At 33.7% G+C, this 72089-nt stretch overlaps 2 protein-coding genes across 4 annotated transcripts; one reads left to right on the plus strand and one right to left on the minus strand.

Annotated features, from left to right (window-relative positions):
• The first annotated feature begins 8653 nt into the window (after positions 1 to 8653).
• Positions 8654 to 54172, plus strand: LOC128674234 (connectin-like). Of its 3 annotated transcripts, XM_053752695.1 has the most exons (4): positions 8668 to 8734; positions 42479 to 42592; positions 47255 to 48323; positions 51831 to 54172. In XM_053752695.1, exons 3-4 carry the CDS (start codon positions 47288 to 47290, stop codon positions 52295 to 52297), a joined length of 1503 nt encoding a protein of 500 aa, XP_053608670.1. In that variant the 5' UTR covers positions 8668 to 8734; positions 42479 to 42592; positions 47255 to 47287; the 3' UTR covers positions 52298 to 54172. The 3 variants fall into 3 exon arrangements, with proteins under 3 accessions (XP_053608671.1, XP_053608670.1, XP_053608673.1); XM_053752696.2 differs by lacking the exon at positions 42479 to 42592 and having other exon boundaries at positions 8654 to 8734; XM_053752698.1 differs by lacking the exon at positions 42479 to 42592 and having other exon boundaries at positions 8722 to 8831.
• LOC128674468 (uncharacterized) lies at positions 23821 to 24708 on the minus strand. The gene has a single exon (XM_053752988.1). The coding sequence runs from the start codon at positions 24706 to 24708 to the stop codon at positions 23821 to 23823; it is 888 nt and encodes a 295-aa protein (XP_053608963.1).
• Positions 54173 to 72089: the final 17917 nt, after the last annotated feature.

A 72089-nucleotide genomic window follows, 5' to 3' on the forward strand; every position in this document is an offset into this window, starting at 1 on the left:
TTCTCTCGATGTCATTATGCGGTTGTGACTTTCTGCGCTACCTTAGGCCGGTATCAACCGGCCGTCTTTTTGCCGTCGACGAAGGTTCCAATAAATAAAGGCGATGCCGGAATGCTATCACATGCACCTGTCGATTTTTCAACGAGGCCTGTCCGGGGATGGTTAGTATGGAAGTAGAATTTTTTCTTTACTTCATGAACAATGTATGTACTAAAGCATATGCGTGTATATACGGGTGAGCATGTGCGTTAAAATTTCGTACAATTTTGTTATGTATACGCGTTTGGTGTGCACTGGACATAAAAGATGTGAAAGATTGGTCTCTTTTTAAATGTACTTGACAGTCGGATATTGGCAATTTTTCAGCTAATCAAATCAGATACTTATTTCTTATGTTCAAAAACAAACAAATATAAATTGGTGTTTGTATGACAGTGACATCTTGTGACGTCACAATTTCGAAGTCAAACAGCATTCCTAATATAATTTAATCAGAATAAAAAAATAGTAAATCGCGTAAACAACAAAACTGATTAAGTAACATTTAATCATAGTCTCTGATTATTGCATTTATGCCTTTTATTCTCTACTTAGTACAATAGCCAATTCTTTTGGGAAGTCGCAAACAACGAGCTCAAAATGTTAACGCCCTCTTAAATATTTAAACATACTTTGTCATAAGCAATAGAGTTCATTATTATTCGTGTTATTTCTATTATACTAAACTTATAATAGAAATAAGACGACTAATAATGTCCAATCGTATATAAATGTCGAATATAAAATTATCAACAACATAAAATATCAATAGAATGCATTCATTCTATCCATATCTTTCAATTCTGTGCGACGAAAATAAGTACTTATTTTTTTATTCATAAACAAGACATTACTTTAATTATAATAATATTAATATAAACTAATCGGCACTGTTTGATCTTTATAATACTTTTTGTACCTGACTGTTTGTGCCACAATAAATGAAAAAAAAAACTATGATAACAGATTTTATACGCATTTTTACGATAAACCAAGTCCTACTCCACACTATTATGGTTTAAAGCCGGTAGAGAGTAATGTAACGATATCGGCAGAGTGTCAAATCTGGTTCCGGACATTTCGTACCCAATCTACTGCCCCCTTGAAAAAGAAAAACCGGCTTCACTTGAAACCAAACATCCCTGACCCCAATACACATAACGATTCGACCAAATCGAATATCAATATACACTGGTTTATAGTAATAGCCATTGATCGAACTTTTGTGTTCGCGTATAGAGTATAATACTCGTATTATTTCATGGTGAAAGGATTCCGTGATCAAATCCTGAATATATTTTATGAAGTTACCCATCCGACGTGATCCGACGTGATTTAGATACTTTCCTGTAAAAGTACATCGTGTAAATTCATGCGTACTCAGGTGTAAAAAAGGCGTACATTCCTTAACGGTATGAAAGAGAAACACTAAAATTACAACCGGGAAATGGAAACTTGCATTTGTAAGGAGCTTTTGAATAAATCTAGATGGGAACGAAAGAAAAAGTAATTTTTCTATAACAATATCTGGCTCATAAGAAAACGGTTGTCTCGTACTCCTTCATTATTTTCAGATGGAACTGAGATGGCTTAATGCTAGCTATTAACGCTGCGATTTTTACGCTGATCGTAAAATGTAGTAGAAAAAAAGTCATTACTTTTTACAGTCCACTTGAATAAAAGTTTAATGTTTTGAAAGACGTTTAAAATATTTCTTTTAGCAGCGGATTGCTCAAGTGTGTTGGGAGTTGCGAAGAACACAACAACAAAATATAACATAATTATTTATGTTGTTTGTTCTTTACTGTTTGCTAAATGCCGAGTTCTGGATTAAAACAGAGCAAAAGATTACCAATTATTGCTGCTTATAATCTGTGTTATTGCGGACATGAAAATATTTCTATTGAATAGATTTCCATCTCATGTTTCAAACATGTATTTTAAATTTTAAATATGTACTTCAATGAATGTACTCATGTATATATAAATATTTATAGTAGTCCCAATTTTTGTTACAGAATTTCTCATGTAACATAGACATTGTCATCGACCACCACGTGCTTCTGGTGAAGGAAAACATCGTGAGGAAACCTACAAACTATGGTTGATTATTAACTTGTGTGTGAAATGGAGAAGGCAATGGCAAACCACTCCATTAATAGTGCCAAGAGAGTCGTGTGTATTTCATTCTTCGTAATGACCGCGACCCTCAGCCACGAGGAATACAATGAAGTAACATTAAAATTAATAACATTTTCTTTTGAAAATCAGATTTGATTCTATAAGTTAGTAACAGGAACAGGTAAAAGTGACCTAAATTAATGATTTTCGAACAACAGGATAAATATTGACTTGATTGCTACAACACAAACTTAACAATCATAATAGTTGATCAAAGTTTATTTAAGTTTATACGAAACGGTACTCGTAAATGTCAAGATAACCTTTAACTATTCGATCTCTTGTAATTGTTTTTAGCCTTTGGCCTGAAAGGGTAAGATATAACTTTATTTATTTCGCTTACATATAAACATACAACAACACGATGTATATATTACGGGCATATAATCTATCAGAGTGTTGCGATTGAGTTATATTTAACGCGAACATAATCATTTCAATAAGGGTTAATAAAATTGTATATCAAAATAAAATTGTATATCTGCAAAACTAGAAGTTTTGCAGATAAATTATTCATTTATATAAGACTAGCGACTTGACCCGTCTTCGCACGGGGTCATTTATGATATATACTTAATAACAATGAAAAGTGTACCGAAATCCGTTGCGTGATTTCAAAGAAGTGATAAAATAGATTTATATTCACTTGCATTAATACTTATTGTTGTGGTCATTACGTGGAATGAACACACACATTTGCACCGGTTCGTAAGGTAAGTAATACACGTTAAAATTATTATTTTTTATAAATTCATAAACTTAACAAAGATAAATGTGTAAACGTCACTTTTCTTTTTGCTTAATGTGCCTTATTACTAAATGTATTCGCGATTATTATCGCAACCAACATTAGATATTATGCTACCTTTAATTTAAAAAAAAACATTAAGTAAAATCTTTTAAATGTTCAGAGCAAACAGCAAACTGACAGTGACTAAGAGTCAACATTAGAAGGAAAATATAAATGGAAATGGACTGAATTCGCATCTATTTCAATTTGTGAGCACCGTGAATGGGAAACTTAAAGAAAATTGTTGAAGTTTCATTGATAAATTTAAAAAAGGAGATACAATTTTATATAAATAGACACGCCGGCACTCTGAACAAAATGTCGTATATACGTGATAACTAACGTATTGCAATAACTTATGTATATAACTGACGTGGGTATTGCATTGTGATATGAAAATTTTAGCTTTTTAAGTACTGTATGAATTTGAGGGTGCAACTGACCTCACGTTGACTTTAATCTGCGCACCGCTTACTTTTAAAACAAAATAGCGTGCATTTTTCTGCGCACTTTAAAGTTAACGTCAAAGTTCACGGTGCAATTCACCCTAAGTGATGGTGGAAAATGCCTTATGACATAAAGTTTTTGTTTCTAACTAGATAAATCAGAATTTTGTATGGAGTTGTGAAGTCACTTTGGAATCAAAAAGCATTTCTGCTAATATATTTTTAATAAGGCCAGAGAAATTATTAAAAATGATCAATCAAAATCACATTTAATTATGTATTGTATTTGATTATTTAAATACATTCATTTTATTTTATAACCAGTCAACTAGTCAGCAAAAATATAAATAAAAATGTTTTTGTTAAAAATATATATATAAAAGTTAATTAAAAATATATTGAATCAATACAACATTTTAACCAAATAAATAAAATATTAACTAAATAATAAAATATTAACTAAATAAAGAAACAACAAAATTTAAATAAAGAAGTCTATTTGCACTATTTGTCTGTATTTCAAAGTTGTTCTCTTGACATGCACGAAATAAAACCATTCGAAGCGGAATAAAAAGCGAGATTTTTATAGTTGACGGCTGTGATCTGTCCTAATTAAAAGTCTGATGATTAAAATTTTAGGTCAAGAAGATGTCAGTTTTATTTGTGTTGAAAAATGTGGCTTTGTCTTCGTAACTAAATAAAAGAGCAGGAAAAACAACTGTTTGTTGGTCGTCGCTTGTTTCAGATTTTTGTGTCTATGGAAACGTTAAGTAAAATGATTAAGGTTTCGAGAATATAAAAAAATATTTTGAAGGATCCGACTCGGTCACAGTAGTACCACGTTTATAGGTCACCTCGGCATAGTTCGACGGCGCAGAATAGTACAACCGACCGCCGACTCTGGCCGAATAAAAACATTAGTGAAATAACGAACTTATTGCACTACTACATAAGATTTTAAATCCAAATACAACAGGAGTCGTGCTATCTCGCTCATAATTATACTTGAGAGCAACTCCAGACTCCAGACATGGCGCGTACGCATTAGCCAATATCCAAATGTCGTCCAAATGGCGCATATATTATATTTTCGCGCCATGCAAAAAAATGATTTCTGCGCAGGTACATCGGTGTAACTTATAAAAGTGGTAGTACTTTTTTTTTTGTAAACGATTGGTTATTTATTTAGGGTTAGTTAATCGATCTAAGATTTCAGGGTTGGCTTATTAGATCTAATGATGAATCTATATTAAATAAGCAATGTAACATTACATATACGAATTAAGGTGGACGTGTTGAGTAAAACTTTCAGAAGATATATTTTTTAAACTGTAGACATTATTACTTTAACATTTTCTATATTAATTGTGTACCTGATTATGAGTAATTTGATTTGACTTTTAATGTTGCAACGGAATATTCTATGAATTGATTTTTTGAAGACTATTCATTCTATTAATCATATTAACATTATTTCAATACACTTGTACGTTAGTCTCCTATCTAGTCCTAATGTTTGCTGTTGTTTGTTTCTGTTTCCGTACATATTAACTTGTTTATTTCGCCACCTTACCTACTTTTGTACTTGGTTACAGCTGAAAATCAGCGCTTAGCTTAGCTTGATACCACGGCATCATGCTGAGCTGGTGGAGCGCCATTTCGGCTTACATATTGTATTCTATCTATATTCGTTACTCTTTTGTAATTTACCTTTAAGTGTTAATGTTTGGATTTCATGTGTTTGCCGAATAAATGATTTCTTTCTTTCGTTCTTTCTTTCTTTCATTACCACAAAGAATGTGGAAATCCAAAATCCATCTCGCAATGTTCTCATTCCAACCAATAAGGGCGCCTAAAATGTACATGGTACTATCGATGAAAAAGTGGCATATAAATCAAGTCTGCGGCTATTTCGGAGGTCTGTAAGTCGGCAAGGACCTCCATATAGCCGTACGTGAGCCAATATATGTGTTTTGTTAGGCCCAAACTCGTATCGCTTTTACGTGCTCGATTAATATTTTTTTCTCTCCCTAGTGTTTTAAAACAATTTTTATATTGAACTTATATTAAACTAGTCATTTTAAAGCAAATACTATTTAACACTTTTTATTTAATACTTCTAATGTCAAAATAATTAATTAAAAAAAGAAAGCCAATGGAGAAACAGGTTGTGTAGGTAGTCGTAGTTCTGGCGTTTTTAATAGATTTTAATAAAATCTGACACCAGTGTTAGGAATGTAACCGGTGAGTGTTCATATTCGATTAGAATGAAAAAGTATGTAAGATTTCAATAGCTAAGCACTCGTTTAACTTTTTTCATTAATCGAATCAATTCCGAATCCAAATCATGTCCTTATAGTAAACTGTTTTGATAGTTCTATAACTCGTCACGCAATGAATGCAACAAAATCTAAAAGATATTTAATTTTTAGATTTTGATTTCTAAAAAATTATATTTTTATTAAATTTCTATCACATTATATCTTCTGAGTCTCAAAGGGTTCTCCGACAATTGCTTCGTCTACGAATGTTTCGTCGACAGAATGTTTCAACATCGGTCGTTTGAACGACATAACCCTTACACGAAACATTCTAAAGGTAAAGAATGAAAGTAACTTAAACGTAAACTTCTTTACCTTTTTCCATTCAATAATTGGCACCATCAAATGCCACGATAAACAAAAGAGCGTACTTTACGTATTTCTGCGCTGGTTAAAGTTAAAGTCAAAGTTGACTATGCAAACCACCCAAAGGTGGGCTATATAACTCTTTCCATTTAGCTTTGTCACTTGTCATTTACTATATACCAATATGTTTACCTATATACGTAAAAGAGAATTTAATTTGTAACATCTGTCAACAAAAAACTCGACGTAAAAACTCGAACGGTTTTTGAGCAGTGTTTTAGAACAGAAACAAAATAAAAAATGTGGCATGTGTTTCCTCAGCGATGTTTCATTTTTGAATGAGTTTTAACTTTATATTTAAGTACAATCGATAGCACATCAACCTATTACAAATCGTTGCGAAATACACCTATTACAACTGCATATATTGAATTTGCACCATGAATTGTTGAGTTTCTGTAGAGAACTGTTTGAGAACGTTTTTGCTTCGTCTAAAGATTGGTTTTCGTCATAAAATTAGGAGGGCATAAATCAGGTATGTAGGTTTTAAACTTGGTGATTCCAATAGTCCCAACCAAGTATATTTTCCAGCTACTTGTGTCCTAATAGTGTTTGGTAATAGCCTCCCCTATTTTTTTACACGCATTCCAAGTAAGTCCCACCTAAATACTTCATAATATTTAGCCATTAATACTGTAAGTGTGCTATGTTTGTACATAGGGGATATTAAAGAAAAATAATTATATATGGAGTATTGATGGGACTAATACAAGCTAAAACAATTATTTATGGATTTTTTGTCTGTCTGTCGGTCTGTACGTTTGTTCGAGCATCACGCAAAAACTACTGGATGGTATTTGTTGGAGTTTTAATAGTTGTATAGCGGAAGGTGTAACTTAAAATCTGGTATAGCATTCATCGCGATGATGGTATCGCGATACCTAGCTTAGAACCCGAGATATCGATAAGAAGATCGATATAGTTATGATGCGGATGCACAAAATAAACGTAAGCGAAGCTGCGAGCAAAAACTAGTTTCAAACAAAATTGATAATCCAATTTAATTCTAATTTCGGCGATCATTATTAAAATACTCATCTTTTATATCGAAATTGAGTTAAGTAGGTATTTCAATGAGGACCGAGTAAATTGAATATATTCGAGGACAAAGACGAAACAGCTAGATCCAAATCGAATTAGGCTATCAGAAACTTATTCAAATTAAATTGACTTTTTTCTCCTTTCGCAGACTGGTGGTTCTCAGAGCATTTCGACCGCTGCGGCCGCCCTGTCATCACGATCTGTAAATTTTCTTGAGGAAGGAATCATTTCCAAAATTTATCATACATAAAATTGACATTACCACAGTGCATGAATGAATTAGTTTAAAGTCAGATAGTAAAACGAACTTTCGTCTTTGTTAAAATTTGAAATATTGTAATGACAGCGCGCCCGCAGCGGTCGAAACGCTCTGAGAAACACCGACACCTTTAGAGCAGGCGTGTCGGCTTCAATTCAATTGACATTTTCAAGTTTTATTCCAAATTATTTCTGATATTTCTTTTTGTTAACTCACTGTCGTATGTATATTACAAAGTAATCAGAATAAAATTAAAAGCACACAATCTAACTAGAGCTCAGTACAAATTTTCTACGTGAAAATATGTATACCCCCGTAAGCATCTATAACATCACAACGAAAGCGTTGAAATCGTTTTCGAAAAGGCATGTCTTAATATAATACAAATTATTGCTCGTTTGATATATGTGATTTACATACTTATAGGTACAGTCAACAGCAGCTGCACATCAACTTACCCAAATTTATTGCAAACTTAGCAATATTATCGCGCCATAGATGCTTGAATGTACTGTTGACTGTACCTATTGATATTAAAAAAAAAAGTGGCAGTATGCAGATATGCACCATTTCATGGAGAGTGTTTGAATTACACACTAAACAAATTTTCATGAAATTGTGAATGAATGATAGATCTCAGGTTCGTATGTCATCAGTTTGTATGCCAATCTGACTCATATATGTATGTATAGTAGTTTTCAGAGAACACCACTTGCTTCCAGTGAAGGAAAATACAAGGAAACTGGTGGACAGTTTAGTTCACTAGTGTGTACGCGACTACCTGTCACTAGATGGCGGTAAGAAGTCGTAAAAGTCATGTCAGATGCCTTTAGGCGACTTGAATGAAATCTGACACCAGTGTTAGCAATAATACACTCGACATGATGATGATGAAATTGTGTATACAAATAAATTAAAGCTTCTACTATTATCCTTTCTTGACGCAGGTGGTCTTTATTAATTTTAATTACCAATGCCGAAAATTTCAGAATGACAAAGACTGATGAATTTCTAAACAACAATAGCAACGGGACATCTATATATAGATCTATATCTAACACAAAGCAAGTAAACTTCAATACCTATTACTAATAAATGGAAAATAGTAGAAATCACACTTAATTAAATGAACCAAGCTGACTTCAATTAAAGTACGGTTCGGTTAACGTCCCTTTACAAAAGTAACCTCCGATTCTGCTTATTGTAGCTCAGTTAGGCCGGTAACGGCGCGGTGGACGCTCGTGTCTACTCGATTGTGACGTGTAGCCGTACTTCGATCGAGTGACTTTAGGTACGGCGTTTTTTATATTTTATTTTTAACCTGTCTCATGAAATTGTGTTCCATTTTCGGATTTTGATTTGCGAGAATGTGTTGTTGCCAGTGACAGGTAATGTAGAAATAAAAAATGGATAAATTAATTATTCTTAATTTAAATATTTTGAATGTGATTTAATGATAATGATTCACTGTATTTACATCAGAAAATAAAAAATAAATAAAATGGACATCAATGATCCCTTTTTTATAATATAGCTCATTAACAAAATGTAATTCCACTTATACAATACTCAGTTCAATATGAATTGATTTATGTTAAAATAATAATATTAAACTTTAAACACAAATTATATTATCTGCCGCATACGTATTTCCAGGATACATTGTGAATAATGATGCCTCTTCCTGGCAGTGAGTTTGCGTTCAGTTCAATCAAATTGATTTAAATTTGGTATTACTTAATGTGTTACTTACAAAATTTTCGCGAATCTGTTAACCCTCGACCTGGATATAAGTTTGACGTGCCTGTATGTCTGTAGGTATATCTGTCTATGTTGTAATAACCCCAAAATTCATCCGTTTGGGAGTTACGATACCACGAAAATTTTTGAGTACATGTTCGGGTGTTTTTTGCCAAAAGAAACCACGTTATTCATAAAAATTTAAAGCATTTGAGCTATGTTTTGTCACTTTATAATATTTAAAATTGATAGAACAAGACATAACATACGCACTTTAACTTAAAGTATACTATGGCTTTTTTATAAATTAGAGGATTAATGTCTTTCTTATTTTCGCGTAATCTCGGTTTCGTTTGGGGCTGTGACGTCGCGAAGCCCGGTCGCATAAAATAAACATTAATTTAAGATTCCGGTGTGATTTTACAACTACCTATCTCCTGTTATTTTTTAATTATATTATTATTAAGTAATTGTATAAATTTAATAATATTTATAAATTATGGCTACTACTGCTGGTCTTACAAAGTTAGTCATTAAGGCTAAGTTATGGTTTGATTGTAATCATTAAAATCGATTATTATCATTATAGTTTTTTGTTTTCTGGCAACAACACCAATTACGTGTAGGACTTTATTAATAGCTCTTTTTTTAAACGTATTGTTATAACTCACATTTGATATGTTTTAGAGCAATTAATATTAAAGTAACTTAATTCAATTAAATTAAAGTGTAAGAAATGTTACTTATTAAAAATTAAAATTTTTAATAAGTAACATTTCTTAAATTTTGTAAGAAATGTTACTTATTAAAAATTTTAATTTTGAGAAAATTCTGCAAAGAAAGGATACAACATTGAGGATATAATAATTGTCTACTATGAATATTTACTTTTAAAAAAGTATTGAAAATTAAAATACAATTGCTTATTACCTTTTGTTTAAAACTGTTCAATGGACGTCATTGATTGAGATTTTAAAATTAGAATTTAATATTAATTTTGAAAATTTCATTCATTTACATAAAAGAAAGGTACTCACGTACAAAAGTGCTTTTTTATAATAATCATGTCATGCTTATTTTTTGTGTGGCACTTTACAAAATTATATCTGATCTTCATAAAGTATTAAGTAAATTATTATATACAATTACAAGTTAACTATTGCTCGTGGCTTTGCTTAATCAAATAGACTCTGTGTGTGTTTAAACAATGGTTACGTTTCTATATATTGTTTATTTTTCTTTATTATATGATGTGCAAAGAACACCAGAAAAGTAAACGTCTTTTTGTATTGACTTGTAGTGGTGTCCTGGCTCTTCATACTATGACTTTTTATAAATAAACAGACTGAAGAAATAAGGGACTATGGACTAGGGATGGAGTGCTGGACGAGACGCGGATCAAGACGGTCGATGACTGAGATAACACAAAATACAGCCTTGCCTTTTATTCGTAGTGACGTCCCTTCAAAATTTTTTTCAAATTTCAATCAAGTCTGTTTTGATTGGAAAATTGTGTATGAATTCTTTTTTATTTTAGGCAATGAAAATTTAGAGTAATAAACTATGTATATTCATCGTAAAATTTTGAAATAACGAACACGTGGGACTGTTTCGAACGTTAGCAGAACGACTTTATAAAACATGTCAGAAGGAATTAAATAGTAGTTTTGGTTTTGACAAACGCCATTTCGTGCAGCGAGCGAACAATAATAAAAATGGAAATATGTGAGAAAGTAACATAGCCATCGTCATAAAACGTCAGTTTTGAACGTAAAAATGTTAAATATTTCACTGCAAATAGGTCAAAACCTTCGACCGCAGCAAACTTCAATTCTAAAAAGTATATTTTTTAGAAATGAAGTTGTGATGAAAAAATTTAAATGTGGATTTCAATATTTTGGTTTAGATTTTATTAGCCACCCGGCGCCGGCTTTGCACGAAGTCTATAAACGTTCGGGAATGAAATATCTATATAACAGTGAAAACTGCATGAAAATCTGTTGCGTGGTTTAAATCTAATCAATGCGCCGTCCGCGTCTGTTTGTTTCTAAGTTTTTTCTTTATAACCGTGCAATTGATTTCAATTGATTGGATTCGAGACTTGTGGTACCAACTCAACGATGCTATATTTTATAACAAATACATTAGACAAAAATCCAAGACCCGCGTCTTGCCCGAACATTGACCTAATAAGGGCGAGTTGCATCGTCAAATTTGACGTTGACTTTAACCAGCGCGCCGCTGGCGTATAGATAGAATGGCGTATGTATATTGCGTTTTTCTTTTATATTGCGCAAGTTAAAGTTAGCGTCAAAGTTGACCGGTGCAACCCACACTTAATAAGTATACCCATCTCTGTCATAATTGTTTGCTTGTCAATTTCTCCTCTTTGTCTTTTTAGCTGAACTTGATACTACCTGATGAATGTACGAGAAAGCACGGGTCGTGTATCGGAATTTTATTCATATTTCAAAGGAATATCTCGAAGAATGTCTCCTGTGATATTTTCTTGTTATAGAATTTTATTTCTTTACACAAAGTAAAAGCGTAATATTTCAAATTTATTTTTACATCTAAGTACATTTAAATTTATTCTAAAGCACATACAGATGTTGCTTTATAATAGTACGACTATGTAGTCGTACATATCCTCCCGTGGATGACGTACGAGGCGACTAAAGAACAAAGCCTTAGCAGCTGATAGGCAACAACCACATTCCCGATTGTTCAGGTCGTAAAATCTGAGCCAAGTCTTCAAAATTAAAGGTTTTTTTTATGCGCACCTTGGGCTTCGGGCTCTAATAGATCCGTCAATACAACTGGGAACCGTTTTACTGTGCAGGTTAGTTGACTGGTGCAACCCAGGCTAAAAAAAAGTCTTAACTTTGATTATTGTAAAAAATCAGACGATGTTTTAAAAACACACGAGTTATCTGTTCGCATGCAAGTACCTAGGTACTTATAAAAAGTGCAGTTTTCAAAAACAAATCATGTTGATATATTTAACAACAACTCAACGTCAACCATTTTGTTGGAAATGGATAAAACGCACTTTTTCACTACAGCCGTGAATAATTTAGTTCGCGTCGTCTCAACCGGGTAATAGCGGTAATTACGAGACCAAAAATAATGAATGAATAATAAAAGCCACGTGGAAACAATGGTTGGTTAACAATCCCCCTTTTCTCTTCTTCATAGCCGTATTCCTCATGGCTGAGGGTCGTGGTCATTACGTGGAATGAAACACTCATAACAACTTTCTTGACATAAGTAATGGAGTGGTTTGCCATTGCCTTCTCCATTTCACACACAAGTTAATATTCAACCAGTGTGCAGGTTTCCTCACGATGTTTTCCTTCGCCGGAAGCAAGTGGTGGTTGATGAAAAGTACTATACATGAGTCAGATTGGTATACAAATTCATGTGGTACGAGTAGGATTGGAACCTGGGACCTTTCGATCCACAGGCGGGCGTCTTAACCATTACACCACCATCGCTTCCCCCCCCCCTTTTCTAGACCCCCCTAATATTTCTAAAATGTAATTATCGAAGTGTTTCTTATTTTTTTACTAGCTGCCCGTCCCGCTTTCGCTCGGATATAAGCATAATAAACTATACACAGTTCTTTCAAAATTAAGTTGCAGTTTTGTGGTGTTTATATCTTGATTATGTGTATGGTCTACTGTGTTGCATGATGCTCTAAATTCGTTTATCTAAGTATTTCTGTAATTACCAGCGGGAACCTATAATTGGCTTCTTGCAACCCATTGATATATATCTAGTGGACAACCTCGGTGGCGCAGTGGTAAAGTTCTTGCCACTGAACCGAGAGGTCCCGGGTTCGATCCCCGGTCGGGTCATGATGGAAAATGATCTTTTTCTGATTGGCCCGGGTCTTGGATGTTTATCTATATATGTATTTGTTATAAAATATAGTATCGTTGAGTTAGCATCCCATAACACTAGTCTGGAACTTACTTTGGGGCTAGCTCAATCTGTGTGATTTGTCCTAATATATTTATATTTATTTATTCATATTTAGTTTTAAGAATGCAAGCTGTTCGTTCCCCTATGAACATGTTAAAATAAATACACGTAAACCTTCTTAAAATCAGACACAGACATTCAAATATTTATTGTATGTCTGAAAGTCCCATAAAAGAGTAGTTTTTTAGTGTGTTGCGAACAGAAAGACGCGGCAATGAAGAAACGTACCATATGAATACATAACAACTAAACATAAAATAATTTGAGCGATTAAATGTACAATGTTGATATGTTTTCGTCGAGAGCCGAGTATGGCGGAGTGGAAGCTAACCAAACACAATTGCGTGGTTATTTTCGTAGCGTGTAAATAAGTAAAACATGTAAGGACAAAACCCTTACAAAGGTAATTTGCGTTTCTTGTAATAGCTTCTGAATGGTTTGTACAAATTGTTTATTCAGGAACTAAATTTAAACAGTGAAATATTTATTTGTCAAAAACACGAGTACAAATATACAGTCTTTTTTATAGAAATAGTATCTTTGACTTCGATTATCGTATAGCATGTAACATCTACTGTAAACCTAATGTCGGCTGCTGTCAACGTTATAATTATGGTCTATAGCATTGGTTACCATAGGACGGGCGTGTTGCCTAGTGTGGGACCAATTGTATAAGCAATGTAGCAAATTTATATTCAATTTCATTTCATTTCACAAGTTGATGTTATACTGAATTAAACCTACATGTTGTACCGAACATAGGTATGCAAATATAAATAAATAAAGAGGAGCATGCTGTCCACTACAAATAACAAAAAAAGTATACTAGCTCTAACTTCTATCCGAGTCTATCATTAAAGAAATCATTTAAAGTATAATAACATTTATCAGTTAATAAAGACTTGAGGTGCTTTTTAAATAGATTTAAGTTTAAGCTTTTATATAGATTTGGAATTTTGTTGTATTTTCGGTGTCATATATACTATACTATTAGCGAGTAAAGCCGTTTTTGATGGGTGCATGCCTAATCGATAGATATCTCGATGATTCCTCAATACAACATCAGCTAGACGAGGGAATAAATGAGCATTGGTTTTCACAAATGTTGCTACCTCAAGTATGTAAATTGACGGAATTCACAAGCAATGAAAGTGAGATTGTTATTCCTCAAGTTACAAAATGCTAGCACACTTAGGGTGGAATGCACCGTCAACGTTGACGTTAACTTCAACGTGCGCAGAAAAACTCAACGTCATTTTGCAAAGACCCATAAACATACAAAGGGAGACCCATAAATCAACTATGTGGCCTTTAAGATATTGTCGTTCGTTGTGTTGTATTAAAATAGAACCACTCCATATCCTTTCGTAGATGTCGTACGAGGAGATTAAGAGACACACATCCTAGCCAGATGATAGGCATAATACCATTCCCCAGGGAGGGTTGACATCACGCAGGCGGCCGTTTGCAAAATCATAGCTGAATCTTCAAAATTTTAAGGTTTTTTTACGCGGGCTTCGCGGCTTCCCAACCCCGAACTCAGAGATGAGAGAGAGATTTATTTCCACTGAAAAAATCTTTTATTACACGGCTAAAGATGTAATTTAGAAAAGTGTTTTAAATAAATTTTAATCTCTGAAGCCGTAAACAGCAACTAAATTCAGTACTAAAGTCTCTTGTTCTGCTTGAAGCTACAACTTAACTGATTTAGATGATAACTCTCTTACTTTTCTTTGAAAACTTTCGGATACATGTACGTATTTGTCTGACACCAAAAATAGATATATAATGTATGTGATAAAATTATTAAGGTACATAAGTCCACAAGTTTACCCTGTTTAGCGGAGACGCTCTGATGAGATAGAAATATATAAGTTTACAAGAAACATTTTTTTGAATAACATTGATTTGTTTAGTAAGTAATATCGAATCGATTCAAGAGATTGTTATGACAGGAATTTTTGGCAAATAATTCCCTGCACCTGGTGTTTTCGGTGTACATGGCAGTTTGTATGTGAGTCTGATTTTTTTTTTAATATCTGTAGGTACTTTGATAATGTCAATTTTATGAATGATTCCTTCCTTCCTCAAGAAAATTACCGGATCGTAATGACATCGCGGCCGCAGCGGTCGAAACGCTCTGAGAAATACCCGTAAACAAGTTGATATGAACTGAAACAAAAACTAACAGCAAATATTAGGATTAATGTACAATATGATCTAGGACAACTCAAATTAGGTAGATTACAAAAGTCATTAATAAGAATTATGAGATCCATCCGTAGTTTATGCCTACTGAAAGGGAAATGGCCGATAAATTGACCTTTTAATATTGCAGTCCTGTTCCGCAGAAGTTAAGGGTCTCATGGGAAGATCGCGGTCGACATCCAAGAAATGTTTGTTTCAGAATTTATGTCCGACGTCAAAGTTTTTTTTACCAATATGATATGTCACGAAATGACATTATGTTGTTTGGTAGTTTGTAAGTATCGGGGACTTGATTTTTTTTGTTTATTCCCTCGTTTCATTGAGGAGGCAAAGGGTTAGAACCCTTTGCCTCCTCCCTCCTCCCTTTGCCTTTGGCTATGATTTTACAAACGGCTGCCTGCCTGACGTCAACCTTCTGCCGCCTGCCTGGCTTGGATGTGTGTCTCTTAATCTCCTCGTACGACATCCACGAAAGGATATGGTTCTATTTGAATACAACACAACGAACGACAATATTTTAAAGGCCACATAGTTGATTTATGGGTCTCTCTTTGTATGTTTATGGGTCTTTGCAAAATGACGTTGAGTTTTTCTGCGCACGTTGAAGTTAACGTCAACGTTGACGGTGCATTCCACCCTAAGTGTGCTAGCATTTTGTAACTTGAAGAATAACAATCTCACTTTCATTGCTTGCGAATTCCGTCAATTTACATACTTGAGGTAGCAACATTTGTGAAAACCAATGCTCATTTATTCCCTCGTCTAGCTGATGTTGTATTGAGGAATCATCGAGATATCTATCGATTAGGCATGCACCCATCAAAAACTGCTTTACTCGCTAATAGTATAGTATAGTATGTATGACACCGAAAATTTACAACAAAATTCCAAATAAATATAAAAGCTTAAATTTAAATCTATTTAAAAAGCACCTCAGGTCTTTATTAACTGATAAATGTTATTATACTTTAAATGATTTCTTTAATGATAGACTCGGATAGAAGTTAGAGCTAGTATACTTTTTTTGTTATTTGTAGTGGACAGCATGCTCCTCTTTATTTATTTATATATGCATACCTATATTCGGTACAACATGTAGGTTTAATTCAGTATAACATCAACTTGTGAAATGAAATGAAATGAAATGAAATTGAATATAAATTTGCTACATTGCTTATACAATTGGTCCCACACTAGGCAACACGCCCGTCCTATGGTAACCAATGTTATAGACCATAATTATAACGTTGACAGTAGCCGACATTAGGTTTACAGTAGATGTTACATTCTATACGATAATTGAAGTCAAAGATACTATTTATATTAAAAAAAAGACTATATATTTGTACTCATGTTTTTGACAAATAAATATTTCACTGTTTAAATTTAGTTCCTGAATAAACAATTTGTACAAACCATTCAGAAGCTATTACAAGAAACGCAAATTACCTTTGTAAGGGTTTTGTCCTTACATGTTTTACTTATTTACACGCAACGAAAATAACCACGCAATTGTGTTTGGTTAGCTTCTACTCCGCCATACTCGGCTCTCGACGAAAACATATCAACATTGTACATTTAATCGCTCAAATCATTTTATGTTTAGTTGTTATGTATTCATATGGGCATAGCCATACAGCCCATACAGCCAAGTCTTTTGTTAAATATTTTTTTTTGAATAAAAGTGGCTATAGTCCATTGAAGAATAAAGAAGGCGTAAAGCCACGTCTGTATTGGATGTATCGGGGACTTGATTTGAGCCAATGTTTTTTTTTCTTTTGGATTCAGTGGTTTGGACCCTTGGAATCGAAAGGTACCACTTTGAAATCGTACCCGTGCCAGATTCGTTTATATTTCAGTCTGACTCATGTAATATAGTTTTGATAGGCCACGAGGTTGCTTCCGGTTATTGTAAACATCGTGAGGAAACCTGTAACCTGTACTCAGGTTTGAATAGGTCTAGTCTTAACTTAATGTGCTGTTGATTGTACTAGATTTTTATGCTAAGTAATGTTATTTTTATTTAGTACTTGTGTGTCATATGTTAATATTTAATTAATAATTATTGTTACAACTATCATTTACAACAAAGCTAGTAATTGTATAATTATATAACATACATATTACAATATTATCGACACATTCGTTGCGCAGCCAATATCCGAATTTATATATAACTATTTGAACGTTAATAATTTAACATTTTAATTTTTATTATTCAACTTAATTATGATATTGATGATGATGAGAACATTTTAGTTTCTCCTCTATAGACATTTTAGATGTTCCAATTTCACAATACAATAAATATGTCATAATTTATTATATGCATGTTGTAATGAGATCATATCGATTTAAATGATAATAATTATTATGAGTTTCGTTATTGGTATTCGCAAAAGCATATATTTTTCATCATCAATCATCATCAATCATCATCAATCATCATCAATCATCATCAATCATAATCAATCATCATCAATCATCATCAATCATGAAAATTATGAAAATATAATAATTTCATATTGGGCATATTTTTTAAAGATTTTCGCCAACAATTCAATTTGAAAATAAAAAAATAGAAAAGTGTATGTTGTTTTGATCAATATTTTATTTCGCGTGTCTATCGGATGGCCATGATTTATTAATGTCCCATATCCTAAAGAACTTCGCTTGTTAAATATTTATTTCCATATTTATTCTTACTAATATTTTCGTCTTTCTGTCACCATTTCACGTCTAAACCACTGGACCGATTTTGAAAATTGTATAGTTGATCATACGGGGTCAAATATAATACGCGACCGAAGCTGCGGATAACAACTAGTTTCTTTATAAAATACTATCTGAGATTTTGCGTATCTACATTTCTTTCGCATTTATAACATTAGTGGAATTTATCGGAATTCTAAGTGTTGTAGGTATATTACAAAACTTTACAATTCAATGGTTATTAAGGCGCTATTAACACACTAGCACCACTATTAGTGTATTTTTATCATTCCATACTAATATTATACAAGCAAAAGTTTGTCTGTCTGTTTCGCTTTCATGGCTATAGCGGTGCTGGACTGATTTTGACGAAATATGGTATGTAGTAAATTTGGCTATCATATGAAAATATTGGTCTTAAAAATTAGTAATCTGGCAATTGTAAACAGTCTGAACACATTAACTACAAACAATATAATTTTACTGTCAGAACTGTAACTCTACGCTGACGAAGTCGCGGGTAAACTGCTAATTTCTTTTATATCTTAATATTAATTAAAATTCTTTATCTAGTGTCGAAAAAATTATAAATAAATTATATTAGGACAAATCACACAGATTGAGCTAGTCCCAAAGTAAGTTCGAGACTTGTGTTATGGGATACTAACTCAACGATACTATATTTTATAACAAATACATATATATATATATATATATATATAAACATCTAAGACCACCGGGCCAATCAGAAAAATATCATTTTCCATCATGACACTAGCAAGAACTTTACCACTGTGCCACCGAGATCGTCAAATTGTCAAAGATATTTTTTTATTAATAACTAGCGCCCTGTCCCGGCTTCGTTCGGTTAAAACATAATAAATTATAGCCCTATCCTTTCTTAGAAATCACTCTATCAACTGAGTTTGTCTGTTGTTTTGAGTTTATCGCAGCACAAATATTTGATAACAGACAGAAACACGTGGTGGAGGACTTTATTTTATAATATGTAAGGATTGCAATATATATATATATATATATATATATATATATATATATATATATATATATATATATATATATATATATATATATATATATATATATATATATATATATATATATATATATATATATATATATATATATATATATATATAAAGTGGCGCTAGTGTCCCACATAGCGCCTTAGTAAAACAATAATTATAAGGTTACTGCCCAAGTGTTAAAGTTTCTCTGTGAAATTACACACATTGTGTCATTAAATATGGCGATGGTATCCGAATTATTACATATCTAGTTTGAAGTAATCTTTATCATAGCGTCTCTTTATATTGCTATTCATTGTATATGTGGTCGTCCAAATCAAAAGAGACCTTATGGCGCCCGTCATTCTGTTCATTATTGCTGTTGTATTGTATTCGAACAACGGCAATAAAGACCTAAGTGCTATCCGCCATAAGGTCCCTTTTGATTTGGTCGACTACGTATGCTTTATTTATGCAATAGGTGACTCGCAGAGCGTTTCGACCGCTGCGGCCGCGCTGTCATTACGATCCGTCAATTTTCTTGCGAAAGGAATCATTTCCAAAATCAATCATTAATAAAAATGTCATTACTACAGTAGGTACGTATTAATTATTTTTCAACTCAAAAATTGATTCTTGTTTTAGTTATAATTTGAAAAATTGTAATGACAGCGCGGCCGCAGTGATCGAAACGCTCTGAGAAACAATAAAGAGTTTACAAACTTTTTACAAGTTTCCTATGTCGAATACGGAAATAGTGAAATTTAATAGTTATTAGAGTTCATTTTAGGCATTTGTAGGTTTCGATAAATTCGCCTGTACCTTTGCAGAACCTAAGCAACTGTCCTAGTGTTGTGTTATGTCTTTGAGTTCAATATTTCAAAGCTGTAATCGATTATCATAATACTAGCGGCCCGTCCCGGCTTCGCTCGGGTAAAAAACATAAATAAATAAATAAATTCTTTATTTAGCCATTATGACATAGAACACATTACATAGTACACAAAGGGAGTAAGTACATGTTTATATAATTGTATTATAAAGTCCCCTGCTCCAACCAGACACAATCAATCTCTGAACTAGACGTTAGTCTGTATCTCAGAGACCGTTGCCCCGGGGTGGTAGGGAAATTTATAGAGTTTAGTGCTTATGGCAATAAGAACAGAGTAATGATCTAGGTTTCCCAAACTAGACTAGTCTGTTATTTTTGGGAAACCTTATTTAAAAGTTACTAAAGAAATGAAACCTTAGCTAGGAACTTAACTAAATTGATTTGCTGGGTACAAAAGGTGGCATGTGTGAAGTGTGTATGTGTTTGTGTGTGTGTGTGGGTTGTGTGAAAATAAATGTGTGTTTGTTAGGAAATTGAAAGCAGGATTTGGATACAGAATGGAAGACAGTTAGAGTAACAGGTTTTCGGTTTCGTCGTAATTTAATGAATGTAGAAATTTTTGCACACGTTTTTTGCAAACAAATTTTGAGCATGAGTAAATATTGCTTTCTTTGTTTAATTTATTATAAAGTTTTGCGCCTAATACACTGAAGTTTCTGGCTGCTGTTGATGTTCTGTGTTGTGGTATTATGCAAACCTTATACTGAAGATGTCGTCGTCGGTTAGCGTTGAGGTTTGGGTCAAACTTTAGCAGAGAGTGTTTTTTAAGTACCGTCTGTAACACAAAGAGCTGCCTCACTGCCAACACTTTTACGTCGGTGTAAAGCTGAGAGGTTGGGTAACGGTATGGTTTACGTGTCATCACTTTAAGGACAGCCCTCTGTGCCCTTTCCAATGGCAGTAAGTTTGTTTTTGCTGCTGACCCCCAGACCCGAACACCATACATTAGAATAGACTGACATAGGGCAAAATAGGTATTTTTCAGTGTATCAGAATCCGCCACGTTTCTAAGATTTTTAAAGACAAATATCATTTTCCGCACGCGAGAAATAAGCGACTTAATTTGTAGTAGCCATTTTAATTTTTGGTCTAGAATAATACCAAGATATTTGACGTTAGTTACTTGGGGGATAACTGAACAAGTGCAATTCGGGGTCAGGTTTTGGCATATATGGGCTTTGATTACAAAATTGTGATGTGAAGGAAGTGTTGTCGAATTAAGTCCAAATGGCAAACAATTAGTTTTTGATAAATTAAGCGAGAGTAGGTTATCAGATAACCAAGACATAACAACGGCCAAGGCTGATTCTGCATGTATTTGGGCTTCTTCCCATGAGCGACCGGATACTAATAAAGCTGTGTCATCAGCATAAGTATATATGTTACAAAAAGGAATTGTTAGTTTGCACAAATCATTGATATATATAATGAAAAGTGTGGGGCCAAGGACACTTCCCTGCGGGACTCCAGTTGTTATGTACTCCTCTTCACTTGTGTATTCTTCAATTTTTACTTTTTGTGTCCGATTAGACAGGTAACTTCTAAAAAGATCCAAAGCCACACCACGAATACCGACAGCCTCCAACTTTAAAAGAAGTTTGGGGATAGAGACGGTGTCGAAGGCTTTTGATAGATCTAGGAATAATCCTAGTTCTTTTCTCTGTTTTTCAAAGCAGTCAACTATGTCATCAACCAGTGCAGATACTGCATCCTCCGTCGATCTACCCGCTCTGAAACCATACTGATTATTTGAGATTATATTATTAGCATTAAGGTATCTGAGTAGCCGAGAATTAATAATTTTTTCCAATAATTTTGACATTGCAGTAAGTACAGATATCGGACGATAGTTGGTGACATCGTCTCCATCACCACCCTTATAAATTGGATGAATGATGGCTTTCTTAAATGCATCTGGGAAAACTCCACTTGTGAGTGATAGTTGAAAGATATGTCTTAGTAATGGGACAAAAATTTCACGTGATGATTGCAGAATACGGGATGAAATGTTGTCCCACCCAGTAGCGCAATCTCTTCTTAAATTCATTATGTGGTCATTAATTTCGTCATTAGTGACATTAAAAAGAGCAAAGGAGTTTCGAGGGGATGAAACTGGTGCTGTGGGAGGTACAAATGAAGTTTTATTAGTTTGCCCTATTGTATTAGCTAAGTTTCTCCCAACATTTACAAAGTAGTTATTAACCTCATTCACAGATTTGGTAGGATCATGTGTAGACTTTAGGAGGGCTTTAGAACTAACGCGTGATGGTGCAATATTTGTGATTTCTTTGATCGCCTTCCATTTTAATTTGGGATCATTTTTCGTCCTCATTAGAGCCTGCCTATTGTATTCTTTCTTCAATTTCTTCAAAAGTTTATTGATATAATTTCTGTATCTTGAATAAGTAATCGCAAGCGTGACGTTATTGTGTTGTTTTTTTAATTGTTTATGCATTCGGTCTCGATTTCGTATGCAGCGTAGAAGGCCTGGCGTAATCCAAGGCTTCAGATTTCTCTTACTACGGGGGGGTGTGTACCTAACGGTGTTTTTGTTTATTATATCACTGACTGATGAAACCAAAAGATCTGTAGCAGAATTTACGTTTTGAAGCTGTTTTATTTGCGAAAAATCAAAAGAAGCTAGGTCAATTTTTATTTGTTCATAGTTTATTTTAGTACTTGTTATGGATTTAACAGATTTTTCTCGTGTCAACTGAAGCGACAGCAATGTTGGATAGTGATCGGTGATAGAAGATTCGAGAACTATTGCAGTGGAATTTTTATCAGTTTTTAATAAAATATGATCAATACATTTTTGCAGTCGAGTGGGATAGGTATACGTCGGAAGCAAACCGTGTGCTGCCATCAGGTTGAGGTAATTGTCAGAACGGTTATCGCTGTCATAAGTGTGTATATCTATATTAAGATCTCCTATTAAACCAACTGTTTTATAGGATTTTAGGGTCAATAGAAGATCATTGATAGAATTTAAGAATATGTCTGTGTTTTTATATGATGGTGATCTATAAACAGCTATGAAAGCGAACTCCGTTCCAAGTGTACAAACTAGACAATCAGCTTCCTTTATAATTTTAGGTTCGAAGACATTACAATCCAAGGTGTTTCTAATGTATATAACGACGCCTGCATTTTGATTGCCATCATCTATCGTTTGATATGATGTAAAGTTATTCAATTTAGGGAGATATGGCGTAACTGATAACCAACATTCTGTTAAGATGATAATATCACATTGTATGTTTAAAGTTGAAAGAAGTGTTTGGAATTGGTCAAAGTTGCAGTTTATGCTACAAATATTCAAATGAATAACAGTCAGAGATTTTTTATTACAATTTATATATTTGAAACATTGATCCGGTGCACATAAATAACTTTGTGATACATTAAGCGCCTCCAACTCATTGAAATAAGAGCTGATATCTGTCATATTATTTTTAATAATAAATTTATTGTATTATTATTTTTTAAATAGAGTTGGAATTGCGCACTGTACCACAAAAGGAAGGTCATTAAGTATAGACAATTATGCTTATCAAGATACGTATTCATATTTTGTGTTGTGTATAACGAATTAAGTGTAAGTGTTATAATATATGTATATGGTTTGTGTGATATAAGTGATGTATGTAGATTATATAATATGAAACTTTTATATTCCCAGCAAATGTTATTAAACAGATAAATTTGTAAATAAGGATAGGCTAAGTAAATGCAAAAACACATATTGTAAGAAATTTTCATAATAAAAGGCTCAAATAATACAGACAAATGGTTTGTACTGACATATAGTCATTGTTTTGTTAGGAGAGAGTTCAGCGTGATTTCAGAGTCTACGCGAATCGCTTTCGATTGCTCATCCTTCTTCATGTAAATATTTCCGTTTCCGGTCCAGCAAAACTTGTAATTGTTGGCTTTAGCGTATTCTCGGGCCTCGTAGAACAGCTTCCTGTTGCTTCCTGCAAGGTACTCGGATATGTATATGGGGGTGGGGTCCCCTGCAAGGCCAATATTGGAAGTGTTGAGTCGTTGGTCTCCACTGTGATCTTTATTATATTTGCGTGCCGCTGCCAGAACTTTATTCTTCAGGTGAACAGATTGAAATTCGGCAACGATTATTTTATTCTTTCCTATGCGGTAAGTGTCACGTATATCCGAGGGTTGGATTTCCACATGTAGTGCTTGTCCTATATTTTGTAGGTGGGCCGTCAGGTCCGTAAACGATTCTTCCTGGACCGCTGGAACATTTCGTATTTCAACATTGGATGGACGAGAAGTCTGCTGCATGTTCTCTATTTTCTTCTCTAGGCTGACTATATAGTTTTGTTGATCAAAGCGCTCTTTTTCAAGAAGCTGTATTCTTTTCAACATATTTTCATTACTATTTTTTAGGCTTTCCAAGGTATTTTCAATTTGCACGTTAGATTTTTGGATTTTAATATTTTGTTTTTTGATCTCAGCGACCTCTTCTATTAGTTTATTCATCATTTTTTGTTGATTAATAGATGATGTGTGGAGTGCCTCCATCATTTCCCTCAAATCACTGCTAAATTGATTCACTTGGGTAGGTGATGAGGAGCCCTGACGCGGCCTTTTATGTCGTGTGGTAATATTGTGAAGGAGGTCCTCAGAACTTATTTCGGTGCGAGGGATTGACAAATCAGTGTCTGATTTTGACATATTTGGTGTTGTTGGTGGAGTACGCTTTAATGGCATGGAAAAGCTTTATTTTCGGGAATCGTTAGTATCAACCGCTTTACGGCGCCGTAGTCAAATGAAAAAGATAGGCTGAGCAAATAGTAGAAAATGAAAATGCGTAGGCACACAGCTGATTCACCTTTCTGGACTGGATAGATATAAGTTGCAAGTAATCCTTTTGTTGTAATTAATATTTTGCTTCGAAACTCTGGCCAGGCTATAAATTATTAAACTTTTTGTTATTACTTAGCTATAATAGGCAACAGTATTATTATTGTGATATAATGAACAGGTTTATAATTATTTGGTATGATTTCTTCTGTGATATAATCGCAAGCGCCGGTAGCTTAATTTTAAATCATTCACTTGCACTGTTTCACTTCACTTAACTTAGAATAGCATAGGTGCGAGAAGGAGCTACAGAGTGTCCACTTCTTTGTAAATGTAGAAACCATTCGTGCGAGACACTGAGCGCCCGGGTTAAGCGCCGTAGGCCGGAGGTCTTGTGGATTGGTCTTGTTGGTACGTCTGCGTCCAGCGACCGTAGACACGGTGACACGGTGTTAAGGGTCGTAAGAGAGAGGTCTAGATCACTGGTTTTGCTCGGAATGGCTCATAGAAACGTGCGCATGCGGTGGCTGCGAGAACCGTACTCAATGTGAACCGTACACATGTAAATTATACACTTAAACCATCCTCAGGAATCACACTATATATTGGTGAAAACCGCATGAATATCCGTGCAGTAGTTTTGTAGTGCTTATCGCGAAAAGTCAGTCGCGGTAGAGGTATTTATATGTAAGGATTATTTCGTACTTCAACAAAAGGACAAAAATGTCCCAATTTGTAACATTTACGCGACGACGCAGCGCCATCAATATTAATTACCTCGATAGCTAATTAAAAGTAATGTGCTTTTATTATATTAAAATGCAGGTGATATAGCATCTGACCCTTTAATTAGTTAAATAGTTTTAAGGGGAATATTAATATGGCACGCGATAAAAAAAAATGTGGGGTGGTAATGGACTCCGTTTGGCTCATTTATAATGGCCATGTGTTGGCTTATTGGAACAAATGTTCTGGCTTCATTTGATTTTGCACGCACTATTTAGGTGAACAATGAATGCTACGCGAGCGACGCTACGCTTCACCGTGCGTGTACGGGTCAAAATGGTGAAATAGTAACATACGTTTGAAAATGTCGCGCTGCGTAGACCTAATAGTCTCTTACCTAGGACGACGTATTAAATTATTTGTTGAATGAACTTGATAAGGTACTCTTAAGTTTCGTACTATAAACGTATTTTTAACAAAACTCTTTGTTTTAATTTCACAGGTATACGTTTCAATTTTACGTGTAATTGTTAGGTACCAGTTCCCAAAAGTGCGGGTGTTACCATAAACTTTAATGTGCTCGTTAGTTGGCGCTAACACACAAAATGGCTGGATATTGCTGAGCATTTAGTTTTTCTAGATGGTTTCGTTGAAATGTTTTGCGGCAATTTTAGTGCTGGGTGAGGTGTTTTCACCTCACCCTTTCTTTATCTGAAGTGATATGAATACAGGTTGTCCACATGGCTCGATCGATTTAGTAATTTTCAGTTTACGAATAAATAGCATTCACTTAAAAAAATGGATGAGAAAAAAAAATAGAGATATTATATTTATTTTGAAAGCGTGGGTAGTATTAATTACCATTGAATGCTTAAAAATTATTCAACAAAAAATATTATTTGCCTCACCGTTAAGAAATAGGTACGCCACCTGTATTTAAAACCCGAAAAATATTCAGAGAAAAATTAATTAAAATACAGCTGTAATAAGAAACCGTGATATTTCTAACGATTAGGGAAAAAATTTCAACATTGAATAAATTATACTTGGATATTAAGGCCTTTTTTCTCCCCATAATATTTGTATGAGTCACTCCCAAGGTGGATTTAACAGGGGGATTTTGTGGCATTTTAAATAGGATTACAGTAGTTATGAGTCATTTGACTAAACAACACGTACATGACCTATAAAAATATGCAAATGGTCAATAAAATTGGAATTAAATTATTAAACGGCAAAAAAGCTACCAAAAATTGATATTTCTGTTAGCTTATTATAATTTAATTGCAATTTTAGCTTTCTTTGCCGTTGTTCAACAGAGCAAGCATATTTGTAAAGACCTACCGTTTAGCAAGCCATTAATTAATTTTTAATGTACTGATAATACTGTAAATATGATTCATCACGCTCTTCTATCACGCTTAATGTGTGTTATTAAAACGAAAGCTGTGTAAAATCGTTCGGAAGCCGGCGGCGGGCGTCAGTTGTCCGGCCAATTAACTGAATACATTATAATGTGCTGCAAAGAGTCCGTCACGCATGGCACAGCCTTTACTGAGCGCATAAATGTATAACGCGATGCGACGCTATTTGTGTATGAAAGATTATGGAGATAACATGCGATTGCTCGGGTCACACACGCAAGGTTTGATACTGTTTTAACACTCCGCGTCGCGCTGCCTTGTCACATTTGTAGCTCAACTAGGACGTCGGGTGACTGGGATCGAATACGGGGAATTTTAAAATTCGAATCAGCGTAGCGTTTGAGTGTTTTTTTTTTCTAACCAGCTAATTATTGCTCCATGGCATGAATTTATTTTGATTGTTTTTATTTTTTATTACTAGAGTGTCACAATTGCTTTTTTTATAATTTTGCGTTACTAGCGACATCTCGTGGCTTAGCTCTAGTGGGAATTTTAGGGAAACTAATTAAGTGAATACATTATAATGTCTAACAAAGAGTATCAGTCACGCATGAGGCATGACATGGAATATTCCTATAATGGTAATTTAAATGGAATACATTTACTCGTATGTTCCGTACTTACATAGAAGTTTTAGAATTTCGAAAGTAAGTTTTTTAAATGGATTTGTCATCTCACACATGCTTTTTAGCTTTTAGCTTTTTAGAAAATAATAATGAGATGAAAAAAATCTGGAATCATTCATGGAATTAATGAAATTCGAATATTCGGATTGAATTTATGGATTTCTGATAGACAGGGGCTTTGTTACTTATTTATTCTAAAAATGTTGCTGAAATTTTGAAGATTCAGCTTATTTTACTGCTGCCCGCCTGTCTTTGAGAATACTGTTATTGCTATCAAGGCTTTTATATCTTAGTAGACTCTTGTGACACCAACGGGAGCATACCTACGTCCTATTCTAGGGCGGGAACTACACGCCGATTATTTCTTATTGCATATCAATAAGTATTACTGAAAGTGTTAGTAATTAATTAAGATATGAGCCGAAGCTAAAAACAATTACACGTAATCAGAAGGTCACATTATTGATTTGTGTTGAAAATTTTATAATTAGTGGAAATTATCGAGAATATAGTCCAAGAATCACTACTCAGTGGCAGGAACTTCGAAATCGCACTAGTCACTAGACTAACAAAGTCCGCATGATTAATTTTCTCTCGTTAGTCGACTACCTAATCGACTGGTCGAGCTGACTAATTGCTCGAAACTAACTTGTAAAGTTAAGATGGAGTGTTGGTACAATGTTGTAATAATTAATGTAATTTTTTTTAAAGCATTTGAAAAAAAAATCAAATGATTGGTTGAAAATGCTACTAGTCCGACTTTGTTATTTAAGACCTAAAGTAATTAAGGTATAAATTGTATATATCAAGCTGATGATATGAGTAAAAGGATGGTTCTGTATATGTCGTCTCGTAGTCCAAAAGAAAAAAACAAATGTTTCATTGTTAAATATTCAGCAAAAATGAGTTTATTTCGGCAAAGGAAGCCTCAAAATTACTCTTTTTAATAGCATACACAATACAAAAGACGAGGCTAAATATATTCCAAACACAATTTTTCCAAAAAATATACATATACCTACTTATAGTGAATTTAACCAGTCAACTTTGACGTTAACTGTTACACGTGCGCCATTGTTTAGACAAAATGGCGTACTTTGCGTTTAACTGCGTCAAAGGTAACTAGTGCAACGCTCTCTTAATAACTTAAATTTAAATAATGAGATCAAAATTCTTGGTTCGAACGGAATACTATATATTTTTTATAATTTTAAAAAGATTTATTTAAATCTCATTATATGAATGTAGCTTATTTAAAGCATTTGCAACATGCATTTGACATTATGCAATAAAATAAAAGGTACGTGAATGGGCATGTTTTCCTCATAAATACTTCGAAAAAAGTTCGAGAAAATTTATGAATTGAGTTTGATTGCATGAAATGTCCCAGCTCACTCAATGAATGTGACTTCTGGCATCTTGCTGGCTTCAGCAGTGCGGTCGAAGTGTACCTACTCAATTCTCGAACATTTCTATTAAGAGGAACGTCTACCGGAAAAGGTTTTCTCTTTTACAAAAATAGAAGATGTTTTTCTACCCCTAAATATTATCAGATCTCAATGATTTTATAGTAGGTTATTGACACCATAAAGTGCTAGGTTTATTGGTTTTCCTTTTGTTAAGATTTAAATTTATTGGCAACCAAACCTGAAAAATAAACTAGGTATTTAAAAACAGTGAAACCTACAAACCTAATATGCTGAAACTGACATTAAAAGCAAATATCAAAGAGAATTGTCATGATTTAAATAGTAAAAATTATTAGGTCCTTACATATGACATTGACGTTTTGTTGTACTGGTCACTTTAATCACAAATTTCTCCTCTATGGTTAGGAATTGCAAATTCAAATTTATACAGCTCTTTACACATGTATTTGTATTTTTTAACCGTTTTTCTTTTGTTTTTTCTTCCGACTTTTCCGTTTGCGTTACTTTTTTTACAAAATGGAAAACTTGAAATATCGCGTTATTTACGAGTACGAGTTCCACCGTGGCACCAGTGCTGCGGAAACGGCTCAAAAGGTTAATGATGTGTATGGCGGTCGTGTCGCAAAAGAAAACACAGTACGTTTTTGGTTCCCACGACTTGCAGAAGAAGCCCCGTGGACGGCCGGAGACCCTAATTGATAATGAAGAATCGAAGGCTATTGTGGAAGTGGATCCATCGCAAACCACGTCTGAGTTAGCTTCAGGCTTCGGTGTTAGTGATAAAACTATTTTAATCCACTTGAAGCTAATTGGGAAGATTAAGAAACTTGAAAGATGGGTACCTCACGAATTGAGTGAAGCAAACCGGCAAACCCGTGTCGACTGCTGCGTTACATTACTTAACCGACACAATAATGAATGGCTTTTAAATCAAATCATTACCTGTGATGAAAAGTGGATTCTCCGCTCCAACAGATTACCAATTTTTTCGAAATTTAGATAACTTCTTCCAAGGGAAAAAATTCAACTCCGATAGTCCAAACCGCCTTCAAAGATTTTATTGATTCCCGTCCGAATGGTTTTTTTTGGAAAAGGATCAATGAACTACCTATGAGATGACAAAAGTGCATAGATAATAATTCAAGGTTAAGGATCTTACTTTGATTAAAATAAATGTATTATATTAAAAAATATTTGACTTTTTGATCCTGCTATACCAAACGCCAATTTCATATGTAAGGACCTAATATATTCTCCTGAAAAGCAAATTTTATCAACAAAATATCTGTTGGAAATAGCAACATTTTAGCATTGTCTATGTTATATATATTGTCTTTGTATATATTTCCCGCGTGCTCCCCCTCTCTCGCTCTCTCTCTCCCCTTCTCATTCTGGACGAATACACGCATTTCATCACCTCCGGACCTTTTATTACAACAGCCCTATTTAAATACAGTCCTATTAATATTTTCATCCATTAACAATATCAACCAATCAAGCTCGAACTACCTCGCTCTAATATCGCACTAACGGCTTTGGTCACTAATATAGTGTTGATACTTAATAACAATATTAAAATATATATATATTAAAAACAACGAATTTATGAATTATGTCCGGGATATCTAATTCGATGCGCCTATAGTGGAGATGGCATGACATGTATTTTTCATAATACCTATTTCGTAAACATGAGATCGCTAGACTCTAGTCTTAAACATTAAGACTCAACTTGAAACGTAGCCTAAACTATTCAACTTGAATATTAACGGCTTTAAGGCGAGATTAGAGTGATATATTCAGCATTTTATCAGGCGAAAAATAGTGCTGTCTCATCTGTGCCAACGTGTTGACACTAAGAACTCGACTCTTCCGAGAATTTAGGACGTTACTTAACTGGATAAAGAACTGTCAGATTCAGACTTGAAAATTTAAGAAGTATAGTATTTTTTTTACGTAACTAAGCTCTTAAGATAGGGTTTAAAAATCCTAAATTGTATGAATTAATAAGTAAGGACGCCTATTTTGGCAAACGGTTGAGTTTGGCAATCCAAAGAGGGTGTGTCGTTAAGCATTCTAGGTAATTTTTGATATGTATTTAAACTAATAATAATTTATGTATATAATATCATAATAATATATATTTTTACTTTAATTTTAATTATAAATAATGTATATATGATAGTGGCGGCCCATACTATTCAAATTTCTATGATTCTATAATTCATAATTACTCGTATTTATTCGCCACCATGTGTTACAAAGATATTAAAATTAAATTATAAACTAAACAATTTATTAATTTATAGCTATACTAGCAGCCCGTCCCGGCTTCGCTCGGGTAAAGACACAATAAATTATATATCTAAACCTTTCTCAGGATTCACACTGTCTATTGGTGAAAACCGCATGAAAATCCGTGCAGTAGTTTTGGAGTTTATCGCGAGTAGACAGACAAACAAACCGACAAGATAGACGCAATAGGGGTACTTATTTTTATAGATATGTGGCGACATCTACCACGCCACATGCACGACACCATATAATAAAATACATACAAAACGAGAATAGCAAAGTTATTTGATTGACATTTCATTCTTTAAATTCTATGTGGAAATTTTAGACTTAACATATTTAGATCACGACACGAGCTTTACCTAAACATTATGAAAAGTGTATGAAATTCGTGAGCTCGCATCAAAATTCGCATCGTACCGGCTACGTATGGATATTTTTCCAGTGAGAGCAAACAAAGTCTCCTTATGTTTGCAGAACCATTTCGGATTTATTCCACAGTCTCACAAAACTTTGTGATCTTATTTTATTTACTAAACTTTATTGTTACAAGCAAATAACTATATTATACTTACGAACAAATAGCGAACTTAATGCTAAAATAATCATTTTAACATTAAGTTTGTAAGTTCATAACATTTATCATTATCAATTCGAGTGTTTTATTGCTAACACTCGGTGTCAGATTTTATTCAAGTTGCCTAAAGGCATCTGACATGACTTTTACTTAGCTAGTGGGTAGTCGCATACACGCGGGTGAAACTACTGATAAATACATGATGCCATCAAAAACATGCTGTAAAAAACCCAAGTCTCGCTCAGCTCAGTTTTTCTACCATAAACATTTGTGAGATCAATGTTACCAAGTCGATTAATTTATTTAGTCCCTACTTAAGGGACCTTCTGTCTTAAGTTATTACGCAAGTAATTACCATAATAATATTAAAAATCTTTTAGGTTTTAAATAAACAGATCGACTTGGCCATCGCATGAAAACACAATGTGTCTTACAAGTAATACATATTATATTAGATTAGGGCCACACTTTGTACATATTTACAAAATAAGTTATAATTTCTTTTCTCGATAGCTCACTGCGGTCTGTTTGTGTTAAATGTAAATATTTTTTTATTTCTATTTCATGTAAATTTTACATGAAAAGCATCGAAGTACACAAAACCAATCACAATGCTATTGATATTATGTTATAGAGCCGAATGTGAAATAGCAAAATCCTAACTAATGTTATAAATGTTAAAGTAAGTTTGTTACCTCTTCACGCTCTATCTACTTGACCAATCTTCTTGAAATTTTGTATAAATGTAGTTTGAAGTGTGAAGAAAGGACACAGGGTGATTTTATTCCGGAAAAATTACTGCTTCCGCGTGCGAAGCCGCAGGCAAAATCTAGTAAAATAATAATTTTTACCATGAATTTCACACGATAGTCCCGCTACCCCGGTACTAATTACTGATTAAAGTCGTGTTTGGATGATTCATTACGACCCATGAATTTTCTTGCTTCTTCAATTCATAAAATTGAGATTACTATAATACAGATTTAAATTAAATTACAGTTTAGAATTATTTTTCAAGCCAGATAGTAAAGCAGATTCTTGTTTTTTTTATTTAAATTTGAAAAATTGTAACGACAGCGCGGCCGCAGCGGTCGAAATGCTCTCAGAACCACCCGTTTCCATCCTGAAAATAAATTATTTCAATTCAATAGTTGTCATTAGAACTAGTAGGTATCCACCAAGTACAATTAAAATGAGCTATTTCCACACTACATACGTATTAAATGACATATTATTATTTATAATTGGTTACCTATCGACCGAACATAAAGTATATTCGACATATCGCAGGTATTCCTATAACAGCTGGATGCCCTAACTGCGCTGTGGTATACTATATACGTGCGTAGTGCGACTTTGCCATTTACATCTCACCATAGAGTCGATTTGCAGTGAGACGCAACTAACCAATCACAGTGTGTCATTGTGACGCAACGACACCCACAACGCAATATGATTGATTGGTTACGTTTCACTTCGAAACGATTCAATAGTAAGAGGTGAAATGCAAACCGACACTTTCTATGCGTTTAAACATTTACGTTGACAACACAGGCTACACGTAAAATATAATAAAAAATATGAATAGTTCCGGACGAACGACGTTCCGGTAAAGAATTCGGTTGAGACGACATCGAATGAATACTGACAACCCAAAAAATTTAAAGGTGATGTTTGTAGGAGGCGTTCGTTCGTCCGTCTGTACAAACTTTCAATATTTTCTTTGCTTGGGGTATCACGTGCTATCTAAACTCGCGCCCACGTGCATTTGTCGCTTATCTAGGACGTTGGGTAACTGTAAATACGATATTATGATATTGCTTAACAAGGGAAATAGATCTGAAGGGTATTGGAAGTGAGGTATTGGGTTCTGAGTAAGTATAATGTAGACAAAGGTAGTTACAATTACATCATCAATTTGCTTGCAATACCCTTTTCTTGTGTGGTCTGTCTGTTTGATATTCTAAACGGTTGTTAGGAAACATTATAATAATGTTGGTTTAAGTAGGATTTGCGCGGTTTAAACACTTAGATATAAATTAAGATTTTTTTTGTTTAATACAATAAATAAGGTTCGTGTCTGATTAAATAAGTATTGAATAAATTTTTACATCATCAATTTGCTTGCAATACCCTTTTCTTGTGTGGTCTGTCTGTTTGATATTCTAAACGGTTGTTAGGAAACATTATAATAATGTTGGTTTAAGTAGGATTTGCGCGGTTTAAACACTTAGATATAAATTAAGATTTTTTTTGTTTAATACAATAAATAAGGTTCGTGTCTGATTAAATAAGTATTGAATAAATTTTTACATCATCAATTTGCTTGCAATACCCTTTTCTTGTGTGGTCTGTCTGTTTGATATTCTAAACGGTTGTTAGGAAACATTATAATAATGTTGGTTTAAGTAGGATTTGCGCGGTTTAAACACGTAGATATAAATTAAGATTTTTTTGTTTAATACAATAAATAAGGTTCGTGTCTGATTAAATAAGTATTGAATAAATTTTTACATCATCAATTTGCTTGCAATACCCTTTTCTTGTGTGGTCTGTCTGTTTGATATTCTAAACGATTGTTAGGAAACATTATAATAATGTTGGTTTAAGTAGGATTTGCGCGGTTTAAACACGTAGATATAAATTAAGATTTTTTTGTTTAATACAATAAATAAGGTTCGTGTCTGATTAAATAATTTCTGAATAAATTTTGATTTTAAATATTTTTAAATTGAATTGCAGTTTGATATAAAATTTCAATGCATTTACTAATTAAACGCATTGTTACATATAAGGTTTGTATGTTAGCTATTGATTTAATAAGCAAATGCTTTATTATATAGTTCATTTGCCAACTATAATTAATAACGAATCGAAACTAGCTGATAAAGTTGCTATGGGTATCGTGTTGATTCAATATTAGATATAACCTATTTGATCAACGAAGGTAAGTAACAAAATTCTCTCACAACTAAAGAAAAATAATCTCTTTTATCTGGTTAAGTAAGTTTAGTTACCAAAGTGGCCGAAGGCGAAGGACCGTTCATAAATAAGTTGAAGTATACTTTAAGCTAAAGTACCTATGTTTTGTCTTTTTATGTCAATGTCAAATATTATACAATGCTATAGGGACAAAACACAATTCAATTATGATTTTGTATGAATAACGGGGTTAGTGTTAATGTTTTTGGAGTTTTTTTAGTGAAATGATACCATTGTATGTCACATATTTGTAACTCACAATATATTTTATTTTGTATCAGATGCGCGTGTTGTATTAGTTTCACCGTATAATCAAAGTACGACTAGCTTTAACCCGCGGCTTCGCGCGTGAATTTCAGTAAAAATTTAATGTTTTTAAAATCCAATCAACCAACACAAAATCACCTCATTGTATTTATGTAATAGATAATTTGGCGATACAAAGCGATTCGTCTATAATGACTGGTGGAGCTACACGAATTGAAATTCTGCTCGCACTAATGAAGCTATTGTAGGAATCGTTTTGGCAGCCGGTTTTTGCTCGTTGTTCGCAATTAACCGGAAAACCGGTTCGGTTGCGGTCAATTTAACCGGTTGTCTATAGTACAATTGACGTGCGTACCCTTAATTACAAGTAACCTGGATAAACCCTGGATTGAATAGTGCGGATTCTGCTGTCACTGAAAATTGACGAACAATAACGGACATATGTCCGTATTAAAGTCATTTGCAACGACTATGTATATGCTTAACGAATTTATTTCTCATAAGTATTTATAAAATATTCACTAACAGGGAAACTTATATTTTCTATATTTATTTGACCATCTCATTTCCAAATTATTTATTTACATTTTCAAAAACACTCCATGTTAATAAACTCAGCCTTCTTGGTGCGCATCTGGGCATCTGTTGCTATTCAACAACAGTGGTTAGACATGAAGAGGAAATGGCTTGTCACAACTTAAACATTTTACTGTTTTCAATAAATATAATAATAAAAATTGGCAAGCAATATTCAATTCTAAGACAACAAAATCCTCAGTCAAACACTCCATTTATATTATACAAATATTTCTAAGGGATCTTTCTTTAATTTATCATGCTTAGTAGAGAATAACTGTGATACTTAATTTTCGCTAATAAAATAAAAGAAATTGATAAACATAACTCTAATTATTTAAAATAATAAGTTATCTATTACACCATATAAATTATATTTTTTTAAGAATAACAGCAAAAAATCGATCAATACCTAAATTTTACCTTAGCACTAGCGCAGTAATTTATTTTTACACGACGACAAAATAGACACACACACATACCGAAATAATATTAAGGTACATTCACACCTCATTTTTTGCCCTAAGGCTGCGTCAGGAACAACGGACGGACATCCTAAACATATAGATTCTGCAAATAGTGTGTTTGTTTTGGCCTCTAGAGCAGTATGTCTCGCATAAAAACCAGGTAACTAGCATATTTGCTTTGCCAACTAACCTGCGAGTTTGTTGGTTACACGGGTCGATAAAATTAATATTTTAATGTTTTTCTTTTCTTCACCTAAAATAGGGCCATGGTCTCACATTTTCTTAGGAACAGTTTTTACACAGCGCATAATACAACGATATTTTCATCAGAAAGATGTTGAGATTCATTTTTTAAGTTTATGCGTCTGTTTGTGTCATTATAAGTACTAAAGTGATGAGTTTATATTAATAACAGTCATTCAATTTTTGAAGCGGTGGTGGTGTAATGGTTACTACGCCCGCCTGTGGATCGAAGTCTCAGGTTCGTATCTTACTCGTGCCATATGAGTTTGTATACCAATCTCATATATACTAATTTTCATAGACCACCACTTGCATCCGGTGAAGGAAAACATCGTGATGAAACCTGCACACTGGTGGACAGTTTAGTTCACTATGTGTGTATGCGACTACCTGCCACTAGATGGCGGCAAGTAGTCGTTAAAAGTCATGTCAGAGGCCTTTAGGCGACTTGAATAAAATCCGATACCAGTCTTAGGAATAACACACTCGATATGATGACGATGAATAAATAATATGACAATAGGAGCTGGAATGGAAAATTATAGTTTTAACCAGATTATATATTACCTAGGAAACCCATTTATTCAAAACATATAAGGTAGATTCACAAGGTATCATTTCTACAACATTTTTTCATTAAAAACGTTGGTTTAAATGTGTCACGTCCTAGTTGGAAAAATGTGTTTTCTGGAGCACTGAAACTTTGTTGCCAATTCACCACATGAGAAAATACAGACAGAAGAGTTCCAAATCTAAAGCAAATACTGTGGTTATTGAAGGAGTCAATTAATGTAATTTGCCTTCTACTAAGAGTTCATTGTAAAGATAAATACCTATAAGGAAGATAAAATATATTTTATTTGCGAAATTTCATGTAAATTGATACATAAAATCTTAGACTCAACATGCTTTACCATAGAATTATATTTACAGTCGCTGTTATACATACTTAAGTAAAGAAAAAGACTTGTAACTATCAACTTTGACGGTTAAGCGCAGAAAAACGCGATAGACGCCATTTTGTCTACATGTACGTCGGCGACGCGCAGGTAAAGTCAATGTCAGGCCAAATGAATTTGTCAAAGTTGACTGGTGCAACTCACACTTGAACAAAATAAAACATACATTTAGGAAAATAAATTTGGGAGCTGAAGCTGAAATTAAGAAGCTCAAATGTACGAAATATACCAAACCAATTAGCGTTTACGAGTTTGGTACAGACAAATGGGTCGGTAAGCGATTGGTACTGTACAAGTACCGGACGAAACCGGGACCATGGTAACAGGTCTCGGAAGAATTTCGGAAGTAGTCGATCGGGACCGAAGTCTAAGGACCGAATCGATAAACCATTTTTCTCCTAATAACGGCTGCCATTTGACAGTAGGTGAAGACTGCTTTTTGATATTATCTCATGTGGTGCCATCATATGGTAGCTGTCAGACACAGCCGCTTTTGAAGAGTGCCGGTTTAAAATGAATTCTGAAACACATTTACATGGTTAGTTGCACGGAAATATAGCACAGTGCAGTGAAAAATTTCCTTTTTATTTTCATAAATTTGATCCCTTTTCAACCACTGCTGGGTAAATTTAGTGAACTGAAAAAAAAAACACAAATAAAACCGTGAAAAGAGCATAGAGTGGACAACTTTCGATATGTGTGATTGCGTCTGTTTTCTGTATTTTATAGTGTGTTTTTGAACACCAACGAAAAGTCATATTACGTTTTCATAATACACGTAAAAGGGTGAATTTCATGACCGTCTGAACGCGGCGTGTAGCGTTTCATTAGTGTCCGACATTTCTTTTTTGAATAAAGTATATATTTTTTAAAATTAAACATTTATAAACTATTAACAATGTACCAGTACTCTATTTGTTTATAAAATAGGATAATTAAATTGATTACTGTGTATGGTACAATTTAATAAACACTAATGACAGCCCGCGACGAAGTTTAAAACGCTTGTGAAATTCATCCAGAAGTATTGTTTTATAAACATACTAGCTTTTGACCGGGGCTTCATACACGTGTATTTCCCACGTTTATCCTTCTCCGCACGTTCGTGTCTCCGTTAAGATGTGTAGATAGAGCGGTACGCTTTTGTATATATACATATTTTATATAAATTTTAGTAATTTGTGTAGTTGTTTTCTTCTTATCATTTCAAACAAAACAAATGTGCTGTTCCACCCGTATAGGTATCATAAGGTAATAAATAAATAAATAATAACAAATAAATATTAGGACAAATCACACAGATTGAGCTAGTCCCAAAGTAAGTTCGAGACTTGTGTTATGGGATACTAACTCAACGATGCTATATTTTACAACAAATACATACATAGATAAACATCCAAGACCCGGGCCAATCAGAAAAAGATCATTTTCCATCATGACCCGACCGGGGATTGAACCCGGGCCCTCTCGGTTCAGGGGCACTCACTTTACCACTGTGCCACCGAGGTCGTCAATTTAGGATTAGGATAGTATATAATACCGCACGAGTCACTTTCACTTTTCATAATAAATTATCGTTTCAAAATAAAACAATAACGTGGTACTAATATTAATGTGGTTTTTCTGACGAGAGTCATCCAAAAGACAATTTTAGTAATTCAACAGCATTCTCAGTTGCACCTTTATTATTCAAAAACTAATTTTCGTCTCTAATTTTAATTCTGCCCTGGGCACATGACAGTTAATCACCCCCGAAGCCTCCAGTAAAAAGGATGACGCGCCCCTATGTCACTGTACACATTGCACTAGCTTAATTTATTAACAGTACCGCAGATTTAGATCCTATGGATGTGTCATGTGTCAAACATTCGCTAAAACAGAAACTAGACGAAATTATTATGTGCATATTAAAAACAAACAATATAATTTTGTTTTTATATAATACTGCACCCGTAGGAATTTCGGGATAAAAAATTCCCTATGTGTACCAAATTTTGTAACAATCTGTCCAGTAGATTTTGCGTGAAAGAGTAACAAACATACATACACACATACATCCTCACAAATTCCAATTGTCTCCAATTGACTCCAAGGTGGAATTAACTATAAATAGATAGGGTGTGTTGTACCTATCTACATTAAAATTATACATACATTTATATTTAAAAAATGGTAAGCCCTTCTGGCAGGGCCAATATTGACCAACACTATTTGAATGAGTTTCTTTCGGCATTTCTTCTCAGCAGTGGTCTTTCAGAAATGCTAGTAGTTTGTAGCTTTGGTAAACATCATTTAATTTAGAATATGACGTGAAAAAGTGCCTGTGAAGGCTTAATTTCTGAATAAATGATTTGATTTTGATTTTGTAGAAAACAATTTATATCTTGTGAATTTATTGTTACTTTTTAGCAACTATTAAGACGCATCTAGTGACTATAACTCCTGCACTGTATTCCCTGTTTATTATCACAGGGCACATAAATTTGTCGCCCTACGGTTTTGTCCACTCATAAACCTCTTGGGTGAACTACGGTGTTGCAACTTTGATAATAACGCAAAAGGTCATTAAACTTTACTAATTGAAATATAGTGACTACCTAAGCACACCTTTATGAAGTGCATTTGTAAGGTTTAAGAATTTGATTGATGATAACCATTAGTTACGTCACTGTTAATGAGTTTTGTACACATGAGTCTATTATGAAAAGTGAATATTACTGGCCACTAAACACAAGGGTTATAATAGTATTATAAAACAAAACATAAAAATAATTATATAAATCATGCTTATTTGATGTGCTTTCGCGTTGTGTGTTCTATTGAAATGTATTTTTATGATATCAACTAATTCAATTGTTAATGGCCGGTGTGAACCGCCGTCTATATTATAAAATAATACTGTTTTTTTTTGTTATCACCTATGAGGGTGACGTAGTCAATTCTGACAAAACCCTCTATAAAAAATAAAACTAATTCAATTGAAACATGTGTGTCTTGGATGAAAACAAAATTTAAATGATCGTTACAATATGATTAAGACAATACCATTGATCATGTTTTGAGTTTATAAATTCAGCGATTAATTATGCATAATTGTAATACTTTATGCATAATTAATCTTTAACGACCTCGGTGGCGCAGTGGTAAAGTTCTTGCCACTGGATCGATAGGTCCCGGGTTCGATCCCCAGTCGGGTCGTGATGGAAAATGATCTTTTTCTGATTGGCCCGGGTCTTGGATGTTTATCCATATATGTATATGTTATAAAATATAGTATCGTTGAGTTAGTATCCCATAACACAAGTCTCGAACTTACTTTGAGACTCGATCAATCTGTGTGATTTGTCCTAATATATTTATTTATTTATTTATTTAAGCTCTTTTAAGTATTCACATGTAAATGTTACAGTGATGTGACTTCATCATAATCAATCAGGATTTTTAAAAGCTTTTATTTAACTTGCAATGTATGTATGTATGTATGTTTGTTTGTTTGTTAGTTCGGGTGGAATCTTGCTTCTCAATTTTGAAGCAGATATCTTCAACTGAAATTTTTAAGAATTAATAATAAAACATACTCTAATAATTTACTAGCTGCCTGTTCCGGATTCGCTCGGATAATGCACCTAAGCCTTCATCAGGTACACTATCTATTCAAATAACTTGTATCAAAATCCGTAGTATTTTTTTAAAGGTCTAAGCATACATGGACAGACAGACAGCGGGAAGCGATTTTGTTACTACATAGTATATAGTGATAAGTGTTGAAGACAAATTAGAAAGTTGCGTACCATAACGGCAGAAGAAAGAACCGAGATAAAGCTCAAATGAGATAGAGAGTACAATTGAAATTAAAACGAATGCTTTTAACTGTACTTAAAGTTTGTGAAGACTTAATAAAACATTAACTACCATTAATTAACTTTAATGAGGGCAATGGGAATGCCGGCGGAACGAACGGATTATTAAGTAATTCCAACTCCGGCTTTTAGATAAGATTATTAGGTGAGTTGATAGCTATATGTTTTTAGGGTTCCTTAGTCTTACATGAAAATAGTAGTGCTGCTCTAGAATAGGGCCACTCCATACCCTCCCCTGGATGTCGTACGAGGGACACAGTCTTAACAGCTAATAGGCAAAGATAGCATTCTTAATGACGGTTGAAATCAGGCGGGTAGCATTTAAAATCATAGCCCAAATATAATTGTTTTTTTTTTTTACGCTAACCACGGGCTTTGGGGCGTCACAGATCCGAATGCAACCAAAAAAGAGAGTATTACATGGAAACGAAAGATTGTTAAATACTGTGATAATGCTTTGAAAGATGACAAAAATATCATCACACATTTTTGGATTGATCTAAACGCTCCATACTAAATGATACATAGAAGTGACATCACAACTAGGTAATGTTTGCATAAAACCTGTGTTCGTTTGACAGCTACCTTAAATATTGCGTTCATGATGTGGTGTTGGCTTCTTAATAACTGTTTTTGTTTTTTTAATGTATTTTTTTTTTAATTTTCGTTTGATTAATTACTAAGTTAACTTCAATATTGAAGGAATATTTTGTATTTGTCTTTTTAAATTGAGTCATAGACTATTAAATTATTAAAAATCAAACTTTTGCCCGACCGTGACACCACAAAGTTAAAAAATAATAATCTACACGTGTATTTCCCTCGAGAGTTGAATTCAAAATGAATAAATAAATGCGTTTAATTTCTCCATTACTGTTTACCAGCATTATACATTTATTTGAACGAAACGTTTGTTTGACGAAGATAAATATAGGAAAACGTTTCAAATATCGGTCTAATATTATATATTTCGTGTTGTGGTCCAGAGAGATTCAAATATTTATAAAGTAACAAATTCTATTACATTTTAAATAATTGGAAACAAGAAATGGTGTGTAAATTCATACTAAAATACACATATATGTTTCCAGACAATAATATTTGTTTGCTGCTGGCTGGAAACAAAAAATGTTTATGTAAATTTTAATTTAAACATATATTTTTTATATGTGTATGTATAAACTACATAAATACATTTTCTATTTCCAGCCCGCGCAGACATATCACTGTCTGTTTGCCGCTGGATTCCAATGGTTGGTAATTAAAGAGGATTGAAACAAAATAGCTCTTTTTTACCCGAAATTCCTGTGAAAGTATAGCCATGTAAGTAGGTAATATATATACACCTAGACACTATAATATCTCTGTCATTCTCTCAACATAAGGACATTAGAGAATCTCCCCCTTTTTTAAAGTTAAAAAGTACAGTCACAATTATAACGATGTGTATAAATTTATTGCAAAATATCACATTATAATATTCTGGGTATAAAATTGAAATTCGGTTGACTTATACCCTAATATCCTTTCTTCATTGTCGTATTCTTCATGGCTGAGGGTCGTGGTAATTACGTGGAATGAAATACACATAACAACTTTCTTTTCATTATTAATCGAGTGGTTTGCCATTGCTTTCTCCATTTCACACACAATAATCTACAATTATACAGGTTTCCTCACTATGTTTTTCTTCACCGGAAGCAAGTGGTGGTCGATGAAAACTACTCATCGACCAGACGACATGAGTCAGATTGATATACAAACTCATGTGGCACAAGTAGGATTCCAACCTGGGACATACCGATCCACAAGTGTCTTAACCATTACAACACCACCGCTTCAAATAAATATCCTTTAGGTACACACAAAAAAAAAAACTGATATAATCAGACTTGTATTTATGACAACCAATACAATCTGTCTACCTTGCAACCTTCTCCAAGCATCACAAAGGAATACTGGCAGCCAATACATAAATTAAGTTTCTACTATCATCTAATATATTTTGAGTGTGTATAATGAACTTAATTGAGATAGCTTAACTTAACTTAGCGAGCGTGAATAACTGGATGGACAGCTGTAGTAAAGAACAGTTGAATTAAACCAATTGGTTAATACGAATTTCCTGTGGTCATTAAGTTCGTTTGATACGGTGCGGTGCTAGAACGAAATCATCATCGTAAATGACGTTTAACGACAAATTAACAAATAAATCTATTATGTCAAATATAAGTTATTAATATAACACTAGATTCTTTGTAACTACTTTTCAAATTAAAAGTTAAAAAAAATATTTATACTGTTTTATACAGTATCAAGAACTGATAATAATATATTAATTTTATTATAAAAAAAACGTAATCTATACTATATATAACTATATTAAAGGTACTTTATCCAAGCTTATATTGAGATAAAATATATGCTATATTTTATCTCAATATTCCCACGGGAGCGAAGCCCTAGGCAACATCTAGTTATGTATATATTGGTTGTTTATTCATTTAGTGTGAAAATGTTGAAATTTTTTGTGGATTTTTTTTGAGATTGTTAGGTTATTACATTTTAATTTAAAAGAAAATTTTAAACATAATTTAAACCATCTTTCTCATCCAAGCGTTTCCCGGTTTCTTTCGCAGCCGTTAAGTGCCGGAGCTCAAGGTCCATATTAAAAACATAATTATAATCATATTCTGTAGAAACATCAAAATATGAAAAGGTATACCGGAATCTCGTTATTTTTAAGAGCATACAACATCTTTTATTAAATCCCTTAAAAATCTCAAACATCAAACACAGTTTGTTGACGAAAAATGCACGTAGTTTTATTAAAAGTTGCAAGTAGTTTGTAGCGACATACTACTTTACTTGTTAAACTTGGTGCATGTTAAGATGACAAAATATGCACGTCGCGCTGCATCGTTTCGTGTCATGTATTTTGAAATTTTAACGTTTATCGTTAATATGTTTTAAATAGTTTTCCTCTTAAGAGAAAAGTCTCCAGGTGCCTTGTTTTAAATATATAACAACAAATATTTATAATAGATACCAATAGCGCTATCTATAAACTGTATGCAGAGTACCAATGTTTGTATTTAATTTTTTGTCTGTCTCTTAATAAACTGTCAGTTGATTGAAAAGAACTCAGTTTTAATCATTTTAATACTCCTCGCCCACACGAAAATTGAAAACCTTTTTTTTTACCTCTAAATATTAACCTGCAAATCATACAGCATGCTTAATCGGTTGACACAAAAATCAAAGAGTCGTGATTAAATTGGTGTGATCAAATGTTATTAGTCAAACGAAAATTTAAAAAAAATAGACATTATTTGATAAATTTTTCGTTTAAACCAATGCATCCGCTCAAGGAAAATTTCGTGGGAAAATTTGTATAAATGCAGACTGGTTTACTAGTGTGTGAATACGACCATCGTTATATGACGGAAGTCGTAAAAGTCTTATCAGATTCGTTTACACAACTTGAATAAAATCTGACACCAGTGTTAGTAATAAATAATACACTACACATTTATTGTAGCTAACGCTAAAATATATGATATTGATTAGCATCTGATTTTGATTTCATCTATAAATTATAGATTTTTTTATTAATTATAGAAGAATTATAGATTTATTCATATTAAATCATCCAATGGTCTTCTTGCTCTTTACCGAATCCTATTTTAAATGGCCTCGGCGTATTTTGTAATTTCCTTTCACAACTGGTTTTCTGTCATACCTTCATTCGCTTATAAGATCTTCATACCATTCCTAACACTTTCCTTCCATAATAATATAGATATATATTATTATAATAATATAATATTATATAATAATATAGATATATATTATTATGGAAATGCTAGAGGGTTAATCAAGTAGTAGTTTTTTTAGTTTATTCATTACAAACCAAAAACAAAACTTTTCTATTTATAATATTAGTATGTTACTTGCTACCGGTGAAGGAAAACATCGTGACGTTTACTAACTTGTTTGTGAAATGGAGAACTCCATTAATAGTGCCAAGAAATTTGTTGTGGGTTTCATTTAACGTATTGGCCACGACTACGAGGAGAGATTACGTAATTACATACATCTTAATGGCATTGAACTGTAATATGATCATAAACATTATTACCAAAATGTCGAATCCATTCATTTTTCCTTTCGGAACTCTGAACATTAATATTTTACGTGCAAAAGTGACAAGTAAAATTCTCATGAAAGCCAATGTTGCGAGTCTCAAATTATTATCTCGGTAGCATATTGTTGTGTGATATTACGGTGTGGAAGAGCCTTTTTATGGCTGCCGGAGGAGCGTTGATAAATAAGGATTTTTTCGTACTATAAATGTAGTAACAACAGTACAGTGGAAATGTTCCTGATGAGAATTTTCCTATATTGTATGCTGCAATGTTTTAAAAATGTCCATTTTCTGTGACGGTTTCGCTCGGGTAAAAATAAATAAATATAATAAATACATTATACATCAAAATCTTATTCAGAAATCACAATCTATTGGTGAAAATATATATACATTTATATTTGAAAAATGGTAAGCCCTTCTGACATAATAGGGACCAACACTGTTTGAATGAGTTTCTTTCGGCATTTCTTCTCAGCAGTAGTCGTTTCGAAATGCTAGTAGTTTGTAGCTTTGGTAAATATCATTTAATTTAGAATATGGCGTGAAAAAGTGCCTGTGAAGGCCTAATTTCTGAATTAATGATTTGATTTTGATTTTTGAAAACCGCATCAAAATCCGTGCAGTAGTCATTGAGCTTATCGCGAACAGACACGGCAGAGCTCCTTGGTTTTACAATATTTGTTTGAACGCGGCGTGTTGCGTTTCATTCGTGTCTGACATTAAAAAAAAAAGAATCATTTCTTTTAAATTAAACATTTATAAAATTAACATTGTACTGTGTATGGTACAATTTAATAAACACAAATGAGAGCCCGCGGCGGAGTTCAAAACGCCCGTGAAATTCACCCATGTAAAGATAGGATAGACTTTTAGAATGAATGTACGGTCAGCATAAATGATATCTCCAAGATAAACCTTATTTATTAAGCCACAAACTAAGAATAAGTATATATTGAAATACAAGATCCCACTTCGGTATCGCTACGAACAATCTTTAAGTGTCAATTAAGTAAGTCAGTAATGGCTACTTAAAGTCTGACTTCAGTACAATTTAATCGGATCGTTTCGCTAAAGCCCGCAGTACACTATAAGATAGGTGCATATATAAGATAGGTGTGCTTTTCTGCGCATTTTATTGAAAATTTACGATAACTGTAAATTTGATCATAAAACTATTTTATTGTGTCGCTTTCGTGTACGGTCAAGTATAGGTATATGAACCAAATTGATTGCAAAGGATCTAGGTCAAAATGGGCGTAAACCAGTGAAATATATTATTATTTAGGAGAACAGATATTTTTAATTATTTTATATATTTTAATAATATTTAAAACATTAATACTCAGTTTATTTTGGGGATAAAACATATATATAGTGGATATTAAGACTTAAATTAGGTACAATAATACAGCACAATTTATTTGTGTTCGTTTAATGCCCAGCCCTCATAGAAAAATGCCCAATATCCTTTAACTGTAACTACTTGACATGCACTATATTTGATACTGATATTGACTGTAGAGAGTGTGTGACTGTAGAGCAATTTTAGTATAGGTTCATAAATATAGGTTTATATAGTTCAATCTTATTTCCATTGACTTACGAATTTGTTATGTAATGAATAGTAAATTTAACTCACTCTAGGCTTACTTCTTACGATTTATAAATCGTAAGTTCGTAAAAAGTTTTGCTGTATATATACAGCAAAACTTTTTACACATTTTATATAACGCATATCGCAGTAATCGACGTGAAGTGGACAACATACTTAATCTACTCTATGTAGGAAATGAAACAAAAGAACTTACATTTAATTCCCGTTTTCATTGTTACAGATGGAAAACTCGCCGATGAGATAGCGAATTAAGATGAATCTCAAATATTTAATTCTGATGATAGCCGCCACCATTGAGATAAATGTGACAGAGAGCAGACAAAACGATAAAAGACGATGGAAGAACGACAAAAACTATTCGCACTACGTAAACATATGCGACATACAAGATCGCGTCTCGAAAGTGCATTGTTATTGCGAAAGTATTAAAATTAAATCGGCTACAAAAGCAGACTGCTGGGTCTTCAATGGCGGCATTGCTGAAGATGATCCCTTCTGGTCAAACTTCTATTCACAACCAAAAATAGAAAAACTCAGTTTCAATGTCAGAGCTGACGGAGGTCTGACGTATATACCGGCCAAAGTTATCATCAGACTAGAACGCCTGCAGTACCTCCACATACAATACGCTAAGATTTTTAGTATACCCTCATTCGCATTCACGAACTCCACAACACTGAGGGAAGTAATTCTACCAAAGAACAAAATCACAAAATTGGAAACGATGTCGTTCGCTCATCTGATAATGCTGTCAAACGTCAGCTTAGTGGAAAATCAGATCACGGAGCTGAAAAGGGACGTGTTTTACGTTCTTCCGAATTTGCAGAGGTTATATTTGTCGAAGAACACAATAAGCGTGCTCCATGACGGTTGCTTCAAACATCTGAACAATCTGATAAAATTGGATCTCGACAACAATTTGTTGACTGTCGTCATAAGAGAGAACTTCCAGGGTCTGTCCAATTTGATTAGTCTGGATATGAGAAGCAACAAATTAAAGATGATAGGTGACTTGGCATTTGCGGAACTTTGGAGCCTTGAGGAACTTTACCTGGATGGGAACGAAATAGAATTTATATCAGACAGAGGTTTTGGAGGGTTGGCTGGATTGAGGAAACTTTCTTTGGCCGATAATAAGTTGGCAACATTAGACGAAGGTGTTCTGGATGAAATTGTCAAGTTGAATGTTTTGGACTTGAGGAATAATTACTTGGAGACGCTGAGGCAGGAGGCCGTGCAGAATGTCTTGGAAAATATGAAGACACATTATGCATTAATCTCCCTAGATGGTGAGTATTTATAAACTTTGTCAGTTTACCGTCCTTCGTCTCTGAGTAGGGATTATATTAGATTATTTAAACTTGAAATAGATTTGCTTATAGCTCTTATTAGGGCATTTTATTAATGAGTGCAGGGAGATGAGACGCCCTTGAGATTTTCTCTCTCATATTTATTATTATTATTATTTTAAAGAGGTGTCTTAGCGATTTTGATTTTGTCCTTGCCTTGCCTGTCTTACTTTTATGGTACTGTAGTTTAAATAAAGTGGTCTCGGAACCGGATCGAGAGCCACATAAAATTAATGTTCATTTTATGTGGCTCTCGATCCGATGAATAATCTAAATTTATACAAATCTTTTATCCAGACTGATTGACCCAAACAATGCCGGGACAGACAAAAGCGGACATATTTCGAACATGAATACTAACACACGAATTATACTATATACCAAGAGCCCGTCCCCATTACTCAGTCGCACTCCGTTACGACATCCGTCGACGGATCAACGCTGAAGTTTCGATGCACAGCAACGCATGTCATTGTAAAAATCTATAGAAAACAACGGAATACGACTGAACAATGGGAACACGCTCTAAGGGTGAGCTGCAACAGTATACTTTGACATAGACTTTGAAATGCGCGACGATGAAGTTTAGAAAAAAATAACTTCAAAGTTGACTGGTGCAACCCACTCTAATTATAATATACATTCAACATATAGTTCAAACCCAAAGGGTTAGTAATAGCTCTTTGACCACTAACCACAAAATACTAATGGCTGCCATGGCCCGAGGCAGTGGCCTTTGTAATCGGGTAATTAAACATCATGTTGACATTTACACAAAACTACAGAGTATTAACTATTAATGTGACCAGGCCATGTGACTTTTCTTGAGTGAGATTCTAAATTTAATTAAGAATCGACCGAATAAGTTTCATAGATTGTGTACTCCACATTTGACGACCTCCGTGGCCAATGGTCATCAAGCTGGGTTTGATCCCCGGTCAGGTCATCATGGAAAATTATCCTTTTCAGATTGACCTAAGTATTGATTTTTATCTATATTACGTACATGTTATAGAATATAGTATCGTTGAGTTAGTATCCCATAACATAGTTTCGAACTTACTTTGTGGCTAACTCAATATGTGTGATTTGTTCCTATATATTTACTAATATATAATTTTTAAATTCTGCGTCTTGGAGATTCCTAATAAAATATCGAAATGAACTTCATTACAGGTAAAAATAAGTAGTCGTGTGTTTATATAGCCCACATTTTAATATTAATTTTAATAATATAATTTGACATTGACGGAACAAAACCATCTCAACTAAATACTGGATTGTAATACAGATGAGTTACACAGGCATATTTGAGTTTAACTTTAACCTCCGCAGAAAAACGCAAAGCCCGCCATTTCCCAATGTCAACGTCAAAGTTGACTAGCACAACCCGCTCTAAAAAAAAAGAAAACTAGGTATATCGATTTTTTTATTTCTTTGTGGCCAACAACTAATCTTTTTTTTTATGCAGTCCTGTAAATAAATGTTGAAACTGATGTGACGTTTTTACAACGGCCATATTTTGGGGTTGAGTAACGTAGCTACTTCATAAACAAACTGCCAACATTGCTTTTTTCGTTTATGATTTAATAGCTTTTTGCTATGTCCATTCGGTTTGAGTAAGAAATTAGTTTTGAAATAGGCAACATGTTTTAATACGAGCAAATTAGTCTATAAGCCAAAATAAGCATACAAGAAAAACATCACATCATTAAGAAAAAAATATGATTCCACACACTTTATTTCAAAATAAAAAAGTCCTGATAGTATTGTAAAAGTATATTTTCTTTTTAATTGAGGAGATTTTTTTAGAGTACCATTATGGAGAAACGGTTTTATTCGGCATCTTGAGCTCGACAGGCAATTTTCTCGTCAACTTACAATATAGGTTTTTCATTACTACTTTATTTTTTATGTGAATAACTAACAAGAAGTATAGAATAAGTAAATCAGTTCTTCTTATAGTACAGTCAACTGTATGTCAAGTATCCTTTGGATAATAATATACCTTTTCCCAGACCGAAAAAATATTGTTCTGTGTTCTGTCGTTTTATTTTAGTTAAATACAAAAATCTATAAATAATTATTATTGTTATGAAAAAAAAAACTATGAAAATAATATATTTATCTCACTCGGCGTGATATAGGTACTACAATAACCTGAAAAAATTTCAGCTAAGGTAATCAAAAAACGCCTCAGTTCAGTTTTGAACATATTAAAAAAAATGTTTCCTTAATAAAATTATTTTAATAAAAAGAAAATATTTTACAAGGAAACCACAATGTTAGGAAGCGTTCACTCCGGTGACATTATTTCGTAAACAAATGTAAAATGACTAGTATATTATAGTATTAATATTCGATTGCCTTACAAAGCGTAGATCGTCAAATCGTCTAAGTAAATTCGCTGTTGACTGTACCAGTGCAATGCTAGTTTGGCTGTGATTTACAATGCTTTGTGTTAATTCAGTTCTGCGGTTGTTTACCCGCTAGATTGCTTTCTGAGCTAGCAGAATAGAAATGAACATACTAGGCTCCATGCATATCTCTCTCGTCTAAGCGTTTCCCCGTTTGCTTTCACCTCACTTTTCTTTTCTTTTTCGCATGGTTTTGGCATTCTTAGTTGTCAGACAATTAACACGCATATCATCCTGACATAAAGTCAATACTTTGTGGCTTTACTCCATTTGCTAAGTCCAGACGGAAGCGGCATAGCCAGACATTTGTTCTCAAACTAATTTGTTTGTATGATCCGTCAGTTTTCTTGAGAAACAGTGATACTGCGCGCGGGCGCCCTTTTAAATCTATGTTGAGAAAGGACAGTGAAAATAATTCTTGTATTTGTTAAAATTTAAAAAATTGTATTGCGTGCGTGGGTCCCCTTTATGGTAATGACAGCGCGGCCGCTGCGTTCCAAGGTCGACAGTTAGATCATAAAAAATGTAAAAACACTTTACAAAACAGGTTTAAAACACTCAATAAGTGTTACAGATTTTTTTTTCAATGTGACACTTATGAATATTTACACTTGAGTGTGGTGTGAATAACCCTATTTCCATCTGGAATAACCATTTATTTCTACTGAGGCTAGAATAGCTGAGATATGCCTCCACGTATTTCCGAGAAATATGATATTCTACAACCAAAGCCCTCAGAATACCTTGCTAATAAGCGGTGGGAGACCATGTGCGTTTGAGAGTTTATTTATCCCACTACTAGCGACCATAGGATGAATCGTTCAGGGGTAACGTTTGCTATTTTAGCAAACATTACTCCTGAACTATTCATCTATCTTCGTGCCTTTCATCAAAATCGGTCTAATTTTCGTCTTACCAACAGAAAAAAATATCTGATTTGATTAGGTTGAAAATAATAAAATACTTAGCCCATTTAAGGATGGTAGTGGCGTTTATTTTTTTTTTTGTAAAATTGACTATTTTGTTGCAGGTAATAGACTTACATGTGACTGCCGTCTGTCATGGCTGCACAAGCTACGAAACGAAACGAGAAGCAAACGACTGAAGGCATCTCTTTCTAGACTCAACTGCATCATGGACTCGAAAACAAAAATAAACTTAGGCATACTCAAAGTGGAAAAGATTGAAACACCATTGAGTATAAACACCATCAAGAAAGATTACGATGACCTTGATGAAAATTTAGACGAAGACAACAACTACGATGAAACTATGCAAGATCAGGAGACAGAAACTGATGAGTCTAAAATAGAATATCGCAGGAAACTCCTGGAAATACCCAAAGATATGCTGCCTTGTCCTAATAGACTTAGTTATGAGGCATCCTACGCGCCGCCCACCCAAGACGAAGTGAAATACTATAAGACCTCATCGAGTTTTAAGAGCTTAGTACCAATAAATTGGATAGTTTTAATAATACTCGCTAAAATACTGTAGTGTTCTTGAGACTAAGGCCTTGTAAATATAAATTATACAGCTCAGTTACACATTTAATCAGTAATAATTGATTTCGTACTACGTTATTTAAAGTACCTATTTAGATATTTTAACAGTGTAAATAGATTTAAGGCTTTAAATTAATGAAATATCGCAAGAGTGCATTAGAAGTTAACGGTATGAAGGTGCAAGTTTCAAAAGTTAGTGTTAATTACGAGCGAAGTTTAGCGACGTCGAGTCTGGAATAGATCTAGACGTTTTAAAGTCTATCCGCACATATTAGGGCCATGCCTCCAGGCACGGTCGAAGTAGGGCCGAAGGTTTCTGAATTATAATGTCGAGTTTTTTTTTGCGAAACCAAAAACTATACTTGATAATATTATTTTCTTTGCCGAACAATAAACCAACTGAGTCCCAACTGATTTATGAAAATTTTTTTTGTTTTCAACCTTATTAAACTTACTCTGTGTCACAATGAAAAAAAATTAATTAAGTGTAGTAACAGTAACACATTTCGAAGATTTCCGAAAAGGTATATGAATTAGAACATAGTTAGCTATCATGTAATTTTGATTTAGACATTTAAAATATTAATTAAGTAGCACGTAAGAGTGAAAAGAAAGATGTACCAATAAAGAATAATTTAATTTTGTGTAAATATCACTTAATAATTAAGTAAGTATTTGAATATATCAATTATCATTAATTATAATCATGTAAGTAACTCAAAAATTTCTGTTTGAAAACGTAATTTTGTAGAAGCAAGTCGGTTTTTTAAAATAATGGCTCAATATTTTATAACTCCATTCAAGAGATCCGGCTAAAACATTTGTATTGTCATTATAAATATGTTTAAAATTAAAATAACTCACTACTTATCCATCAATGAGTATACCGTGGCACGAATTATCCGTTGTTAAAGATATCGTTCAAAAAGATGTATTGTAGTTGAAGATAACCTTGAGTATAGGAACGCCTTCACATTTCTATAACTTTATTCTAATTTCTGTGATTGAGAATTAAAGGTGAGTTGCAGCAGTCACTTTTGACGTTGACGTATTTACCTGCGCGCCGCCGTCGTTTCGACAAAATGGCGTACTTTGTGGTTTTCCGTTGACTGGTGCAACATACACTAATAAAAGGCATCTAACAATGTAGGGTAGGTACCTACTTGAAATAGTCTTGAGTTCAGTACAAGCTTTATTGCATAGAATGTCTAATTACAGTGATGATTGTGAAGATGATTTGTGAATCAAAATGAACTTATTCATACTAAAATCATTATTGTTATAGAATATTGTTGTAAAACCGTAATTTATTGGTATTACAATAACCTCAAAGTGAATTAATTTAATTTTCCCTCATTTCAAACGTTGTTTTGTATGCCCGGATATCTGGAATATTAATTTCATAGTTTAATTTATTCATAAAACCATCGTGATTTACATACCAAAGATTGTTTTGTGCACGAGTTACCTAAATAGTAAGGGTCGGAGTACAATAACACTTTTGACGGCGACTAGCGATTTAATGACTTTTTTATCATTGGGCCTTAATAAAAGGCCTTTTCCTAGCGGTGGGATCCTAAAAATCATTATTTTACTAAATTATTGGAATAATTTTGTGCCACTGATGGGTGTGACTAAACGCGAAATTTGATCAAAATGATTTTGAAATGAATGAGATATTTTGTCAGTATCGTGGCAAGTGGATATCCCTAGTCTATGCCTAATTATGTATGTAACATCATCATATCAAGTGTGTTATTGCTAATACTGGTGTCAGATTTCATTCAAGTCACCTTAAGGCATCTGACATGACTTTTACGACTACTTACCTAGTGGCAGGTAGTCACATACACACTAGGGAACTAAACAGTCAACCAGTGTTCAGGTTTCCTGGTGATCTATGATAAGTACTATATATGAGTCAGATTAGTATATAAACTCATATGGCACGAGTACGATACGAACCTGAGACCTTTCAATCCACATGCGGGCGTCTTAACCATTACACCACCACCGCTTCATATGTATCTATATTTTGAAATATGAAAACATATCGAATTGAAACATATCTTCGCCGTGCTGATCAACTAAAACCGTATGATTGTATGAAATAAATACCTAGATTTTTCGATACATTTCTGGTTGCCTATTACATTAAACTAAGGTAGATAAAAACACAGAATTAACTTTTGTTGTATAGCTGTATCGTAACGTACATATTGTCAGGGATATTAAGGATAAGGGAGTCGTTGCTGTCGAATAAATTAGACAAGAGAGTGGAATTTCAAAATGTAGTGATTCTGATTTTGGTGACTGGACGAGGTGTCCTTGTTAATTTGTATATTAATGATGATTTTATTTGATATTGTTTGCGAATATTCGTAAGATTAGCACGTATCTTCTTACCCTAAATTTTACATATATTCTAATTAATTTTCATTTAGGTATTTATTAATGTAAATATATATATAATGTTATCTATTCATTCTATTGGGAGTGTGAAAACAATAAATTGATACTTTTCCATTACTTATCTATTTACTTTTTACCTTTATTGATTACTAGCTGCGCCCCAGGGCTACGCTCCCGAGGGAATTTCGGGATAAAAAGTACCCTATGTGTTACTGTAGGTTATTTTCTACCCGTGTAACAAATGACATAACAATCGATCGAGTAACAAACGAAACAAAATTACTTTCTCATTTGTAATATTAGTTGGGATTTAATGTGTTCCGGGGCTTTGCTCCCGTGGGTGTTTCGGGACAAAAAATTGTTTGTGTTATTCCATGTTATATTCTACCCGTGTACCAAATTTCATAACAATCCGTCCAGTAGATGTTGCATGAAAGAGTAACAAACATACACACATACACTCACAAACTTTCGCAATATTTTATAGAGGCTACTTAAAATTAACAATGTACATAATTTTAACATGAAAAATATCTAAACATTAAAAATATCTAACACAGAATCGATGGAAGTAAATGGCTTAATTGGAATTGAAAACATTCAAAATAGGTACTTAACAGTTAGGTAGTTATAACAATTTTCGAGCACACGAGCTAATTTAATCCCACACAAGTTTTAGAATCGAATTGGGACTATGTAACAGTCAACAGCACATCAAGTTACCCTGCATGAACTTCTATGGCGCGGTAATAGCGGTGAGTTCAAATGAATTTTGGTAGGTTGATGTGCTGTTGACTGTACATACCTGTACACAGCTCTCGAACACACAGATTCCCTTAGGGCGAGAACTTTCAGTTGGCTATTTTGCGGTTAATAGGTACCTTTCAAAGTATCAGTTTTCTGTTAATATTATATATTCATTGACAAACATTGAAATAGATATCGTGGATTTCAAGACACAGATGACACGCCCGCGATATGAAGTTTATTTAGTATATAATACAAATTGAGCAGAGTCGCTTGCAATTATAACGTTTATTAGGCTACCTCTCCACGCTACTTAATACTAAAATTTCGCAAAGAACGATGAGGAAACCCGAGGACATGGGTACCTAATTTTAAACACATGAAAAAAGTACCGGAAAATTCACACGAACGAATCTGTATACAAACATTATCTATCTATCTATTAGGTTCGTTTTAGTTCTACAGAATAAAACTGACTCTTATAATCCCTACACAAATAAGAAGATATTTAAAAAAGAAGCTGTTTTCTGAGAGGAATTCGTAATAACGTCCTCAAAGAAAAATTGTCGGGGCAAAAAATAATTTTCTACCTCTCTGTATAACCTTTGCGAATGACAGATGTTAAGAAAATGTAAAAGATCAGTGCGATCTAACAAAGAATTTCAGAGAATATGTTATAAGTATTTAGGTTTTATTCAAATGTTTTATATAAAATGGTATAGACGAAACATAGCTATGTTTATGTCTGATATGTAGACTATATCTTTTGTGGCTCTGAAATGGTGCCGTGAATATTTTGGAATAAAAAAATTTACATTATTTTATCGGTATTAAAAATGTAGTTTAATGTATAGAAATTATTTTAGCACTCTAAGGCTACAGCTTATAGGGAAGTAAGAATTCCCGAGGGCATTTAAGCGAGCGAAGAAGCAGGTAAACAGCTAGTAAAAACACAATTCAGTTGTCAATCAACTTTTAGATTTCACAAAATGATCAAAAGAGGATGTTTCAATGAAAATCGTATTTTGGAATATATTTAGACCCGCCAAATAGAAAGTCCAACTTCCGAGAATTGATAGCATTTTGTTCCGTAACAAGTTACATTGACCAAATTTAATCCTTTGCTTGTTGGAAAGCTTGCAAAAAATTAGATCACAGAAGTAGCGGCTCGTATTTATATAATTCTATAAAATATGCACATCTATTTTAATGGATAATATACGTGGCTCCGCAGGTATTTTTTCTGTGATTTTTTAAAATATTTTTTCCTCAGAAAATTACATTCACAAACCTATTAGTTCTTTAGAAAAAAACATCAATGCATATGTAAGGTTATGTTAACATCTAGTACGATATAAAGCCGAGAGTGAGCTGTTGCGGATACGAATGTCTATACTCTGTTAATATTATGTCAAAACATACACGATTTGCGTCCACAACATGAGCACGATATCAAATGTACGAATATAAAGGATATTTGGTACACGGGTACCACAAAACGAAGCTAGGGGCAGAGCTAGTATAATTACAATCAAATGAGTTGTACTAACGTTGTACTTTCACTTCTGTTCTAACATTACTTTGGGATTACCACGTGAAATCGGTCAGCTAACAATGATATATACCTTTATAAAATCCAACTTTTCTATATTTTTCATTTATTATGAATCGTGTAATTGATTAAAATTGTAATGAGAAACAATTTGGAATGGTTTCGGCGTTTTTTTCGTTAAATTTATTCTGTTTTTGTCTCGGCAATTTGTCGAAATTAAAATATGGTAATTCTGAACATGGGATGTAAAGCTTGTCTCTTTTCAATGAACAATAGGTGTTTTTTATTTTTATTTGTTTATATGTTTACTAAAGTTACACATTTTATGCACCCAAAAACCATGAAGGTTTGCATCGTTAGTGCTTATATTATATACTAGCGTCTCGCCCCGGCTTCGCTCGAGTAAAACCATAATAGAAAGTAACATATGTCACTTCTGAAGGTTTCACCTATCTCTGTGCCAAATTTCATCGAAATTGTCTCAGTTGTTTTTGAGTTAATTCATAATAAACAAAAATACAAATCTTTCCTCTTTACAATATTAGTATGGATACGTGTTTACTATACGTGTAATATAATACGACCCACTACAGCTGTGGATACCACCGGGAAACGCACAGATAATAGAGAGAGAGAGAGAGAGAGAGCGAGTTCTTCACCAAAAATCGAATGAATGATATTACGCAAAGTATTCTTGCAGCAGTTAAAACAAGTAGTACTAAGCCTGCGGATAATAATTTTACGACAGGCCCGCCCCTCCTGGGCTTCCGCTAATTAGGAATCAAGAGCATTAGAATTTATTGCTTTTGCGAGGCCTTGTCGTCCTGCGGGAGCTATACTTTTGTTGATATTACTATATTTAGTTAACTTTTCTACTGTTAAACTAGATTTTTTGACAAATAATATTGATAAGTAGACTTTATTTTTTGAATATGATAGCACTATTTTTGATTGAGAGTAGTCCTTTCAAATAATTTATATTTGACAAATAATTGAAAAATCTTTACGGGAATAAACAATCAACATTGTGTCTTTCTCAGATATTACATATGATTTTGAGTACAAACCTATTTTGTCAATTTCTTTTATTGCTTCCGAATGAATATTCTACAAAAACAACTTTCTCAATATAGATTAAGATTTATTAAATTTTAATCAAAATAATATAATAGGTATTAAGCTATCAAAATAATAGATCTAAGCAATCATTTTGCTAAAATAGCGTAGCTTGAATTATCCAACTACCTTTATATTTTTCCCTTTATTAAAGACGCGATACTGTTACACTATTTCTTAAAGACTAGGGCTGCAAGCGACGTGCAATGCATAACGTCACAACGTATTATTAAGGGTAAGCTCTTCTGAAAGAAATTCAAAATATGCAAATTTTAATATAGCAATTTTTTCTCAAATAATGTTTGTTTGTTCGAGCGGTTTTGATGCGGTGGTGGTGTAATGTTTAAGTTAATTCATTACTCTGTTTTGAAAGAAGGATCAACCGGGGGCCCCGGGGCTCCTCTCGTGGGAATTTCGGAATAAAAGGAACCCTATGTGTTATTCCAGAGTATATTCTATCCGTGTACCAAATTTCATAATAATCTGTCCAGTAGATTTTGCGTTAAAGAGTAGGAATAAGGGAGAAAGCGTAACATACATACACACATATATCCTCTCAAATTTTCGCATATAAATTAGTAGGACTAAAACTAAGCCCGGCTTTGCACGAGGTCTAAAAACCTTCGGTAATAAATTATTTCAATTGCAGCATCAAAATTGATGAAAATTGCATCCGTTTTGGCTTCAGACAGACGCGGGGTGCGAGTATGTTATATACTATCACCAGCGGCCCGTTCCAGCTTCGCTCGGGTAAAAACATAATAAATTATACCCTTAAACCTTCCTCAGGGATCGCTCTATCTATTGGTGAAAACAGCATGAAAATCCGTGCAGTAGTTTTTGAGTTTGTCGCAAACAGACAGGCAAACAGACGGATGTAGAGGGCTTTGTTTTATAATATGTAAGAAAGTGAAATATGGATTAGTATTGATATATACGAATCACCAAAGGCGCAGTAGTTTGCAGAGTATCTGTCTTAGCATAGACTAATTTACGTTCCGATCTAGAACCGCGAGTCTGGTCTAACCGATCTAGAACCGCGAGTCTGGTCTAACTTAGTTGTTACTAGTGCTATACATCTTGTGTTTTGACTGTTTTTGAGTTCGAATTAGCTATTTTCATCTATGGTATGTACAAAAAACACATTAAAAGTATAATGTATGTCATAACAAGGTTATCAATTAAAGTAAAAACTAAATTACACTTACAATCAATTAAAATTAAAGTTTAAATAAATAAAATTGATTTCAATAAATAATAATTAAATTCTTCTGAATGTTCTAAAATAACATGGGATACTAGTTTGTATAGTTAGCGGTAAAATTTAGCTTTTGGGTCCATACATATATCGGGTCTATCTGTATGGACCCACTTTTTATATCCAAGGATTCTCTTCATAGTCGTATTACTCATGGCTGAGGGTCGTGGTTGTTACGTGGTATGAAACACACACAACAACTTTCTTGGCATAATTAATGAAGTGGTTTGCCTTCTCCATTTCACACACAAGTTAATAAGAATCAACCAGTGTGCAGGTTTCCTCACGATGTTTTTCTTACCGGAAGCAAGTGGTGGACGAAGAAAACTACTCGTACTGTCTATCGCATTGGTGAGAAATGTACAGATAGATTTAAGCTTATGAATGAATGAATAAATAAATAAATATATAAATAAATATATAAATAAATATATAAATAAATACTATACTTGAGTTAGATTGGTATACAAACATGAGTTTGTATACCAATCTAATTTGTGGCATGAGTAGGATTTGAACCTGGGACCTTTCGATCCACAGGCGGGCGTCTTAACCATTACACCACCACCGCTTTATCTAACCAATCCAAGTATTAATTGTAATAAAACCTTTAAAACCTGGCATGCATAACACAAATTGTCTTTGAAGTAAAACGTTAAATATGTAGGTATTTGACGAAAAAATGATGCATGTAGCTAGATATAAAACGTAATCCGCTCCATCTGTCGTAAAATTTGATTGGCCCAATTAGCGGTAACGTGTTTTTGAAAGCCCAATATTTTTTTTCTGATGCCACAGATTTTTAGGTCATATTTTTACGTACCACTAGTCGTTACGTTTAAAAATATAAAACATGGCACATTGTAATAAATTACTACAGTAAATCACATGTCATATGCCTTTAGAGAACTTTAATAAAAAATTTTGCGATTAGTTGTTACATTAGTAATAAAACACAATTTAAGCAAAAAAAAAAAATGTTTAAACGTTTATAAAGTGAAACTTTGTATAACAGCTACTTAGTTCTAAATTCAAATATAAAACATGTTTTTCGTTTGAACTTTAATAAGTAAACGGAGACTTCCCCTTAACATCAACATATTTAAAGCATAAAGAATGGTCGCGCCTATTACATCTGGCGCCAGATGGCGCGAACATTAGCAGATATTGCGAAATTGTATAATGCTTCTCTCTTTCTCTCTCTCTCTCTCTCTTTTGAGCGTTTCCCGGTTTCATCCACAGTCCGTCCGTCTAGCACCGGAGCCCAGTGTCTGCTTTCCTACTTTTTCGTCTCCACTTCGCGCGGTCGTCGCGGTCCCTAGTTGTCAGACCATTGGCACATCATCCTTCAAGCCTCTCAAAGCTTCTTGGATTTACCTCGTACAGCAGGGCTGAAGGTGTACATCATAGAAGCAAAATGATACGATATTTAATTATAGAATTTAAAATGTCATTTATACTATTTATTGTGTGTGGTATCCCTAGAATAGGGCAACTTCGTATCCAACAAATGTATCCCTAAGATGGCTGACGTCAGATAGGGGGCCGGTTTTAAAATCAGAGCCAAATCTTCAAAGCTTGAAGATTTATATTTTATTCGGATCTTGGGCGCCAAAACCGAATAATAATTAAGTTACCGCAAGGTTACCATCTAACTGTGGGTTTATAAAAAAATGGAAATTATTGTCAAATAAACTATGTAACCTTATCATTAAGTGAAATCAACTTGCTTTATTTAGTTTTCAATAAACTTAAATAATTGTCACACTTTTCAATAAATATTTGTAATTATATAGGTATATGTTGCTGTGCTATAATATAAGTAATTATAACATCGACAAAATACTTGATCAGCGAATTCACAATACGAGCCCGAAATCAGACGCGCCCAAATCAGATTGTAAATTAATTAATACTTCAAATTTATCGCATCAATTGACTGCATTCATGCAATAATGGAGTAACTATCGTGAATTGCTCATTGTTTATTGCTTTTGAGTGTACCGTTTTTGGGGTTAGTCATAGACAATGTTATAATCCGACTATACTTATTTGTAGTCAAAACCCACCAATCTGAATCAGGTCATGACTCTGAATTAGGCTCATGACTTATCCATCCATAAGGAAGACCAGTACCCTAACAGAGGGTAAATAAAAATGTGGCTATGGTGAATCCAATGACAAGCAAATTAAGTGACCACATAATCGTCAAATATGATTTGAATAGCCATTTTGATTTGACAAACATACATATTATACAACAAAGACTTACATATTATATGTTTTATAATAAAGTTCTCTACCGCGTCTGAATGTCTATTCGCGATAAACTCAAAAACTACTGCACGGATTTTCATGCGGTTTTCATCAATAGATAGGGTGATTCCTGAGGAAGGTTTAGGTATGACTTATTATGTTTTTACCCGAGCAAAGCCGAAACGGGCCGCTAGTATTTTTATGAATCAAAATCAAGTTACAAAAGAAAAATATTTTATCTATGGTAATTACGGTGTACGCGATCGAGTAACAAGAAAACTTTAGGATGAGGATATAATAATATAAGGTTTTCTCTATTCCAATGCAAAAAAAAATCTTGGTTAGCGGCTCCAGATGTGGCAAAAAGCCTATGTCACTGTTCAGCTCTCACGAATGGATCATTTTGACGTGAAAGAAGGACATACAAACACACATTTACATTTATAGATGTATAATATTAGCATGGATAGTCATTAGTAAAAATCTTCTCCTAAAGATGCTTCTGGAACTAGTATAGGATGGCTATATTTTTTTAGCCTCACTCAGCACAGACTACCCCGGTCCATTCTCGGATGTCGCGCCCAAGATTTTTTTCCTTCTTCCAATATTTCTTTCCAGCCCATCATTATTAGTTGCAAGAGATCATATAATTGATGCCTAAGAACATGATCAAATAATAAATGAGACTTTTCGCCACTGATGGATAGTATACAAAACGTTAAAATAATATATTATAGTAATGTTATCCTTATAACAAAAACCTACATGAATACTCGAAATTAATTGAATTTAAATGAATACGAAACGAAAGCCAACCAAAACCAGTTTGGTGCGGTTTCAACTGGAATCAACCTGATATGAGGGTTTGAGGTGGGAGCAATTTAACTTGGCGCTTGTTTGGTTGGATAACAAGTAGTTTGGAAGATTACCGTCTGATGTAATCTTTAGGATGCTGTAGGTTTCTGTCACGGACGTGACGGGGCCAAATTAGAAAGGGTTTGGTTTAGTAGCTTTTAAGGGTAATGAATTATGTGAATGGAGCCTTATCCTTCTTAGTCAGAAATAAAGTTTCCAATTAAGATTTGTCTGTATATGTCCAAGATATTGTTTGCCCCTTGGCGAATACTAAACATGCAGGTTTAAAAGGTTACTTTCTAGTGATTGTAAGTAATTATGCATAAAGTAAATGTGTGTATAAGGATGTCTCTGTCTTGAAGAAAGTGTCTTCCTGCTCGTGCTCTATTCTATTTGAGTGATAGCCAATTGAAATGTATGAAACAAAAGCGTTGTTATTTTTAAACAATTACGCAAAAAGAGGGGTGTTGCAAGTTTGAACGCCAAGTGTATCTGTCTATCTGTGTACGTGGCACCCTAGCTCATCAACGGGTGAACCGATTTGGATTGCGGTTTTTGTTTTTCTAATTTTTATGCGGTGGTTCTAAGATAATATGTTTGATAAAAATCTATTCACCCATTCAAAAGTTGTACCGAAGTGAATATTGAAAGTAGAGGGTTTTTTAATTTGTCTAATAAATACTGTCTATAGTTGTATAACAAAAACTGTCATAATTTTGTGCCGGTGAAGATGTACCATTGGTTGTGTGAATTATTGTTTCTGATGGATAACATAAATTTAGTGCGTTCGGTCATATCATTATACACGGCGATACACGCAAAATGACGGAGCGCGACTGAGGTTTGCAAAGCTTTTCTTGTAATTAGTAACTAACAGTAATCAACCCCAGATTGCTTAGCGTTTTTATAGCTGAGACACAATGTTACTCTGTAGAGTTTGACCAGAATAATACCCTTCATAGCTAGGCAGTAAGGCTTTTTGCTTAGAACCTAACAATTTACTTCAGAATCGTGTACACGCTAATCCACAATTAAGAGCACACATACATTGAATTATGATGCGTAACTCGCCGTCCTAACTAAGCTACAAATACCACACGGCAGCGCGACGTGGCACAGTGCGAAAATATCAAACGTAGGTTTTTACGTGTAACAAATGACAACTTTTCGATATAAAGTCATCCATCTCATACACAGCGATAGATTGGCATTGCATTACGGAGAACGCGATGAGGGACGAAATTTCATATATAAGCTCTCTGTACCGTTTCTTCTTGTGTATTTCTAATATACATTTCTCTTTTCTGTATGAGCAAAATGAACTATATAACGAAATCTATAGTTTTCTCAGTCTACGATGTAGATACAAAATGTATGTTTTTTATATTGATGAAAGAAAGATTCCAAATATCACTTGTTGACTACAAAATTTTACGTGCATACCGCCTTTTTCCGCAGTGTAATTAGAATGCCGGGTATGGGACGAGGAGCATAATTATTACACATTATGTGGTTGTTATAACCGAATGTTTAAGTTTACGTTTGCGACTGTTATTAGATTTTAGTCGCTGTAAATCTTTTAAACTAGTGAATCAGCTTACCATGGGCGTAATACGTGTAACCGCCAAACTCAAAATACATCTTTAATTTTAGCTGAGTTTTAATCAAGCGAACTTGATTAAATTACTGTATGTTTATGACGTACACTTCTTAAATAAGACAAGCTAACTTAACTTTTATATATAGTTTTGTAGTGTAAGTATATGTATAATTATTATATGATCAAACGAACTGGATACAGAAATATTACTATTAACATTTTTAGTGAATTTGGAGCAAAAATGAATTTTATATTTGACTTCTCCATTCAATATTAATTTAACAACCTTATCAAGACAGCTTCTATTCAAAATCAGTGAAGGTTTTAACATCGGGCTTGTAAAATTCCCTTTTTTCGTTTTGGCGCGAAAGTTGGCGGTCGCCGGTTTCACAACTCGCGGTTAAGCCGGATAAACTAGCGTCCTAGCTAAGCTGCAAACTATTAGGACGAAGAGGATACCAGTAGCTGAGTGCTCTGCGTATGCTGCAGTCTGAAGAGAGATAATGGGCTCAAATATTATAATTGAGAATGATCTTAAAGACATACACTATGGCAGTTATATAGGTACAGGTAGATTTAATGGGGTAAAAATAATAAATACCCTTGAACCTTCCTAAGGACTCCCTCTATGTATGGGTGAAAACCGCATGAAAATCCGTGCAGTAGTTTTTGAGTTTATCGTGCAAAGATAGACAGACGCCGTATAGGAATTTGTTTTATAATATGTAAGGATGTATCAAACGTTTGTTTTTATGTATGGCCTGCGTTGCCAAGTTGTCCTCACAATCTCATCGCGTCAGACAGCGCACCGCCGCTCAGTAAGGACAGCGGGTAACGTAAAAAACAAGTTCAACCGGGCTTATTGCAATTCACTGCAGTGAATAGAAAATGGGATGAAAGTTGCATTAAGTATCTACGTTACATACCTTTAACATTAACTGAGAATTTGAGCTTATGACTTAATTCAACCTGCGTCTGTGGTTTAGTATATATACCTACTATTGGTAACAATTATGACTCGCACCTAAGTAGAAACAAAAAACGACGGAAGTACGATGAAAGTACGCGATTCCCATAGGATTTGGTCAAAAAGTCTGATATTCAATGACGCTTTATAAAGGAGAGGGCGCTACGGTGTATGAAATCGTGAGTTTTTTTTTTCAATAATTACGTGGTTTACCCCGCGGTATGCAGCATGTAGAAAATAAATATTAAGGTAAAGCGAAAACCCTTTGTTAACCCGCTGCAGTACAATAAATTGAAATAAAACGCGCAAACATTACCAAGACGCGACATTTGTAAGGTAATTCATTTAATAGCGAGGAATTCTTGCATGTGGTGTTGCCAACTTTTCAAAAAAATACAGCCAAATTACCAAACTTCAAAGCTAAATCCCGATGCTAGATGAAGAAAAATAGATCTTTATCCAAATCGCTCTCGTCTCAGCGTTTTACCTGTTTCTTCCACAGCCGTTAAGCGTTGGAGCTCAAGGTCCTTTCTCCTATTCTCACGATCTTCAGTTGTCTTATTAGTCTGACCACTGATATACATGCTAATTGGTATCTTTGAAAATAAGTCAATCTTCAACTTGCTTAGGATAATTTTAAAAAGTTGCTATATTTAATTTTTTTTTACTTAATAGTGTTATTAAAACAAATGAAGAAATCGTTGGAGTATGTTGGAAGTATTTTCCACTCAGTAAGAACAACTTCGATACACTGAATGGAAAATACTCAATCGACAAAATCTCGTTCCTAAATTTATTGATAGAAAGAAAGAAAGAGAACATTTATTTGCCGAAAACATTTATTTACCAAAAACATGAGTACAAATATACAAATTGATGTCAAAATGAATTAAACCAACATGTTTTACTGAATATAGGTATGCAAATATAAATAAATAAAGAGGAGCATGCTATCCACTACAAATCCAAAACAAAAAAGAATTATAATATATACTAGCGCTAAATTCTATCCGAGTCTATCATTAAACAAATTACTTAAAGTATAATAACATTTATCAGTTAATAAAGACTTGAGATGCTTTTTAAATAGATTTAAATTTAAGCTTTTATTTGTTTGAAAGGAGTTACGGGAGACCTTTGTCCAGCAATCGGACGGCACAGATTAAAAGAATTGTAAAATAATGATACGTAACTAATAATGATAAAAAATCACAATTGGTCCGGATATGACAAAAATAAATAAAGAAATGGACTACACTCAACGTCCTCGCGTTTCTGAGTCAATCGCGGGTCCGAATGACTCAGAAACGGACACAAAACGCCCAGATCCGCAGACAAATATTTGTGTATGTCACAAATATTTGTTATATGGTACAAAAATTTGCCCACCTTGGGAATTGAATTCAAGACCTGCTCAGATAGCGGACGGGCATGGTGACCACTACGCCACAGACAAAGGTCGTCGAAAATGTGAAATTTAAGATAAATAATTCACAAAAATTTGTTTAACCCTAAAATAAAAAGTAAAGCCATGAAGCAACACTGATCAAAATAAATAAGGCAAAAGCCGTGAAAATTCTCCAACAATATAAAAGGCTTAACAATTCCATCATACAATTTACCCCTTAAATTTGGGGAGAAAATTCCCAAGTTGGAAGCCCCGCTTGCATGTGGACGCGGCGTGATTGTACTATGAGCAATTAGTTCAACGGAAAACTTATTAAGGCCCGCAATGCGAATTCTATTTATACAATAATGCTAATTAGTGCCAGATTAAAACACTTTTTAAATAGCTTGTGTTATTCGAACGCTAACTTGTTTTTAATCGCTATTGTTACTTTTCACATATCACCGGATCAATGGAACAAGGAATAACAGCTGAGATTGTATTATGAAGATTTGTAAAATACCTACCTATATAATAGTGAAAACTATTTTAGTGGGGGCATTTTTTTTTGGGCATTAAATGAGATTAGAGACGACTCAGTCTTTCTCTCTTTCATTTTCCCGCTTTCTTTAGCCGCCATAGATACTAACCCAACGATACTATATTTTATAACAAATACATACATAGATAAAATTCCAAGACTCGGGCCAATAATTTTCCATCATGACCCGACCGTGGATCGAACCTGGGACCTCTCCGGTTCAGAGGCAAGTACTTCACCACTACGAGGTCGTAAAAAAAATGGAAAATGGAGCTATCGTGGCCATCTGACAGCTAGATGGGTCGACGATGTAAAGAAAATTGCTCACAACAACTAGATAAGGATGTCTGAACTGATTTATTAATGTCATTTAATTATGACATTCCCACGTAAGATCGATCCGCCGACCGGATTAGGATGGGAGATCGAAACCGAATGGCCTAAAGCTCTTATTAATAATTCAGAATTCGGACACTGTTGTTTAAACGACTGTGATAATCGAAGCAACTGTGCTTATGGATGCGGTAATATTATTACACCTACACGGAAATGGTGTTGAGTCTTACGTACGTTCTGTCTCTGTGCAATCTTTGTGTGATTTGTCTTTATACATATTTATTTAATATTTTTATTTACGTTTTACATAAATGTCATTTTTGACACAGGTTTTTATTATCGTCAGCTTAGAGCACTACTGGCTTGGTAGCCAACCTGGTGGTTGGCGTGTATTGATGGAAAACCGTAAAACGTCGGTAGTGAAATTTTTGACAATTGGTGTATATTTTTTGTCAGGCGCCTTAGCTAGTAACGTAGCAATGTAAATCTTAGTCTACAATCAATCATTCTCTTTTCGTAGGTAAATAATGAGATAGAAGATATATTTTTTTTACAATACAAACAGGATATAGGAGCTAACGTGCATTTTGTAAAATTGCAGCCTTCAAATTATCATATTCAGGTTAATTAGGATTTATTTTTTACACTGGCCAGTATCAACACCATCGTGATGAACCATATCCAGAATATTCCCGTGTTCCTCTACGTTGTTCGCATTTAGACCATTTGACCTCATGCCTCTCTACTGTATTAGCACAAAATACAAATATTACAGAAAACAAGCCAAAGAACTTAAAAATATATGGTTCCATTTTTTGTTATATGTCTATCTATGGAGCCACCAAAAGAAGTAAGAATTATTATAACCAATTAATTTCTGGTTTACTTGTAATGAACTTGACAAATGTAAGTAGACGATATTATGTAGATTTTCCGTTGAAATCCCACGACAAGAATATTAGAAGTAGAATTTATATAGTGGAGTATCTGGAGAGATATTGGCAATACATATATATTTATTTGAAAAAAAAAAAAATATTGGCGCGAGTTATGTCGCCATAATCCGACATCAAACAATGGCCCTTATTATAATTAGGACATTAAGATAAAACTCATGTAACTTCCTGGTAATGATACCAGGAAACATTAGCAATAAGAACCATTGTTATAAGATAATATATAAGCTTCAAGATAGAATTAAAGTTAGTCCGATCCTGCTCTTCAAGCTGATCACACACATACATTATCTTTTATTGTATTAAAGTCTCTTTTTAAAAAGACTATCTACCGATCCCCACACATAACTGGCGCAGTCGGCAAGCGCGTATATCGGTAGCGAATTCGTGAAAAAAGTTTCAAGAAATCGACTCCGTACGCGAAAAGAACCTACAGTGGGAGCAGATAGCCGAGAAAGCAGACAGCAGTTAAGAAGACAGCCGGACTCGCAACATCTTCAAGCCTCCAAATTGGCAATGCTCGTGGGGTAAGCATAAAACTCTTTTACTCCCGAGACTTTCCTGAAAAACCTTTCCTGTCACACGTTCCGCATTGTTGTGGTATCACGAGTGTCAGGGTATTAGTGTTGTGAAAATAATTTTCACACATTTGTGACGACTTCCTTGTCTTTGTGTTCTTTTTACTCGTTAGATTAAAATGGCTTCCGATAAGAAAAACCTAGGTGAGGGGTCCTTCGTGGAAGAAAAACCAGCAATATACGCTGATCTTTCCACATTCGCGAAATTGTTACCTACATATGATGGCAACAAAAGAACCCTTGCATTTTATATAGAAAGTGTAGAAAATGCATTAAATTTAATTGTAAACAGTAGAGATGATCAATACATCTGTTGTTTAATTAGAAATAAATTGACGGGTAGAGCTGTTGAGGCGCTATCTCAAAGCCCAGGTGCTAAAACCTGGCCAGAAATTAAAAACGCATTACATAGAAAATTTGGCGAATTTCGCACCGAACTGCAATTGGTCCAAGAATTAATTCAAACAAATAGAGAAAATAATTCCTTAGAAGCATTTGGCGATAAGATTAGAAATTTAATGAGTACATTAATATCCATAGAACCTACTAAACGTACCTATTATGAGCAAATGGCCTTAGATACGTTCTTAGACAAATTGAATCCCATTACAGCTATTCTTATTCGATTAAAACATGTAGAAAACCTAGAACAAGCGATTACAGTAGCTAAACAAGAAGAAACAAAATTACGCAATAGGCGAATACAACAGAATAAATCAAACCCTTCAAAAAATGCCACGAGCACAAATAAATCGTCGTTCCAACACAAACCAAATACTTTCCAGAAAAAAGATAAATTCAAAAAACCTTCGGAAAATTCGGAAAATAAAAATAAAATACACTATCAGGAAATAGACTATGATGAAGAAGAACAGCAACCCTCCGAGGAAGACCTCGAGGAAAATTCACATGAGGAAACCTTAGACGAAAATTTTCTGTTAGAGGTGGAAGAACACCTAGCAACGTAGTTTTCATGAACAATATACAAAACTACAGTCGCCTCCCTTACATTTATATAAGTGAATTAGGAGGGCGATTTTTAATAGATACAGGAGCCTCACAATCCCTCATAAGCCCGAAAGTTGTAAAAAACATAAATAAAGATCACATAAAAATAGAAAATGAAACACATTATATTAAAACTGCACATGCCACATCAAAACACAAACAAGTAGCACATATAAAATTGCCAAAAAAAATATTTAATGACAATATTATACACAAATTTCTAATTTTTAATTTTGATTCGGACTTCGTAGGCTTGTTAGGATTAGATCTGCTGGTTCCCTTAAACTGTAAAATAGACATTAAAAACATGAAACTTCGCACAAATAAAGCTAATATTAACATTAGAGATGATATAAAATCTTTTACAAAAATAGGACCCAAATGTGAACAGGTAGTTAACTTATTGTGTAACTACCAAGAGGGAGATTATTTCTCAAGCGGTATTTCAACAAAAAGTGGTCTCATATTACAACCAGCGATAGTCTCAGTGAAAAACGGAAATATGCTAACAACAGTTATTAATAAGTCTGACAGAACCATAATGTTGAAAAATAGTTGCCACCTTAATTTACAAAGACTAAACATTAAAAAAAAATCTCAACCCAAAAGAATTAAATCAAAAAATAATAATAACACTAATGTTGACGAATTACTAAAAAACAATTTAAATAGACTACGGACGGAACATATGAATACAGAGGAATATCGCGAAATTAAAAAATTGTGCTATAATTATCGCGACATTTTCCATTGTGAAGACATACCTTTAACGTTTACACACGAAATTAAACACAAACTAAGACTAACAGAGGACAAACCGATTTTTGTAAGAAATTATAGACAAGCCCCAAAACAAAAAGAAGAAATAAAAAAACAAATAAATAAACTTTTGGATATACGAGAAAGTAATTCCCCGTGGTCATGCCCAGTACACATTGTGCCAAAAAAAATTGACACTACTGGCGAACAAAAGTACAGACTTGTCATAGATTACAGAAAACTAAATGACAAAACAATAGAAGACAAGTATCCACTCCCAAACATAGACGATATCCTAGACAAATTAGGGCGCGCACAATATTTCTCAACCATTGATCTAGCATCTGGATATCACCAGGTAGAGATGCAGGAAAACGATATAGAAAAAACAGCATTTTCCATAGAACGAGGTCACTATGAATTCCTAAGAATGCCCTTTGGTCTAAAAAACGCACCCAGTACGTTCCAGAGACTAATGGACTCAGTATTACGTGGAATAGATAATGTTCTTACCTACCTTGATGACGTCATCATCTACTCTACTTCCCTACAAGAACACCTAGATAAATGCAAGCAAGTATTCGACAGATTCAGGACTCATAACTTAAAAATTCAATTAAATAAATCAGAATTCTTACAGAAACAAGTAAAATTCCTAGGTCACACTTTAACAGATAAAGGTCTTCAACCTAACGAAGATAAGATAGCAGCCATAAAAAAATTTCCAATCCCTAAAACGCAAAAAGAAATAAAATCCTTCCTAGGACTGGTGGGATATTACAGGAAATTCATTCAGGATTTTGCAAAACTAACAAAACCACTCACTAAATGCTTAAAAAAAGGCAGTAAAATCGAAATAACTGAAGAATACAAACAAGCATTCGAAAAATGCAAAGAAGTACTTATTAACGCACCAATTCTTCAGTATCCAGATTTTCAGAAATCATTTATCTTGACAACAGACGCATCCGATGTAGCTATAGGTGCAGTTCTTTCTCAAGGTCAATTAGGCCAAGATAAACCAGTCGCGTACGCTTCACGTACTTTATCCGATACAGAACAAAGATACTCCACTATAGAAAAAGAATTACTCAGCATAGTTTGGGCTATTAAATATTTTCGCCCGTACCTTTATGGTAAACGTTTCACCATATATACAGACCACCGCCCACTAACGTGGATCATGTCAATAAAGGACCCTAATTCAAAACTCACGCGTTGGCGACTACGATTAGCAGAATATAACTTCGACGTACAATACAAAAAAGGGAAAACTAACACAAATGCAGACGCCCTCTCCAGAGTCCAATTATTACATCATAACACCGGAATTATGGATAATAACGCAGAACCAAGTACCTCAGCCATTGACGAGGACATAACAAATATAGACATACGTACCCTATTAAATATACCAATCACGCCCGAACCATTACAACAAGGTCAAGAAAATCTT

The sequence above is a fragment of the Plodia interpunctella genome, chromosome 12, assembly GCF_027563975.2.
Source record: "Plodia interpunctella isolate USDA-ARS_2022_Savannah chromosome 12, ilPloInte3.2, whole genome shotgun sequence".
Lineage (NCBI taxonomy): Eukaryota > Metazoa > Arthropoda > Insecta > Lepidoptera > Pyralidae > Plodia > Plodia interpunctella.

What these genes read in the sequence shown, in the direction of transcription:
- LOC128674468 (XM_053752988.1), bottom strand. Translation starts at nt 24,708, where the DNA reads ATGTCAAAATCAGACACTGATTTGTCAATCCCTCGCACCGAAATAAGT.
- LOC128674234 (XM_053752696.2), top strand. Translation starts at nt 47,288, where the DNA reads ATGAATCTCAAATATTTAATTCTGATGATAGCCGCCACCATTGAGATA. An exon ending in TGCATTAATCTCCCTAGATG is followed by an intron (nt 48,324 to 51,830) that starts GTGAGTATTTAT and finishes ATTTTGTTGCAG; the next exon opens with GTAATAGACTTACATGTGAC.